The following is a 72,089-nucleotide window of genomic DNA, read 5'->3' as shown; positions in this document are numbered from 1 at the left end:
GCAGATGATGATTACTGCAGCACCAAGACACTGACCTCCTGTCTGGAAGGGAACTGTTCACTGTCGGACTGCTTAGACGGTCGAGGACTGTGATAATGGGAAAATGAGACTGAAGAATTCCACCACCTGCTCTGGGTCATTTAGCTAATTGGGCAATCGGTCAATGGCGAGCTGTTAAAAACTGAAGCTTCGAAGTGAAATGTTACTGCAGTCAGGCTGGTTGCCAGCACACAGGATGAGGAAATGCTTACACAGAGACCCAACATCTTTAATCAGACGTTACTGAACTTTATCTTGCACTAAACATTATTCCCTTTATTCTGTAAGGGTGACTAATTGGTGCAGCGGTTGAGTTGATGCCATCCAGCGCCAGAGACCCGGGTTCAATCCAGACTGCTTGTGCTGTCTATACGGAGTTAGTACGTTCTCCCTGTGACTGCTTGGGCTTTTCCCGAATGCTCCAGTTTTCTCCCCCATTCCTCGCATCCCTATGTGCCTATCTAGAACGCCACTATTGTATCTGCCTCCACCACCACTTTCTGCATTTAATATTCAAAGAAAACTTGCCCTACATATCTTTAAACGTTGCACCTTTCACCTTAAAGTCTTGTCATGTTCTCCCATGCGAGGTCAAGAGCGGGCAGAGGCTAGAGCATGCTCCAAATAGCAGCTCTGGGGAAGTCAGCATTTGTACACTGATTGGCGTCAAAGTCCATCTGTTCTGCATAGTGCTGGCAGTCTTGAAGTACATGCACTAACCCCTCTACAAATATGCCATCTGGCAGAGACCCTGTCACAAGTGTGTGCTTGCTTCTGCATCTTGCATAATTAGAGACTTAACTAAAATCTGCCCAGCTGGACTTGCTTCAAGTTCTGGCAAAATTATCTCCAGTAATATGGATTTGCCCTTGTGTTGCAACTTGGATAGCAAGAGTCACGAGTGTTTAATTGTGATTATTTTTTAAAAAGTGACAAAAGTGCTGGAGTAACTCAGCAGGTCAGGTTGCATCTCTGGAGGATGTGGATAGGCAACGTTTCAGCTCTGGATGCTCCAGGCGCAAGTGGATAGAGTGGTAAAGAAAGTGTAAGGTATTGTAGATACCAGAGGCTGCAGATGTTGGCATCTTCAGTAAAACACAAAGTGCTGGAGTAACTCAACGGGTCAGGCAGCATGTCTGAAGGGCATGGATAAGCAACGTTTCGGGTTGGGACCCTTCATCGGAGAATCAAAGGAACAAGGAAATACTTTGAGTTTGAAGGTGGGTCCTGACCTGAAAAGTCACCTATCCACGTTCTCCAGCGATGCTGCCTGACCCCAGGGTTTGCTCCAGCACTTTGTGTCCTCCTTTTGGGACTAAACTCGTGCCATTTTATGTGCACCTTTGGAAGTTTGTAAATTAAACAGTAGTTTACCCTTTCCTAAAAGAGCAGGATAAGGAATCGGGGGCTATGGGGAGAAGGCAGGAGAATAGGGTTGAGAGGGAAAGAGAGATCAGCCATAATTGAATGACAGAGTATGCTTGATGGGCTGAATGGCCTGTTTTTGGTCCTATGACTTATGAACCACCCCTGGCAGCTCATTCCAGGCACCCGCCACTGTGTATATTTTTTAAAAAAAACTTAAAGACACAATGCTGGATTAACTCAGAGGATCAGGCAGCATCCATGGAGAAAAGGATTAAGTGACATCTTGGGTCAAGACCCTTCCTCAGACCAGTCTGAGGAAGGTTCTCGACCCGAAACATCACCTTATCCTTTTCTCCAAAGATGCTGCCTGACCCTCTGAGTTAATCCAGTATTTTGTGTGCCTATCTTAGTTTTTTTTTTAAAATATGCCCTTGCTGTCTCCTCCCCTTCTTCCCTCCCTCAGCCCTCAGGCTCCTTCTCTTTTCCCTTTCTTCACCCCCCCCCCCCCCAAAACCCTTCTTCAGACTGATGGAGGGTGGGGGTCAGTCTGAAGAAGGGTTTCGGCCCGAAACATTGCCTATTTCCCTCGCTCCATAGATGGTGCTGCACCCGCTGAGTTTCTCCAGCATTTTTGTCTACCTTTGATTTTCCAGCATCTGCAGTTCCTTCTTAAACATTTTGTGTGTCTATCATCGGTGTTAACCAGTATCTGCATTTTCTCCTTCCACAAATCAATAGACTTGCCCCACACATCTCCTTTAAACTTTTTCATTCTGACCCTTAAAGCTGTGCTCTCTTGAATTTGACCTTTCCACCCTCGGAAAAATGTTCTGACTATCTACCCTATCTGTGCCTCATTGTTTTATATACTTCTATCTGTTCGACCTATGACACTCCAGAGAAAACATTCCAAGTTTGTCTAACCCCTCCCTGTAACTAATGTCCTCTAATCCAAGCAGCATTCTGGTCAACCTCCTCTGTATCCTCTCCAAAGCCTTCACATTTGTTCCTGCAATGGGGCGACAGGAACGGCACACAATACTCTAAATGCGGCCTAACCAAATTCCTACCATGCAGCAAATAAGTCCTTGATTCAATGCTCCAATTGCTGAAGGCAAGTATACCATACGCCTTCTTTACCACACTCTCTGCTGGTGTTGCCGAATAGTTTGAGCCCCTGTCCTACTTTCACAACCTAATTGGCGACCTCTGCTGAGTTTGTCCTTAACTCGTACTCACAGCATGGTCGCCACAAGGTCGTAGGAGGTCTTTGTAACTCTTCCTCATGCTCGTGAGTGGTCTCCGCGTACTCGTGGCCTCAAGTAGGTCGCGGCGTTTTTTTCCAGACCGATAAAAAATCTCCACGAGTTTAAAAAAATAAATAAAAGACCTGCACGGAAAACAATATTTTTTTACTCGTAGGTAGGTCGTAGTAGGTCGTGATGGTAGTCGTAGATAGTCGTAGGTCGATAACTGGTCCGAGGAAAAAAAATGCAAACATGACATTTTATCATATGATCATTTTCCACTCGTAGCTAGTCATAGTTGGTCTTGGGTGTGGAAGACTGAGGTTGAGGGGGGTCGTAGGAGGTCTTTTACTTGGGCGAGTCAACATGACCTTGACATTTTTTTCAACTCATCTAGGGTCTTCTAAACTGGTGGATTAGGTCGTCCAAGTGGGACAGGCCATTTACTCCTGCTCCTACGACCCCTATCAGCTGTAGCATGCCCTTGAAAGCTAATATGAAAGACTAACTGTGTAAATGATAAACGCACTGTTTCTTCCTCCCCACACCAATGAGCTGTCTGATTTTACTGCTGAACCAACAGGAAAGCAATGATCTACTGCCCAGCTAGAGTTCTTCAGCTCTCGATTGCATTCCCAGTCGCTATAGTTGATTGGGAGATATGGGATCACTCTGCCATTGCCTCCTGAAACTCAAAGATAAGAAGGAAATTGGTGTGCTTAATTAGCACCAACAATCTTTGCACTCTGACTGTATATTTTGTTGCAGTAAGCCAGTTTAAAGGAGGCACTTGAATCTGCTGCTGTTGACTGCTGTAAGCTCTCATCAGGCACAGAGGTGATGATGTTTTGCACTGCTGCTGGCAATGTGCATATTGGTGACAATCGGAGCCTCCAGCAACTCATGGCCATTTGTATTGTGAGCTGTTTAAAGATACTGATCCACAGATGTGTGATTAGTGTGGGATGTGTCATCATGGGCAAAGTTTAGCTCTGTTGCAAATGAATACAATAGCTACCCCCAACCTATTTTTATTCTGTAACCAGGAAGTACGTCTTTCAGGTTAGGAGGTTAATTGACTTTGGATTTAAAAAATAAATAATTGTCCCTAGTGTGCAGGACTGTGTTGGTGTAGTGTAGATTGTGGGTCGGCATGACTCGATGGGCCGAAGGGCCTGCTTCTATGCTGTATCTCTAAAGTCTAACTCAAAGCATCAACTGCCCAGTTCCCAAGTTGGTCTCATTTGCCTGCGTGTATCTTAATTTAGTTGTGAGATAGTGTGGAACCATGCCCTTCGGCTCTGAAAGTTTGCACCGACCAGCGATCCCCCTGCACAAATTCTATCCTACACACGAGGGACAATTTTACCGAGCCAATTAACCTGCAAACTTGCGCATCCTTACAGACAAGCACCCATGGTCAATATTGAACCCGGGTCTCTGGCGCTAAGGCAGTAGCTCTACCGCTATTGAAATATTAAAATAGGAATTGTTATGTTGTTAGGAGCATTGTACAACTAATAATTTCAGTAAAAGATTCGGGGACAGTTTCTTCCCAGTTGTTATCAGGCAACTGAACCATCCAACCAACAAATAGAGAGCGGTTCTGACCGACCAACTACCTTATTGGACACTGTCGGACTAGTTTTAATCGGACTTTACCGGACTTCATCTTGTACTAAACGTTATTTCCCCTTATCCTGAATCTGTACATTGTATAGTCTTTCAGCTGACTGGATAGCATGCAACAAAAAAGCTTTTCACTGTACCTTGGTACACGTAACGATCAACTAATCTAACACATTTTTAGACTAGGGTGACTAATTAGAAACTTGGGACTGTTGTTTGAGAATGTAGAAGGGACACTTGGACAACTATTTCAGATACCAGCCTCCAGTCCGTTGCACAGGGGGTGGTGGATGGATAAGCCATGATAAGTTAGAAGCCTGGTTTTAACAAAAAGAGGGGACAATAGGTATTAGAAACTAAATGTTCCTCATTCTCGTGGTACTCTAGTATTAGTGGTAATTGTGTATCATTTCATTATAGCTTTAGTTAAGGAATATTGCTGCAGAACATGGCTATTTGCAAGCTAATTGCTGATGATTCAAATGTGCTGGGGGTAGTAACAGTGGAACCTGCAATTATTTGTGTTCAACTTTGAGGAGTAACTCGGTCTTCAGACATTGAAGGAAGCCACCACCCACACACTCGCTGTGATGTTGTGGAGGGTGGTGTAGTCTCCCCAGAGAATGTTATAGGGTGCCATGCAGACCGATGGAGAGGGTGAATATGTTCTTGTGTTTCTAAATTATTCCCGAGGAACGGCAGTTGCTGGGATCTTAAGTAAAACACAAAGTTCTGGAGTAACTCAGTGGGTCAGGAAGCATCGCTGCAGGACATGGATAGGTAAAGTTTCGAGTCGCTTGGAGTCTGAAGAGTCCCAACCCAAAACATCACTGATCCATGTCCTCCAGAGATGCTGACTGACGTAACTAAGTTACTCCAGCACTTTGTCTTTTTTTAATAAAGCAGCAACCACTGTTCCTTATCGATACATTATTTCATTGCCTTGTCTGTAGAAGGGTCCCGACCTGAAACGTCACCTATCCATCTTCTCCAGCGATGCTGCCTGACACGCTGAGGTACTCTAGCACTTTGCCTTTATGAACCAGCATCTGCAGTTCCTTATTTCTACATTCTAAATATTTGCACTGTTTTAGTTTTTAGCCTGAATCTTTCAAACTCTTATTGCTTATTGCCTTTGCCCTTTTCTAGCTTTGATCTGGATGCAAAGTGCATTGCTTGCTCTCCAGTTCTTGGTTCAAACTTGGAATCTGTGCTGCACACTGCGTTAATCCATCTTTTCTCGTTCCAGACCTCAGCTGAGTTCTGTGGTTTTGGGGCTATTTCATAGAACTCCTTCAGCCATCGGTGCCGATCAGAAGTGCTGAAACTATGCTTTATCAAGAGCAGAAACTGAGACCTAGTCCACCTGCGGTGCACAGACTGTTATTTTTGTATCATTATTTATTTCTGGATTGCAGGCATTGTTGGCAAGGCCACTGTTTACTACCAATTCCTAATTGCCCTTGAGAAAGTGGGGCTTGTCTACTCATTTGTATTTCAGCAGTACTTCTGAATTAGGTTGTTCCCAAAATGTCCCTGTGTCCTTGACTACATTGTTCCAACCCAATAGTCATGACCCTAGCTTAGATGGGGCATCTTGGTCGACATGGATGAGTTGGGCCAAAGGGCCTGTTTCTGTGCTGAAGATAGACACAAGATGCCGGAGTAACTCAGCGGTTCGGGCAGCATCTCTGGAGAAAAATAAAAGATGACGTTTCAGGTCCGACTCTTCATTCTGAAGAAGGGTTCCGACTTGAAAGGTCACTTTTTAATTTATTTTTTCCCCAGAGATGCTGCCTGACCCGCTAAGTTGCTCCAGCATTTTGTGCCTAACTTTTGGTATAAACCAGCATCTGCATTTCCTTCCTACACTGATTCTGAGATGTATGACTGTGAATCTATTGCTGAGAGTCATACAGCACAGAAACATGCCCAACTTGTCCATGTCTAAGCTAGTCCCATTTACTGCTTTTGGCCCATATCCATCTAAACCTTACCTATCCATGTTCCTGTCCCAATTCCTTTTAAGTGTTGTTATTGCATCTGCCTGAACTACCTCCTTTGGCAGCTGGTTCCATGTACTTACTTACTTTTTATTACAGACTCGAGGTCCAGAGAAAAGACAACACATTGCATAGAACAAATTGCATACAAAAGCACAATAAATGACATACAAAAGCACAATACATGGTTTAAGATCAAGAATTAAAAACAATCAGTGTCCTACAATGAGATGGTTTGTAAAGTATTGACTCCTGCAGCCACAAACGTTTCACTTGCACGACATCATCTAGCTCTCTTAAGTAATATTCTCATGGCATCTTTATGTTACTTTAAGTGTAAGCTTGCTTTTCTGTAGCTTGACCACAGGTGTGCAGTATGGGGTGGTGTACAATATGCTCTGAACAGAGACATCTTCACTCCATCTGTACACGCACCAAACTTGCGTAAGAGAATGTTTGCTTGTGCATACATCATACGGTGTTGCCTATAAGTATCCTCATCTGTCATTTGTTCTGTAATAAAATGTCTAAGATATTTTACCCACTGTGTGAAGAAGTTGCCCCTCAGGTTCCTATTAAATCTTTCCCCTCTGACCTTAAACCCATGTCCTCTGGTTCTTGATTTCCCTATCGTGCGTAAAAGACCCTACCTTCATGACTTTATACACCTTTATAAGATCCCCCTTTAACCTTCTGCCCTCCGAGGAATAAAGTCCAAGTCTTCCCAATCTCTCCCTATAGCTCAGGGCATCGAGTCCTGGCAACATTATGGTAAATCTTCTTGTTCCGTTTTGCACTTAACGACATCTTTCCTATAGCAGGGTGACCAAAACAGAACACTATACTGGATTTAATTTAAAGTTGAGGTTGTGTGAATCTTGGAGGGGAGCAAGCACAGTCTGTTGGTTCTCTTTTCTGTCTCCTTTTAAACTGATCGAGGCTAAGGGGTTAGGAGTAGTTCTCCGAGTAGCCCGAGTCAATGATCCCAATTCGTTGTGAAGGCATTTGAAATAGCAAGAGTTAATTGAATGCGTATTTAAGGGCGGCACAATGGGCAGCGGTGGAGTTGATGCCTTACAGCACCAGAGACCCCAGTTCGATCCTGACTACCTCGGATGGTGGTCAGTGCGGACCTGGTGGGCTGAGAGGTGCTTTTCCAAGGTGTATCTCTGCAGTCTAAAGTATTCATCTACACACCTTTAGCACAAAGCTGATTCAAGCCGCTAACTTGGCCTTGTGTAAACACATTGACATAGAGACCAAGAAAGGACACCAACACCGCTACTTCCTCAGAAGACGAAAGAAGCTCAGCACATCTTCAATGACTCATCAATTTTTATAGAAGCACCAGAAAAAGCCTTCAAACAGGACTCTTCACAGCTTGGTTTGGCAATGGCTCTCTTTGCAAGACTACAGGAAATTGCAGAGAGTTGTGAATTCAAACCAGTCCAGGGAATTTCAGGGTGGTGAACATAACCCAACCCATCAAGCAAAAGTTTTTCAAACGTGTCCTGAAGCCAAAGATCACCTGCCAACTCAAGTGGCGTTAAAAGGCCTGGATTCAGTGAGGATAAAAAACACAAAGTGCTGGAGTAACTCAGCACGTCAGGCAGCATGTAGAGACAAAGAACTGCAGTTTATACTAAAGATCGACAGACACACAGTGCTGGGGTAACTCGGTGGGTCAGGCAGCATCTCTGGAGAGCATAGATAGGTGACGTTTCAGGTTTCTCCAGAGATGCTGACTTACTCCAGCACTTTGTCTTTTGTTTGTTGACTAGCAGCTGCAGTTCCTTGTGTCACCGTTCAGTGTTCTCAGATTTTCTCCCGGCTATTGGCTGTTCCTTGATCAATGAAACCACAAGCAGATAGACTGCTCATTGGTCCCGTATCAGTTAACAGGACATGCCCAGAAATTTGCAAGGACAAGACTTAGAAAGTAATTCATTGATAAGGATACACATCTGCTGCTGATGGGGAAATTGTCTACGATAATTGCTAGGAGACTGCAAGGTGACTTGGATAGGCTGGGTGAGTGGGCAAATGTTTGGCAGATGCAGTATAATGTGGATAAATGTGAGGTTATCCATTTTGGTGGCAAAAACAGGAAAGCAGACTATTATCTAAATGGTGGCCGACTAGGAAAAGGGGAGATGCAGCGAGACCTGGGTGTCATGGTACACCAGTCATTGAAAGTGAGCATGCAGGTGCAGCAGGCAGTGAAGAAAGCGAATGGTATGTTAGCTTTCATAGCAAAAGGATTTGAGTATAGGAGCAGGGAGGTTCTACTGCAGTTGTACAGGGTCTTGGTGAGACCACACCTGGAGTATTGCGTACAGTTTTGGTCTCCAAATCTGAGGAAGGACATTATTGCCATAGAGGGAGTGCAGAGAAGGTTCACCAGACTGATTCCTGGGATGTCAGGACTGTCTTATGAAGAAAGACTGGATAGACTTGGTTTATACTCTCTAGAATTTAGGAGATTGAGAGGGGATCTTATAGAAACTTACAAAATTCTTAAGGGGTTGGACAGGCTAGATGCAGGAAGATTGCTCCCGATGTTGGGGAAGTCCAGGACAAGGGGTCACAGCTTAAGGATAAGGAGGAAATCCTTTAAAACCGAGATGAGAAGAACTTTTTTCACACAGAGAGTGGTGAATCTCTGGAACTCTTTGCCACAGAGGGTAGTCGAGGCCAGTTCATTGGCTATATTTAAGAGGGAGTTAGATGTGGCCCTTGTGGCTAAGGGGATCAGAGGGTATGGAGAGAAGGCAGGTACGGGATACTGAGTTGGATGATCAACCATGGATCATATTGAATGGCGGTGCAGGCTCGAAGGGCCGAATGGCCTACTCCTGCACCTAATTTCTATGTTTCTATAATACAACTCGATCCTAACGAACGATATTTGGATGAAGAGATATCCAATTTTAAAAAGGCAAATCCTTCCTCTCCAGCCCTCTGTGTAGTTTTAGAGATGCAGCTTAGAATCAGGCCACCAACTCCACATGGCCAACTATCACTCCGTACACTAGTTCTACCCTACACTCTAATGTAGGATAGATTCTAAATTTAGGGAAGCCAATTAACCTACAAACCTTACGTCTTTGGAATGTGGGAGGAAACTGGAGCATCCGGAGGAAACTCGTGCATTTACAGGGAGAGCGTACAAACTCTGCACAGACAGCACTGGCACTGTGAGGAAGTGGCTCAACAGGCTGCGGCACTGTGCTGTCCCTTTTCCCTGTTCTGTTACATCTGTAGAGCTGAAGGGGCACTCATAGAGCAGCTTGGATCTCTAAGGCAGAGGGAGGGTCATAGGTTTTACTCTAAACATTAATTTGGAGTTTTAGACATGCAACATGGAAACTGGCCCTTCGGTTTCCCAAGTCCACGCCGACCATCGATCACCCATTCACACTAGTTATCCCACCCATTCACAATGTTATCCCACTTTCACATCCGCTCCCTACACACAGGGGTGAAATTTCAGAAGCCAATTATCCTACAAACCCGCACGCTTGGAATGTAGGAGGAAACCCACAGGGTCACAGAGAGAATGTGCAAACTCCGTTAAGACAGCACAAGTAGTCATGATTGAACCGGGGTCTCTGGTGCTGTGAGGCAGCAACTCCACCACTGTGCCACCCATCTGGGATATCAACGGTGGGAGAAGCACAACTGACCATACTTCATGCTGCTTCACCCCAAATACATTTCCCTGATGTACCAGGGGCTCCATTATCTACTTGCAGCTGTGGTTTGGAATCAGTTGTTCCAAATATTTGTTTGCCTGGGTTTGATTCTGACTGCTGGTGCTGTCTCTACGGAGTTTGCATGTCATCCCTGTGACCACGTGGGTTTTCTTCGGGTGCTCTGGTTCCCTCCCACACTCCAAAGACGTACAGGTTTGTCGGTTCATTTGCTTAGGTGTAAAATTGTGTACTGTCCCTAGTGTGTAGGATAGTGCTAGTGTACGGGGTGGTCACTGGTCAGCGGGGACTCGGTGGACCGAAGGCAATAGGCAATTCCACGCAATATCGCTAAACTCAGCTGAAATTAATCACGCAATTGGGTTAATTCCAAGTTTAAAGGATATGTGCGGGACAAGTTTTTTTTTTTTTTTTTTACAGAGAGGTGTCGGGCAAGTGCTTGGAATGCGCTGCCAGGGATGGTGGTGGAGGCAAAATGCAATAGTGGCATTTAGAGCCTTTTAGATAGGCACATGGATATGCAGAGAATGGAGGAATATGGAGTAGAGGTAGAGAAGTGATCTTAGCATCATGTTCAGTAGATACATTGTGGGACAAAGGGTCTCTTCTTGTGCCGTACTGTTCTATGTGATTGAGGACAAACTGTTACTTTATTCCTTGAAGTTCAGGGGTCTGTGGGATGATCTCAGAGAGATGTATGAAATCATGAGTGGGGTAGATACTTTTTTCCAGACTAGGAATCAAGGACTAAAGGGGATAGGTTTAAGATGAGAAGGAAATGATTTAATAAGAACTTGAGGGGTAGCATAGGGTGTTGGGTATACGGAATGGGTTGCCAGAGGAAATGGTTGAGGTGGGTGCAAGAGCATTTAATAGACACTTGGATAGTGGATCATTTGAGTTTGGTTTATTGTCAGGGATACAGAGGTACAGTGAAAAACTTTAGTAGTGTGCTAACCAGTCAGCGGAAAGACAATACATGATTACAATCGATCCATCTACAGTGTACAGATACATGATAATGGGACTAGTGCAAGATAAGTGCAAGATAAAGTCCAGTCAAAGATTGTCCGAGGGTCCTCAATGAGGTAGACAGTAACTGTCTCGGGAAGGTTTAGAGGGATATGGGCCAAAGGTGGGCATGTGGGACTCTTGCAGATGGGGCATCTTGGTTGGCTCAATGGAAATAATGGGTTGAGATATTACGAGCATAAATTTTCCATTGTCCCTACATGTGATGAAAATATCCACTTAATCACCATGGAAGCTTTGCTGTGAACTATTTTACTGGGCCATTGCATATTAATCTATTTTCAAATCCATTTTGTTGAACTGCTGAGCCAATGGCTGCATATATATTCAGAGTTGGACACAGAGTGCTGGAGTAACTCGGCGGGTCAGACAGCATCTCTGGAGATAAAGGGATGAGTGGCGTTTTGGGTCGGAGCCCTTCATCAGACAAAGTCAGGGGAGAGGGAAGCTAGAGGTATGAAAGATTACAGAACAAATCAGAGCCGGCACCGATGGCCAAGCAAAGGTGGAGCCCACATTGGAGCTGACCCGCTGAGTTACTCCAGCACTTTGTGTATCTTCGATTTCAAGTTCAAGTTCGCGTTTATTGTCACTTAACCAACTGAGGTACAGTGAAATTTGAGTTACCATACAGCCATACTAAGTGAAAAGAACACAATACTCACATAAAATAAATTTCACATAAACATCCACCACAGTGGAATCAACATTCCTCACTGTGATGGAAGACAGTGGAACTGCATCTGCTATTCGTTCCTACGTGTACTTCCAGAGTGTTGCTCTTAAAATTCACGATATTGTCTTTCTCCTCTAAATGTGAGTGATTCATGAATAATTATTAAACAAGTATAAACCAATGGGTATATTAGGAAGTGGTCTTTTGTTAAGTGTTGTAATGCATGAGAAGAGGTTGGGCAGACTTGGAGAAACCACAAACTGCAGATGCTGGTTTACACACAAAGACACAAAGTGCTGGAGTAACTCAGCGGGTCAGGCAGCATCTCTGGAGAACATGAATAGGTGACGTTTATTTCCCCCAGGGTGAAGATGTCAAAGACTAGAGGCCATAGCCTTAAGGTCAGAGAAGGACAATTTAATGGAAGGAAAGTTTGTGCGGTCTAAAAGGCTTGTCCCACGAGCATGAGACTGCATGCAGCAAGCGAGAGCAAACTGGAAGCGGGGGCCGCGCGGAGGTCGAGTGATCCCGTACGAGTTGACGTGAAGTTTGAGCGAAGGCGTACGCCGTCAAGATGCTGCGTATGGCATTGAGAAACTGCGCACGCCCGTCGAGGCGGTGCGTACGGCCTCAATGCGGCTGCGGGCCGCCGGAGTTTTTGGACAGTCAGTTTTCCGGAGCCCCGCGCGATGTCGGGACCAGCTCCGCACAACTCCATACGGCTCCGGCGATCGAAGTGGGAACGGCCCCGCGGGGCCGTACGGCTCAAGCGACCATGTTAGGTCGCGCTTGCTGCATGCAGTCGCATGCTCATGGGACAGGCCCTTAAGTCTTACATGAAGTAATGGGTGCCTGGAACGCTCTGCCAGGGGTGATGGTGAACGCAGATATGATGGTGGTGTTTTGGAGGCTCTTAGGTAGACCTATGGATATGCAGGGTATAGAGGGATATGGATCACATGCAGGCAGAGGAGATTTGTTTAACTTGGCATCATGTTCAGCACAGATGCTGGGGGCTGAAGGGATTGTCCCTGTGCTGAACTGTTCTACGTTCTAAAGAGTTCACTCCCACGTTTTGAGAGGGACAAAGCACGGACTAAAATTCAGGTCTTTCTGACATTTCTACACTTGAAAATGAGGAAAAGACGGTGCAATTAACCTCCAAACCTGTACATTTTGGGTGTGTGGGAGGAAACTGAAGATCGCAGAGAAAACCCACGCAGGTCACGGGGAGAACATGAAAACATGGGAAAAGACAGGCAAGAAGGAACTGCAGATGCTGGTTCACACCAAAGATAGAAACAAAATGCGGGATTAACTCAGCGGGACAGTCAGCATCTCGATAGAGAAGGCATGACTCTTTGGGTCGAGACCCTGCATCAGTCTGAAGAATTGACAGGGGATTTTTTAATCACTTAAAATTGATTTTTTTTTTAAATGATTTGTTTCAAAGGCATCACTCCAATCATTGATGTGGAGGAGACCTATTATTACATTTATCATCATTAATTGCTCTTTAAACTTATTGGACATATTTTAAACATGGGTTTTGTACCTTGGGAAGCACTGACCTAGGAATAAAGAGCTGAAACTGGCTGTAACGGAATAATTCATGAATGAAGTATTGAAGGAGTATTTGTAAGGCAAGCTAGATAGCGTGAATGGTTTCTGCTGAAGGGTATGTGGATGGAACGGGGTAAATCATCAGGACTGCTTCACAGCACTGCTGCTGCTGCAGCTAGCAATGATGAAAGTAGCAGAACAGCTGCAGGAGGAACGTTGCACAATTGTCTTTGTGTTCGAGTTCTGCTTGGGCAGCACGGTGGCAGCGCCAGAGACCCGGGTTCAATCCTAACTACAGGTGCTGTCTGTATGGAGTTTGCACGTTCTCCCCGTGACCTGCGTGGGTTTTCTCCGAGACCTTTGGTTTCCTGCCACACTCCAAAGACGTACAGGTTTGTTGGTTAATTGGCTTGGTATAATTGTAATTTGTCCCTGGTGTGTAGGATAGTGTTAATGTGCAGTAATCGCTTGTAGGCATGGACTCGGTGGGCCAAAGGGCCTGTTTCTGTTCTGTGTCTTTAATCCACACTAAACTAAATCACTTTTTAAGTACTGCTTTCAAAGGTTCTGCAGTACAAGAGATTAGATCGGGTCCGAATTCATCATCTGGCCTAAAAGACAAGCCCAACAGAAGGCAGCAATTATGGAGTAATTAACTAAATTGGTACCAGAAGCAAAATACCATGGAATATTATATTTAATGGGGCCAGGAATAAAATTGATCAGAGGCTTTCTGTAGGATTTGTACAAAGAGTGATTGTGTAGATGAAACTAGCTTCCAAGGGGCATCTTGGTTGGCATGGGCAAGTTGGGCCATAAGGTCTGTTTAGACTTTATTGCAATCAGGGGCGCTGCTCTGGCAGCAGCCATGTCATGCAGCTCGTCAGTTTTTCAACCGTTTTTTATTTTTTTAGTTGTTTTAAAGTCTGTATTTAATGTTTTTTTGTGTGTTTTATGTGGGGGGTGGTGTGGGGGGGTGAGGGGGAAACCGCTTCGGTCGCCTCCTCCACGGAGAGGCGAGTTTTTCCAGGTCGCCTCCCCCGTGGCCTAACATCAAGGATCGACGCGGCCTTTCCCGGAGACGCGCCCGGGGCTTCAGCGGCGGGCGCAGCGTGGACTCTCGGCGTGGAGCGGGTGAGCCCTCGCTGGAGGGGAGCGCTCCGTTTCGCTGACCCGGTGCAGCCGGCAGCCTGAAGTCGCAGCCTGAAGCCGCGGTCTGCAGAGCTCCAGCTGGTGCGGCGTCTACAGCCCGGGATCTCACGTTGGGGACCCGGGGGAAGAAGAAGCCATCACTGCCGGCCCGCGGCCGACTTCTACCGCGGGTCCGGCATGGACTTACCATCACCCCTGGAGGGGAGCTTCGACCGCCGGCCCTGCAGTCTACGGTGCTTCTGGCTGCGGCGGGGACTTTAAATCTTGACCGCCGGCCTGCGGCCTACAACAACTTAAAGCCGCGGTCTCCGGTGAGGAAGAGCCGATCCTGGACTGACTCTGGACTCTGGTCCTGACCACGGGGAGGAAATGGAGGAGGACTGGCCAAAGTTTGTGCCTTCCACCACAGTGATGAATGCTGTGGTGGATGTTTGTGTTAGTTTTATTGTGGTTGTGTGTTCTTTATTATTGTATCGCTGCAGACAACCCAAATTTCCACCAGCCTGGCTGTGTGGCAATAAATTATATCTAATCTAATTATATCTATTGACACAGCGCGGAAACCGGCACTTCGGCCAACCGAGTCCACGCCGACCAGCGATCACCCCGTACGCTAACACTATCCTACACACTGGGGACAATTTGCAATTTACAGAAACCTATTAACCTACAAACCTTCACGTCTTTGGCGTGTGAGAGGAAACCGAAGCACCCGGAGAGAACCCACGCAGTCACAGAAAGAATATATAAACTCTATGCAGGCAGCACCTGTAGTCAAGGTCGAACCCTGGTACTGCGAGGCAGCAACTCTACCACGGCGCAAGTGTTCTGTGCTCTATGACTCTCTTGTTATTGTTACAGGTCTCCCTTTACCTTAAATGTTGTCGCGTGTACCTTGATACAGGGAAAAGCTTTGCATGCCATCCAATCAGATCATATTGTACAACATATAAATACAGTCATGTCAAACTCAAATACAATAGGTAAAGCAAAGGGGAAGATACAGAGTGCAGAATATAGTTCTCAGCATTGTAGCGCACCAGTTCCATAAATAAAGTCCAATGTCCACAATGGGGTAGAGGTGAATCGGACAGAACCCTAGCTTATGGAAGGACCGTTCAGAAGCCTGATAACAGAGGGGAGGAAGTTGTTCCTGAGTCTGGTGGTGTGCACTGTCAAGTTTCTGCATTTGACATGTTTAAGAACGCCGTAGTGTTGGGACCCTTCTTCATACTTATTGTTGGGAGGAGCGAAGAAAGCTGGAGGGGAGGGGGGGGGGGTCGGTGTTCGGGCAGAAAAAAGTCTGGCGCGTGTTGGGCAAATTCAGATGAGGGGGGGGGGGTTTGAAAGGCAAATGGTTGGACAAAGGCCAGAGATGAGAAGGTAAAAGGTGTAAAATAAGAATCGCACATTAAAAAAAACTTGTCACACCATCCCCTTTCAACTTTGACTGTTTCAACTTAAAGCTATGACCTTTGATCTTTGACATTTCCACCCTGGGAAAAAGGTTCTGACTGCCTATCCTATCGATGCCTCTCATAACTCTATCTACTTGTATCAGATCTCCCCTCAACCTCTGGCGTTCTGGAGAAAACAATTCAAGTTTGTACAATCGGTGTGAAGAAGGGTCCCAATCCAAACGTCACCTATCCATGTTCTTCAGAGACACAGTCTGACTCGTGGTGTTACTCCAACACTTTGTCTTTCTTATAAACCGGCAACTGCATTTCTTTGTTACTATCTTTTCCTCAAGTGTATGCGACCTCACCTTGTAGTTTAACCCACATAATCGAGGCAGCATTCTGGTAAAACTTAAATCGAGGTCTGATGAAGATGAATGGATATATTTTAGGCTGAAACTAAGATGAAGAGAGTTTGCCTTACTGCTTTTTTTCCTCATTGAAGTCCCTTGGACTATCTTTAATCTGACTTTATCTTGTACTAAACGTTATTCCCCATATCATGTATCTGTACATGTGGCCGGCTCGATTGTAATCATGCATAGTCTATCCGCTGACTGGTTAGCAAGCTTTCCACTGTACTTCGGTACACGTGACAATAAACTAAACAATTTTCAGGGCCTGCCCACTTACGTGATATTTTTTTTGGTGACTTGCCGACACCCGTCATAGTTGCAGCAGGTCGCCGAAAATGTTCAAAATGTTGAAAATCCAGCGGCGACCAGAAAAATGGTACGACTATTTGGGCGACTACTCATGACCATACAGGCGTCACCCCGCGACATGTTGCAACTATGACGGGTGCCGGCAGGCGCCAAAAAACATGGCGTAAGTGGGACAGGCAGGCTTGCTTGAACCAATACAACTAGTGATGGGGAGGTAGTGTGAGAATTGGAGAGAGGGCGATACATCAATGACTCGCTGTACGAATTAATTAGACCAGAGCACAGAAAGCGTATGAAGGCTTCTGATACAAGCTCATGAGAAAGCTTTGGAAGATAAGCCTAAAATCTAGATGCTGTCTGCACCCTGTTGACCTGGAGCTCAGCAAAGATGCAAAAGCTGTGATTATTGAAAAGGCAAACCGTATGATTAATGATACTGAGATAAGAAGGCAAGCATGGGTTTGCTCTGTTTTATAGTCACTTGAAAGTTAAATTCGGAAAGGAAGATTTCTGCAGCAGCACACAAGTGCCACATCCCATCAGCAATGGAGTGCGTGTGCCGGGACTACGCATGGGGATTAAATCCAGGAAGCAGCAGCAAAATGAAACCAGGCACTACAGTAGACAAAAGTACAGGTACTGGAGAAACTCAGTGGGTGAGGCAGCTTCTATGGAGCGAAGGAAATAGGCAACGTTTCGGGCCGAAACCCTTCTTCAGACTGATCCTGATCCTGATCCACTGCAGTTGCTGGTTTACAAAACAAGGCACAAAGTGTCCGAGTAGGTCAGGCAGCATCTCTGGAGGACAGGGATAGAGATGAGTCTCACCCCGCACACTCCTTTTTCCCCTCTTCCCATCGGGCAAGAGGTACAGAAGTTTGGAAACGCACACCTCCATATTCAGGGATAGTTTCTTCCCAGCAGTTATCAGGCAACTGAACCATACAGAGCGATCCTGACCTCCTGTCTACCTCATTGTAGACCCCCAAACTGTTTAATTGGACTTTACTGGACCTTATCTTGTACTAAATATTATTCCCATAATCATGTATCTGTACATTGTGGACGGCTTGAGTTTAATAATGTGTAGTCTTTCTGCTGACAGGATAGCATGAATCAAAGGCTGTAGAAACAGAATTGCAGATGCTGGGTTTTTTTTACCAAAGATAGAGATGAAGAGCTGGAGTAGCTCAACGGGTCAGGCAGTATCTCGGGAGGAAAAGGATGGCTGATGTTTCGGGTGGGGACCCTTTTATGAAGAGGCCTGACCCAAAAGATGCTGAGACGGCTGCCTGACCCGCTGCGTTACTCCAGCACTTTGAATCTTTAGCAAGGCAGACTTATGCTGCTAAAAGAACCTCAATGGAAAGCCTCCTGGGGTAAGGGCAAGAAACATATTTTAATGTGCATTAAAATATTTATACAGCTTCCGGAATAATTATTAATGGCAAGAGACTGAGAGCAGGATGAATGAAAATAATTCAAAATTAAGTTTATTAATTAGTAAATGGATGTCATGTTCATTAGGAGTATACTGCTCTAATTAAAAAAAAATAGGGATTGGTATTAAAGGTGGCTTTGAGCTTTATTGAGACCTGATCCTCAACCCAGTGGCACAAATAATATTATTTTGAATCGCCAGAAAGATAAATATTAAAAAGTAACTGGTTTAATTATATTTTTATAGTTGCATCTTTTTATATAATTGTATATCTTTTTTAAATTATTACTTTAAAAAAATCTGGCTTTAAATATCCTACAACAATACATATGGAGGCCATTTGGCCCATTCAATCCATGCTAACTCCATGGTGAACTCCACAGTACATGGATAGAAAGGTGGTACAGTACTACTTCATGGTACATGGATAGAAGGTATAGAGACTATCTGGAAAGGAAGGAACCGCAGATACTGGTTTAGACTTCCTACACATTTTGTCTGCTCCACTGCACGCCTCCAGTCTATTTACTCCCCAACTCCAGCCTTCTCCATCTTTCAGTCTAAAGAAGGGTTCCGACCTGAAACGTCACCTATTCTATTTCTCCAGAGATGCTGCCTGACCTGCTGAGTTACTCCAGCACTTTGTGTCTATGGACTAAATGTGGGCAGGTGGGGTCGGCTTAGATGGGGCATTTTGGTCGGCACGGAAGAGTTGGGCTGAAGGACCTGTTTTGGTGCTTTATGACTCTAATCTTTTCTCTCCCCCCCCCCCCCCCCCCCCCCCCCCCACCATGTACACACCTTTGATTCTGCTTGCCATTAATCTGCACTAAAAAGCTAACTTTGGGGTATGGCAGGAAACTTAAGCAACTGATATCTGGAAGATGTTTGTTAATGATTTTAATGGGGGAACCAATGACTAATATGAATTCATGTTCCGATCTCACTCTCTTAATATAGTTAACTTTTTTCATCTGTATTACCTCGGCAAGAAATAATTATCCAGGCTGCATTCATTCCTCATACATAAATATGGGTCGTATCCATTTAGTTAACATCCATATATTATGCCAAGGTGACTGATATAATTATTTACAGTTGTGTTACCTAAGTTTATTGTGGTTATGATATTGATAAATAACTCGGTTATCCCGGAGGTTCTTAGTTAATATTTCAATTGCACTCCGCATATGCTAAGCATTCTCACTAATCCCCTGCTCATTCTCATCACATGAATCATTTAAAAGACTACTCAATGCCTGATTAACTAAATGCCTGTGAAGTAAACAGTTCCCTCCAAGACGTAAGGTTCACTGTCATTAGCTTTGAATGCATCTTCTGCTTTTGCTCTTAATTTTCAGCAACTGCACTAGATTGTCTTTGTAGTGAAAATAAATTGTGTCTGGAATAGACACCGACCTGTTGGAGTAAATGGAGAGATCACGCGGTAACAGGCGATTTATTTAAACTGGTGCACACCAGGACACCAGTCAAAGCTGATCTCCTGAGCGCGAGTTTGGTACGGCTTTTATATTCTCAGCTGACAAGATTACACAGAAGCTTGATTAACAGTGGAACTAGGTCTTGAGTACAGAATAAAATGATTATCCACAGGTCTAAAGCCCCTGTCCCATTTTCACGACCTAATTGGCGACCTCTACCGAGTTTGTCCTTGAGTCATACTCACAGCATGATCGCCACGAGGTCGCAGGAGGTGTTTGTAACTCTTCCTCATGCTCGTGAGTGGTCTCCGCATACTCGTGGCCTCAAGTAGGTTGCGGCGTTTTTTTCAGCCTGATAAAAAATGTCCATGAGCTAAGAAAAAGGTTGGCATGGAAAAAATCAATACTTTTTACTTGTAGGTAGGTCGTGGTAGGTCATGATGGTAGTCGTAGGTAGGTAGGTCGTAGTAGGTCATGATGGTAGTCGTAGGTCGGTAACTGGCCCGAGAAAAAAATGCAAACATGACATCATTTTATCATGTGATCATTTTCCATTCGTAGCTAGTCGTAGTTGATTTTAGGTGTGGAACACTGAGGTCGAGGTGGGTCGTAGGAGGCCGTGGACGTGGTCGTAGACATGGTCGTAGGAGGTCTTTTACTTCGGCGAGTCAACACGACCGTGACATTTTTTCAACTCGTCTAGCGTCTATTAACCCCGTGGATTAGGTCGTCCAAGTGGGGCAGGCCCTAAACCTAGTTGACAGTAGATGCGGTTTTCGGTTACAATGATGGGTTACGCGCTATAACACCATCAATGACGTTCCTGAAACTTGGGCGTCAGCACTGCTGCATTCCATGCCTCTACGTTTAGGCTTTGTCTCCGGTTCCCTGTCACCACATTGGCACCATCCATATCCCTATTTACGAGTTATTAGCCTTCGCTATTCTTTCCCCTACAACATATCTGGTTTTGAGGATTGTCAGGCTGGAAGAAGAACACAAGCCAGGAGGTCCAGATTTCCTTGGTATGGTTGAGGGATGGAGTGATCGTTGTCTCTGAAGGTGGAGTAGTCGCGGCTGTGACTATTTGGTGCATGGACGGGTACCAATATAGGAAACGTTTAAAGAGATAAAGAGCTTGGAGCAGCATGGTGGTGCAGCATGGAGTTGCTGCCTCACAGCGCCAGAGACCCGGGTTCGATCCTGACTATGGCTGCTGTCTGGACGGAGTTTGCACGTTATCCCTGTGACCACGTGGATTTTCTCTGGGAACTCTGATTTCATCAGACACTCCAACGACGTGCAGGTTTAGAAACATGGAACCATAGAAAATAGGTGCAGGTGTAGGCCATTTGGCCCACGCCTCGAGTCAGCACCGCCATTCAATATGATCATGGCTGATCATCCAAAATCCTGATTTTTCCCCATATCCCTTGATTCTATTTGTAGGTTAATTGGCTTGGTCAATTTGTAAATTGTCCTTGCTGTGTGTAAGATAGTGTTCATTTGTGGGGATCGCTGGTTGGCGTGGACTTCTACACTATCTCTAAACTAAACTAAACTTCAGCACAGAAACAAGGCTCTTCAGCCCACAATGTCCGTGTCGAGCACGATGTCAATATCAACTCTACTCTCTGTCTGTACATAATCTATCCATGTGCCCATCTAAGAGCCTCTTAAACACCACCATCATATATTTAGACATTAGAGATGCAGCGCAGACACAGGCCCTTCAGTTCACCGAGTCCACCACAACCAGCGATCACCCTGTTCATTTGCACTATCCTATATACTGGGGATAATTTACAATTTTACCAAAGCCAATTAACCTGCATGGCTTTGTAATGTGGGAGGAAGCCAGAGCACCTGGAGGGAATGTACACACACTGTCACGGAGGGAATGTACAAACTTTGTACGGACAGCACCCGCAGTCAGGATCAAACCCAGGTCTCTGGTGCTGAAGGCAGGAGCTCTACCGCTGCACCACTGTGCCTCCCTGATGCTTGTCTGCATTAATCCATAACGCTAGTTTGCATAGAGTGGAATGAACGATGACGTTTCATTCCGTGTCCGACAATTGGAACAAGGTGGGCTCTGGAGGAATGTGCCTCTGTGCCAGCCTGATATTACTGTAATTAGACTGCCGGCTCCTCGAACACGTTAAACAAAATATCTTAACTATATATTGCCCGTGGTTCCACATCGTAGTGGCAGAGATCATGAGATATTAGGGATAAAAACTGTGAGCACAAGAGATTCAGGAATAATTCATACGAATCCTGCAGTACATTAGCAGCAGACTCTAATATATCTGCGATTTTGAAATTAGTGTAAATAACCCAGCTGCTTCTCTGAACAGCCTTCTGAACCCTTGCAAAATGAAGGAATTTTGCTGCTTTGCATTGTAAAAAAAGATACGTTTATGAGTTCAGTGCTCAAGAGTAATCAATTTGCGGTTTAGGATCTATTCTCTCCCATTTCCCATTTGAATGAATATCTAAAACTCTCTTCTCATCTCGAACATTATCCTTTATTTAGCATGCTCAAAATGCTAGACCTCAGCAGGAAATTTTAAATGAATGCGAATTATGAAAAGGATAATTATCTACACGGATCCATTGATGCTGCAACCTTCAGAGCTGTCGCATGGCAGTTTTGCGTTTACATTCACATCAAAACCAGAGTCGGCACCTGACCTGACTTCAGAGCACCACTCATAAGATCATGGGAGTAGAATTAGACCATTCGGCCCATCAAGTCAACTCTGCCATTCAATCATGGCTGATCTATCTCTCCTTCCTAACCCCATTCTCCTGCCTTCTCCCCATAACCTCTGACACCCATACTAATCAAGAATCTATCTAGCTCTGCCTTAAAAATATCCACTGACTTTGCCTCCACAGCCTTCTGTGGCAAAGAATTCCACACATTCACCACCCTCTGACTAAAGAAGTTCCTCCTCGTCTCCTTCCTAAAAGGACGTCCTTTAATTCTGAAGCTCTGACCTCTGGTTCTAGACTCTCCCACGTGGAAACATCCTCGCCACATCCACTCGACCCAAGCCTTTCACTATTCTGTACATTTCAATGAGGTCCCCGTTCATTCTTCTAAACACCAGTGAATATAGGCCAAGTGCCGTCAAATGCTCATCATATCCTACCTACTCATTCCTGGTATAATTCATGTAAACCTCATCTGGACCCTCTCCAGACCCAGCACTATGTTCCTCAGATCTGGTGCCCAGAATTGCTCACAATATTCCAAATGCGGTCTGACCAGCGCCTTATAGAGCCTCAGCGTTACATCCCTCATGAATTCATCGCAGGTCTTGTTTGCCAATGCTTAGAGAGACAGCAAGGAAACAGGCCCTTCGGCCCACTGAATCCAAACCGACCATCGATCACCCATTCACGCCAGTTCTCTGTTATCTCACTTTCGCATCCACTCCCTACACATTAGGGGGTAATTACAGAAGCCAATTAATCTACGAACCTGTACATCTTTCGGATCTGGGAGGAATGGGTAGCACAGTGGCATAGAGTTTTTCTCCCACACTCCAAAAACGTACACGTTTGTAGGTTAAATGGTTTGGTAAAAATTGTAAGTTGTCCCTGGTGCGTAGGATTGTGTTAGCGTGTGGGGTGATCGTTGGTCAGCAAGGACTCAGTGTGCCAAAGGCCTTGTTTCCGCATTGTGTCTCTAAAGTCTAAAGAAACCGGGGAGAACGAGCAAACTCCACGCAGACAGCACCCAAGGTCAGGATTGTTGCAGGGTCTCTGTTGCTTTACCCGCTGCACCACTATGCCACCCCTTATATTCATTTACAGAATAAGAATTACTTACCACCTCAGATTGGTCGGTTGGGGGCGCTGTGAGTCGGCTGCCCTGCCAGAAGGGTGTTAGTTATTTCGACTTTTTTTAGTATGTCCAAATGTTTGTTTTACTGTTTCTTGGTGTGTCTTGTGTGGGGGGTGGTGGGGGAGAAAGGGGGAAAACCGTTTTTCAGTCCCTTCCTTGACGGAGAGGCGACTTTTTCCATGTCGCTTCTCCGCCTCCCCTCTTGCGGCATAACAGCTTGGATTGGAGCGACCTTTCACAGAGTTGGGCCCAGAGCGGACTTTTCCATCGCGGAGCGGGTGAACCCTTGCCGGGGGTCGCCAGAAAGGATTGCTCCGATCGCTGACCTGGTGACTTTGGCATCATGGGGCTGTGGTCTGCGGAGCATCTATCCGTGGGCGTGGCATGTCGGGGATCACCGGGGAAGAGCTGGCCTGCGGCATATAACATCCTGAAGCCGCGTTCTCCAGTAAGAAAATGCCCGATTCGGGCACTCCAAGCCGCGGAGTGTGTTCGACCATCCCGACATAGGAGTTTCGATCATCCCTACAAGAGGGCCTGTACATCCGGCCGTTCGTAGCAGCAAACACGGAGGGTTTATGGCCCCGACCACAGATGAACAAAGGAGGAGGACTGACTGAACTTTGTTGCCTTCCACCACAGTGAAGAATGCTGTGGTGGATGTTTATGTTAAATTCTATTGTGTATTGTGTGTAGTTGAGGCCAGTTCATTGGCTATATTTAAGAGGGAGTTAGATGTGGCCCTTGTGGCTAAAGGGATCAGGGGTATGGAGAGAAGGCAGGTACAGGATACTGAGTTGGATGATCAGCCATGATCATTTTGAATGGCGGTGCAGGCTCGAAGGGCCGAATGGCCTACTCCTGCATCTATTTTCTATGTTTCTATGTGTGTTTTTTTTTCAACTGTATTGCTGCTGGCAAATTCATTTCACTGTACCTTAGTTGGCGAATAAATTTGACTTTGACTTTGAGAGTTTTGTCCATCTCCAATCATCACCATTAAATTCATTCAGTCATAAATTAGTTTAGTTCATTGCCACATGTACCGAGGTACAGTAATAAGCTTTTTTGTTGCGTGCTATCCTGTCAATGGAAAGACCATGCGAGATTGCAATCTGGCTGTTCACAGTGTATAGATACAGGATATAGGGAATAACGTTTAAAGCAAGATGAAGTTCAATAAAGTTCGATTAAAGATAGTTTGAAGAAGGGCCCCCACAAATGCGGGCTGACCTGCTGAGCACTCTGTTTTTTGCACACTGTTAAATTTCTGCCTGTTAGATCTCTCGTCTCCGAAGGATGGCTTGAATTTTCTGTAGTTTTGCATCCAGCAGCAAGTACAATCACAAAGCAACATGCAATGAAAAGGATTGCAATGTCCTGCTGTAAGTACAATTCGCTCGAACCTCCTTGACCTTTTGTGATTGTCCATCAAATTCTGTTCAAAGTGCATCCCCGACTGTGAAGCTGACATTAGCTAGGATGTGCAGAGCAAGATTCCAGCTGTTGTCTTGTTCGCCCACCTCCAGGGGACAGGTTTTGGTGATGCAGCAGTAGAGTTGCTGCCTGACAGCACCAGAGACCCAGGTTCAATCCTGACTACAGGCTACAGTTTGCAATTTCTCACTGTTACTGCGCGAGTTTTCTCCAGGTGCCCCGGTTTCCTTCCAAACTCCAGAGACATGCAAGTTTGCAGGTTTATCGACTCCTGGAAATTATCCCTTGTGTGTAGGATAGTGCTAGTGTGGGGTCGTGGGCTAGTGTGGGCTAGTGTGGGGTAATTGTTGGTCGGCACTGACTCAGTGGGCGCCTGTTTCTGCGTTGTATCTCTGAAGTAAAAGGGTCGGTGTGGATTCGGTGGCCAAAGCCATTTCCATGCTGTATCTGTTCATCAATCACTTCACCGGGTGTTCACTGAATGGCAATAGCTGTTGAGTGCTGAAATAGTTTTATTAAACTGCATTTTGAACATTTCACAGTGAATAGGGCGAGAAGTATTGAAATCGTTTATGTTTGTTCTTAAAGTGTGATATTAGAAAAAAGGAGTAGTACATTTTTCAAGCTGATATTTTTGTTTACTAGGTTGACTTTGAGCACAGCCTGCAGATATACTGGAATGTGGAAATCTCATGTGGATGGGGAATTAGAAGTGAAATGGTGTGATTCCTGTCTCTGATAGCAGGAGTCTATCAGCATCCACAAAATGACCATTGCAGTTCTGTCAGACATCACCAGTTTGGACATGGTCCAATTTGTCAATTGGTTTGAGGGATCTTGGTTTTTTAAAGGAATATTTTTGCAAATGTTATTGTTATGGTTGTGCTGGGTGATTGAGGTGAAATGTCAATGTTTGAGTGGATAACAATTTCTGGGGTAAAACCTTGTATCCACCATACAGGTTTTAAAAAATTTAGTTGAGAGATACAGCGTGGAAACAGGTCCTATGGCCCACCGTGTCTGCGTCAACCAAACATCATCCCTCATCCTATCCTACACACTAGGGGCAATTTACAGAAGCCAATTCACCTACAAACCGGCATGTTTTTGGAATGTGGGAGGAAACCGGAGCACCCGTGGATAGGTGACAACTGTTGATGATGATAGTATTGATGGAATATTGAATGGAACCATCTCCTTTAGTCCTGATGAAGAGGTTTGAGTATCCAGTCAAACGTCCGGAGAAACATTAAACAGCCCGGCGCAGTGGTGCCTCACAGCGCCAAAGACCCGTGTTCGCTCCTGACTACGGGTGCTGTCCGTGTGGAGTTTGCACGTTCTCCCTGTGGCCACGTGGGTTTTCTCCGGGGGGGGGAGGGAGTCAACATAATCGAAGACTTGTCCCACCTTGGTCATTCCTCCTTTTCCCAGCTCCCATCTGGCAGGAAGTACAGAAGCTTGAAAGTGCGCACCACCAGACTTGGGAACAGCTTCTTCCCCTCTGTTATCAGGCTTCTGAACGGCCCTTCCATAAGCTAGGCTACTGTCTGATTCACCTCTACCCCATTTCGGACATTGGACTTTGTCTATGGAACTGATGCACTACAATGTTGAGAACTATATTCTGCACTCTGTATCTACCTATTGTACTTGAGTTTGATTTAATTGTATTTATGGAAAGTATTTGATCTGATTAGATAGCATGCAAAGCGCAGCTTTCACTGTACCTCAGTACGTGTGTCAATACTAAACCTAAACCAAACCTAGCATCTTGATATCTTGGTCAGCATGGACAAGTTGGACTAAAGAGCTGTTTCCAAACTGTATAACTCTATGAACCAATAATGACCACAATTGGTACACTTTGCTGGTTCACAGAATATCTGTGTTTTACAAGCAACAGGTTGGAGACTGTATTTTTGTCTTTATGACTTCTTTAAAAGTTTGTTATTTCAAGAATAAACTCAATCCTAAACCATTGGCAATGGCAGCATGATGTGTCCGGTCCAAATGTCCAGTGTTGAATGACCAGAACTATTGCATAAATGAGGGAAATGCCAATATGATCTTTGGCTGAAGGATACAACGCACACTGTCAATGAAACACAGCCAAGTGTTATAAATGCCAACTTGCAGCAGCTGGCAAGTAAAATATCAAACCAAAAGGCTCATGGTGTCACAAAGCTATATAGCACGGAAATAAGCCCTATCTCTCTTCGGTTAGGCAATAAGAGACAAAAGCTTGCTAGTGCGTACCACCAGACTCGGGAACAGAATCTGCCCCGCTGTTGTCCGATACTGAACGGTCTTCCCATCAGCTGAGGGTGTAGTCCGGATCTTTCGACCCACCTCATTGTGACCCTAGAACTTTCTTTTTGAACTGGTCTTCCTCCGTAACTGTAACGCTGCATTGTACTCTGCTATTTTCTCTTTGGACTGCCTGTTGTACTTGTTTGTTGCTTGATTGTACTCCAGTATGGTCTGATTTGACTGGATAGCACGCAAGCAGTTTTTCACAGTATCTTGGTACATATGACAATAAACCAATACCAAGGATACCAAGAGTAATAGATCACACAAGTGATTCTGATGATCGCGATCTGAATTTGACAACTGCACTATCACCAGTGCAAGGATGGATCATTGCATGCAAGCAAAGCTTTTCACTGCACCTCAGTACGTGTCAAGAGAGTTTTATTGTCATACTAGACCAAGTGGTACCTGTTGGGGCCCCGTTCCTGATCGTGGGGGGGAGGGAGGCCGTGGCGTTACACGGGAGGGTTGGTCCCCGAAAGCGGCATCGGAGCTCACCCGGACAGGCGCCAATCACCCCCATCAGCCATTCCCCCAACGTAACCCGTTCGCCTAACGCCAAAAGACACTTGGACGTTACAGTTCAGGCTCCTGTACTTTCTTCCTGATGGCAGGAGTGAAATGAATGCGTTGCCAGGGTAGTGTGGGTCTCCATTGATGCTGGCTGCCTTTTTGAGGCAAAGACTCTTGTAAATCCCTTCGATGGTGGGGAGGTCAGTACCTGGACTGGGTGATGGACTGGGCAGTGTTCGCCCCTTTTTTGCAGTTGTCTTTGGCCTTGGACATTCAAGTTGCCGAACCAGGCCTTGGTGCAACCAGTCAATATGGTCTGATCAGTCTGAAGAAGGATTTCGACCCGAAACGTCATCCATTTTGTTCTCTCCAGAGAAGCTGCCTGTCCCGCTGAGTTACACCAGCATTTTGGTTTAAACCAGCATCCTGCAGTTCCTTCCTACACAATATGGTCTCTACTGTACACCTGTAGAAGTTCAGGAGAGTGGCAGTAATAAATCTAAACCATTAGCCTACATTTCTGGAGTCAAATTTGTTTTTCTGAAAGTTCAGGGGTGAACAGAACATGGGAGGATCCTTATTGCAAATTAATTTAAAATGCCTGTCGGGGACACCAGTGATTGAATAGTTTGTCAAACTCATAGCTGAGGTCACCTTCCTCAAGTGCCAAAAGCCATCGGGCTCCAGTGAATTCATCAGCTGCTGATATGCCAGCACCTGCCAGCCCCATTGACTCCATCTACACTCCACGCAGCCTCGGGAAGGCCAGCAGCATAAACAAGGACCAGTCTCACCCCGGTCACTCCCTCTTCTCCCCTCTCCCATCAGGCAGGGGGTACAGAAGTGTGAAAACGCACACCTCCAGATTCAGTGACAGCCTCTTCCCAGCTGTTATCAGGCAACTGAATCATCCTATCACCAACTAGTTCTGACCTCCCACCTACCTCGTTGGAGCCCCTCAGTCTATCTTTAATTGGGCTTTTCTGGACTTTATCTTGCATTATATATTATTCCCTTATCCTGTATCTGTACACTGTGGATTGCTTGATTATAATCATGCTGTCTTTTCACTGACTGGACAGCACGCAACAAAAGTTTTTCACTGTACCTTGCTACACGTGACAATAATAAACTAAACTAAACTTCCATATTCAGCAAGGAAACAGGAACTCAAAGTGAGGACATCTGCTTTATTTTAACATTTAAAAAAAATACATTTCATATAGTACATGTCTGTGCAAATTGAGCCGTTGACGTGGTGCAGCGGACTGTGGTACTGTCTCACTGAGTCTGAGACCCAGGTTCGATCCTAACGTCTGGTGCTGTCTGTGTGGAGTTTGCACGTACTCCCGATGACCGCATGGGTTTCCTCCGGGTGCTCCGGTTTCCTCCCTCATCCCAAAGATATGCGGGTTTGTAAGTTAATTGGCCCTCTGCAAATTGCCCCCTAACGTGAAGGGAGTGGATGAGAAACTGGGATCAGATGCTATAGATCTAGTGTGAATGGGTGATTGATGGTCAGTGCGGACTCAGTGGGTCGAAGGGCCTGTTTCCATACTGTACCTTTAAAACTATCACCTGCTCAGCTTGTTTTATGCAGACAAAAATGCTGGAGAAACTCAGCGGTTGAGGCAGCATTTTTGATGGAGTGAAGGAAATTGGCAAAGTTTTGGGTCGAAACCCTTCACACCGATGTGAGGGTGGGGGCGGGGGGCATTCATTCCAGGTGATCGACTACTGATAGGGTAGTCTATCCATCACAGGTGATAGACTACTGACCGATATCCTCTATAAAGCCACTGACTCCCATGGCTATCTGGACTACACTTCTTCCCACCCTGCTTCATGTAAGGACTCCATCCCCTACTCCCAATTCCTCCGTCTACGCCGCATCTGCACCCAGGATGAGGTGTTCCACACCAGGGCATCGGAGATGTCCTCATTCTTCAGGGAACGGGGGTTCTCCTCTTCTACTATAGATGAGGGTCTCACCAGGGTCTCTTCTATACCCAGTAACTCTGCTCTCACTCCCCATCCCCCCACTCGCAACAAGGGCAGAGTCCCCCTTGTCCTCACCTTCCACCCTACCAGCCGTCACATACAACAAATTATCCTCCGACATTTTCGCCACCTCCAACGTGATCCCACCACTTGCCACATCTTCCCATCTCCTCCCCTGTCTGCTTTCTGCAAAAACTCCTCTCTCCTTGTTTTATGTGTTCTGCCCAGATATATTTCCATATACACCTTAAATAACATTTACACTTGTGGATTTATAATTTTCCTCACCGCAGTATTGATTGGATAAAAATGGTGATGGCAGGAGATGTTGAGGCTGACTGATGTTTAAATTGCGTGTGAGATGAGCGAGATAACTGGTGATTGATTGAAGTAGATTAGACATTTATGTGCATGACAAAATCATATTTCTATGTGGATTTGCAACAAGTTTCTGCAATTTAAAAAAAATAAAATAAATGAGTGAAGAAAGGCAGCAGTATGAAATTATTCCTTGCTGATTGCTCCTGACACGAAACAAAAATCTTTGATTACAAATTTGTAAAGTATAAGGCAGCATCAGCAGAATACCTTGGCAATGGGTTTGATTGCAATCTGCGAGGAAACTGGGATTACTGACTGCAAGGAATTACTTGACCTATTAGGTCAGTTTAAATCAATCCATGGAGAGGGCCTTTTCTATGCTGTATGACTGGGCTCTACTGATTGGGAAATGGCATTACTGGAGTGATTCGAGATAATGGAGAGCCTGAAGTTGAGTCTCGACCTGAAACATCGTGTATCCATCCTGCCTGACCCGCTGAGTTTAGTTTAGAGGTGCAGTGCAGACCCTTCGGCCCACCGAGCCCACGCCAACCAGCATAAATCACGCGAGCACTATCCTGCACGCTAGAGACAATTTACAATGTTTACCAAAGCCAAATGAACATACAACCTGACGTCTTTGTGGTGTGGGAAGAAACCGGAGCACCCGGAGAAAACACGTGGTCACCATTACTTTTTCACACAAAGGGTGGTGGGTGTATGGAACGAGCTGCCAGAGGAGGTAGTTGAGGCAGGGACCATCCCAACGTTTAAGAAACAGTTGGACCGGTACATGGATAGGGCAGGTTTTGAGGGATATGGACCAAATGCGGGCAGGTGGGACAAGTGCAGGGGGACATGTTGGCCAGTGTGGGTAAGTTGGGCTGAAGGGCTTGTTTCCACGCTGTGCAGGCAGCACTCGTAGTCAGGATCTCTGGCACCGTTGGGCCACTGCTGTGCCACTGTGTCACCCAAATAAAATATAAAGGTTTATTATTGTAAAGCTAAGTGACTGAGCCTCACACTGGAACAAAACTGACAATTGAACAGTTAGATCAGAGAGCGAGACTGTACAGACGCGAGCAGAATTCATATCACGAAGGACATTGGCATGAAGGCAGGCTACAAGATTCATTTGATAAGCGGCTGACAGCTCCTGCCCCACTTTCAGATGTGTAGGTGGTGCCTTGTACTGACTGCTGGGGGATTTATATTTGACGAGCCAGCACTTTAAAGGCTCTATGATCCTCTGAAGTTCAAGCAGGCAAGTCAGCTGCCTGGTGCTGAGATTGCATGGAGCTTTGTATAGACATCTCAGACATTAAATGGCAGAGCTGTGGAAAGAAGAAAGGATGTGGGTGCAAGAACGCATGTACTTGTGGACTCAGTAACCCGACACAACACAACACAACACAACAAGCACAAAGCTCGCATTCTCTACATAATTAATACAGCTGGCGGCTCTGTTGTTGTGAGAGTGGGCCAGGAATTGCAGTGGGGGATTAAAACTTTGATAAATTCATAGGTCATAGCCGAATTAGGCGATCTAACCCATCTGTGGCACAGTGGTGCAGCGGGAGAATTGCTGCCACACAGTGCCAGAAAACCTGGTTCGATCCCGACCATGGGTGCTGCATGTACGGAGTTTGTACGTTCTCCCTGGGACCACGTGGGTTTTCTCCGGGTGCTCGTGTTTCCCCCCACACTCCAAAGATGTACAGGTTTGTACGTTAATCAGCTTTTGTAAATTGTCCCTAATGTGTAGGATAGTGCAAGTGTACGGGGTGATCGCTAGTTTAGTGGACTCAGTGTGCCACAGGGCGTGTTTCCGTGCTGTACCCTTAAAGTCTAAAGAATCTACTTTGACATTCAACCATGGCTGATCAATCTTTCCCTCTCAACCCCAATCTCCTGCCTTCTTCCCAAAACCTTTGGCACCTTTACTAATAAAGGAGATTGGGGAGGGGGGGGGGGGAAACTAAGATGTCCTATTTTTAAATGCTAAAGCAGAGTAACAGGTCAACTCAGACAGTGGTGGGCATATGGACCGGGTTGCCAGAGGAGGTAGTTTAGTTTAATTTAGAGATACAGCCTGGAAACAGGCCCTTCGGCCCACCGAGTCCACACTGACCAGTGATCCTTGCATATTACCACTATCTTACACACACTGAGGACAATTTACACTTTTACCAAGACATTTAACCCACAAACTTTTACATTGTGGGAGAAAGCGAAGATCTCGGAGAAAACTCACGGGGAGAACGTACAAACTCCGTACAGGCAGCACCCGTGGTCAGCATCGAACCAGGCGCTGTAAGGCAGCAACTCTACCGCTGCGCCATCATGCAGCCCCAGTTGAGGCAGGTACTATAACAACATTTAAAAGACATGGACAGGTGCAAGGAGAGGAAAGGCGTAGAGGGATTTGCGCCAAGGCAGGCAAATGGGACTAACTTAGATGGGACATCTTGGTCGGCATGACGGAGTTGGGCAGAAGGGCCTGTTTCTGTGCTGCATGATTCTATGACTATAACTTAACAGATCAGGTGGCTCTAAGGCAGCAGCTCTAAAGGGCCTGTCCCACTTTCACGACCTAATTCACGACCTCTGCCGAGTTTGCCCTTGACTCATACTCGCAGCATGGTCGTCACGAGGTCGTAGGTAGGTCGTAGCAGGCCGTGATGCTCGTCGTAGGTACTCGTGGGATCAAGTAGGTCGGGGTGTTTTTTCTAGCCTGATAAAAATTGTCCACGAATAAAAAAGGTTGTGAAAGTGGGACAGGCCCTTAACACTGCCACTGCCATCCTAGTGTAGTTGGGGCATTTTGATCGGCTGGGGCAAGTCGGCCAAAGAGCCTGTTTCTGCGCTGTTTGACTCTGACTCTTATAAAGGTGCTCCCTCTTCAAAAAGATTGTACGGAAAAAAGCCTCCTTAGAATGATGTTTCTGCCAATTTAGAAAGAGTTTAATGCAAAGACGAGACTGATTCATAACTGGGATGGGTTTCTTCACTGAATTAGATGATTAATCATCCGCTTGATGTCCATTGGCATTCTGGTGTTAATTAATGAGCTTTCCGAAATTTCTCCCCAAACCTGCTTATAATGAGCCTGCCAGAATTCCGTGGATCCCACTGCTAGCCTGCAGATGATTAAAATGAAGGCTCTTTCTCGTTTTAATATTTATTGCAAGCACTGAAGAGTTGAACACGAAAACAGGACAGGCATCCATAAATTAAATGAGCAGATGCGGATTAATCACAACAGCTGAGAGGCTTGGCTGCAGGAGTTATCTTCCTCTCTGAGTGCTGTGTCTCAAATACTCTCGCTGTCGGCCGCGCAGTTTAACCCTTCCTGTGGCAGGTACGCCGTTCTTCCAGAGAGTCGCTGACACGCAAAATGTCTTTCATGGAGTGTTGGAAACTAACCGAGAAATTTGTCTCTCCAAATCCTTTCCAGCATCACTTGCACGTTCTCATACACAGGGCCTCAATGGGTTTCTTCTCAGCAAAAGGGGCAGCACAGTGGTGCATCTTGTCGAGCAGCTGCCTCACAACGCCAGAGACCCGGGTTCCATCCTGACCTCGGGTGCTGTTGGTGTACATTGTTGTACGTTCTCCTTGTGACCGCTTGTATTTCGTTCGGGTGCTCCAGTTTCCTCTAACTTCTCAAAAGACGTGCGGGTTTGTGGGTTAATTGGCCTCTGTAAAAATTGCCCCTAGTGTGTCGGGAGTGGATGAGAAAGTGGGTTAATATGGAACTAGTGTGAACGGGTGATCAATGGTTGGCATGGACTCGATGGGACGAAGGACCTGTTTCTATGCTCTGTCTCTGAACTAAAGTCTAAGCTGAATCTGGGAACACATGACAGTAATAAACCATTATTAACACTGGTTGGTCCCTCAATACATGATACCCAGCATGCGTCCAGTGTGTAGGATGAGAAAATGAGATAACATGAAATTAGTGTGCGGGTGATCAATGGTCAGCGTGGGCTCATTGGGCCGAAGGGCCTGTTTCCTTGCAGTATCTCTAAACAAAATCATAATATTGTCATTTGGTTTAGAGATGTAGTTTGGAAACAGTCCATCGATCAACTATTTACACACTCGTTCTACACACTCCATACACAGCAGAGCCAATTTACAGAGCCCAATTGATCAACAAATTTGCACATGGGTCTCAGGCAGCTGAGCCACTGTGCCGCCCAAAGCAGATGTGACATAATAATAAATAATAACATAAATAAATAAATAAATAAATAAATAAATAGAATAAATAAACAAAAAGACATCATATTCAGTCACCAAACTTCATGAGTTCATAGGTCATAGAAGCAGAATTAAGGCATTCGGCCCATCGAGTCTACTCTGCCATTCAATCATGGCTGATCTGATTTTCCCTCTCAATTCTCCTGCTTCTCCCCATAACCATTGCCACCCTTACTAATCAAGAACCTATTAATGTGTTCAAGAAGGAACTGCAGATGCTGGAAGATCGAAGGTACACAAAAATGCTGGAGAAACTCAGCGGGTGCAGCAGCATCTATGGAGCGAAGGAAATAGGCGACGTTTTGGGCCGAAACCCTTTTTCAGACTGATGGGGGGTGGGGGGGAGAAGGAAGGGAAAAGGGAGGAGGAGGAGCCCAAGGGAGGGGGGATGGGAGGAGACAGCTCGAGGGTTAAGGAAGGGGAGGAGACAACAAGGGCTAGCAAAACTGGGAGAATTCAACGTTCATGCCATCCGGACGCAAGCAACCCAGGCGGAATATGAGGTGCTGTTCCTCCAATTTCCGGTGTTGCTCACTCTGGCAATGGAGGAGACCCAGGACAGAGAGGTCGGATTGGGAATGGGAGGGGGAGTTGAAATGCTGAGCCACCGGGAGTTCAGGTAGGTTATTGCGGACTGAGCGGAGGTGTTCGGCGAAACGATCGCCCAACCTCCGCTTGGTCTCCCCGATGTAAATCAGCTGACATCTAGAGCAGCGGATGCAGTAGATGAGGTTGGAGGAGATACAGGTGAACCTTTGTCGCACCTGGAACGACTGCTTGGCTCCTTGAATGGAGTCGAGGGGGGAGGTGAAGGGACAGGTGTTGCATTTCTTGCAGTTGCAACGGAAAGTGCCCGGGGAGGGGGTGGTACGGGAGGGAAGGGAAGAATTGACAAGGGAGTTGCAGAGGGAGCGGTCTTTGCGGAAGGCAGACATGGGGGGAGATGGGAAAATGTGGCGAGTGGTGGGGTCACGTTGGAGGTGGCAGAAATGGCGGAGGATTATTTGTTGTATTTGCCGGCTGGTGGGGTGAAAGGTGAGGACTAGGGGGACTCTGCCCTTGTTGCGAGTGCGGGGATGGGGAGAGAGAGCAGTGTTGCGGGGTATGGATGAGACCCTGGTGCGAGCCTCATCTATGGTGGCGGAGGGGAATCCCCGTTCCCTGAAGAACGAGGACATTTCCGATGCCCTGGTGTGGAACGTCTCATCTTGGGAACAGATGCGGCGTATGCGGAGGAATTGGGAGTAGGGAGACACTTCCCTACCATTCCTTGACCTCACCATCTCCATCGCAGGGGACAGACTTCTGACCGACATACACTACAAACCAACTGACTCACACAGCTATCTGGACTACACATCTTCCCACCCTGCCCCCTGTAAAGACTCCATCCCCTACTCCCAATTCCTCCGCCTACGCCGCATCTGTTCCCAGGACTAGGGAACCAGAAATCCTTGATGAATGTTTGAACAAGCATCCTAACACTGAAAAATTAATAGCTTATATTTATAACACCCTCCTAAACAACGAGGTACCACCGACGGAACCATATAGACATACATGGGAAAATGAATTAGGTCATCCTATAACGAAAGATTTGTGGGACGAATGTTTACAACATATACATCAATGTTCATTAAATGCCAGACATGCTTTAATAAAATTTAAAGTCTTACATAGATTACACTATAAAATAAAACTAAATAGAATCTTCCCACAAATCTCTCCTATTTGTGATAAATGTCTACATCTAGAGGCTAATTTAACACATACGTTTGCAAATTGTATAAAAATCAAACATTTCTGGACTGATATTTTTGAAATAATTTCAGAAGTTATTAATACAAAACTGGATCCAAACTCAAAATTAATAATACTTGGAATATCAGAGCAAAGTTTAACACTCACAACAAGCCAAATAAATTTCCTCGACTACAGTATAATAACCGGGAACAAATTAATATTAAAATTTTGGAAAGGCCCTACGACCCCCACAATTAAAATGTGGATTGTGGAAATGTCGGAGACCCTACATCTAGAAAGAATTAGACTTGTCTTAATGGACAAACAAGAACTTTTTGATACAATATGGGCTCCATTCATTAATTATCTGACGGGATAGATTGGCCCGGCACGAAAACCCAACTGAAACTTGAACTCAGGATTAGATGAAAAGTCATTCTTTATAATCTACGAACCTATCTCCAATAACGTATTATAAGTAATCCATTCCACCTTTTTTGTTTTTTTTTTGATATTTGTAACCTTTCTCTCTCTTTCTCTCTTTTTCTATATTTAAAAAAAACACTAGAAGCAGAAGTAATCGACAATTGAAAATTTTAATAATGTATGACTGATGTATATGAAAAGTTTTTTTACTATAATATGCAACTATACTTTATAATATGTCTACTTCTAATAGAAATATTATTTAAAAAAAAAAAAAAAAAAAAAAAGACTCCATCCCCTACTCCCAATTCCTCCGCATACGCCGCATCTGTTCCCAGGATGAGACGTTCCACACCAGGGCATCGGAAAGGTCCTCGTTCTTCAGGGAACGGGGATTCCCCTCCGCCACCATAGATGAGGCTCGCACCAGGGTCTCATCCATATCCCGCAACACTGCTCTCTCTCCCCATCCCCGCACTCGCAACAAGGGCAGAGTCCCCCTAGTCCTCACCTTTCACCCCACCAGCCAGCAAATACAACAAATAATCCTCCGCCATTTCCGCCACCTCCAATGTGACCCCACCACTCGCCACATCTTCCCATCTCCCCCCATGTCTGCCTTCCGCAAAGACCGCTCCCTCCGCAACTCCCTTGTCAATTCTTCCCTTCCCTCCCATACCACCCCCTCACCAGGCACTTTCCATTGCAACCGCAAGAAATGCAACACCTGTCCCTTCACCTCCCCCCTCGACTCCATTCAAGGACCCAAGCAGTCGTTCCAGGTGCGACAAAGGTTCACCTGTATCTCCTCCAACCTCATCTACTGCATCCGCTGCTCTAGATGTCAGCTGATTTACATCGGGGAGACCAAGCGGAGGTTGGGCGATCGTTTCGCCGAACACCTCCGCTCAGTCCGCAATAACCTACCTGAACCCCCGGTGGCTCAGCACTTCAACTCCCCCTCCCATTCCCAATCCGACCTCTCTGTCCTGGGTCTCCTCCATTGCCAGAGTGAGCAACACCGGAAATTGGAGGAACAGCACCTCATATTCCGCCTGGGTTGCTTGCGTCCGGATGGCATGAACATTGAATTCTCCCAGTTTTGCTAGCCCTTGCTGTCTCCTCCCCTTCCTTAACCCTCGAGCTGTCGCCTCCCATCCCCCCGCCCTCGGGCTCCTCCTCCTCCCTTTTCCCTTCCTTCTCCCCCCCAGCCCCCATCAGTCTGAAGAAGGGTTTCGGCCCGAAACGTCGCCTATTTCCTTCGCTCCATAGATGCTGCTGCACCCGCTGAGTTTCTCCAGCATTTTTGTGTACCTAAGAACCTATTAATCTCTGCTTTAAAAATGTGCAATGACTTAACCTCCATGGCCGTCTGTGGCCATGAAGCCCACAGATTCACCACCCTCTGGCTGAAGAAATGTTCCTCCTCGTATCCTTCCTAAAGGTACACCCTTTTATTCTGAGGCTGTGCCCTCTGATCCTGGACTCTCCCACCAGTGCCAGCATTTCTCATTCTGACTCTCTCCTTTACATTGTTCTGTGTATACTTCCATCAACTTGCCTTTCAATCAATGTTGATCCCTAATGGACAGCGGCAAGAAAAGATAGATTTGGAAAAAGGAAACGGCATATCCTGAATAAGAAAAACAATATGTTGGGTCAGTTTTCATGGAAGAGGCCATGGGATATCTCCTGGAGATGATGGATTGGAGCATGTGAAGTTGAAAGGAATTGCCCAGTAAAAATACTCATGATTGTAAAAATTAACATCTCTAAAATAAGGACCAATTTTCCAGAACCTGATGTAGAAACGAGGAACTGCAGATGTTGGTTTACAGAAAAAGACACAAGGTGCTGGAGTAACTCAGCAGCTCTGGCAGCATCTCTGGATAACATGGACAGGTGACATTTGGGGTCAGGATGTCTCCAGAATGATGAACGATCATTTAATCTCTGGTCTTTGTCCAACCATCTGCCCATCAACCATCAACCCCCCCCACGTGTATCCACCTATCACTTGCCAAGTCTGATGAAGGGTCTCGACCCGGAATGTCACCCATTCCTTCTCTCCAGTTACTCCAGCATTTTGTGTCCACCTTTCACTTGCCAAGCTTTGTCCCATTCCCACTCTCTTCCAGCTTTCTCCCCAACACTACAGTCAAAGCCCTGTCCCACGGTACGAGTTCATTCCATGAGCTCTCCCGAGTTTTAAAAAAATCAAACTCGTGGTAAGCACGGAGAATGAACGTAGCAGGTGCGTCGGAGCTCGGGGACGTCTCTTACTGCCTCGTAACGCTAATGGCAGGTATTCGGGAAGTCTCGCTAACGGCAGGTAAGCACGGGAAGACTCGTGAAGATTTTTCAACATGATGAAAAATGTCCACGAGAGCCCCGAGTACTGACGTGTGGCCATTACCATAAATCTCCGAGTTCGAATCAGGGCAAACTCAGGAGAGCTCGTGGAATTAACTCGTACCGTGGGACAGGGCTATTAGTCTGAAGAAGGGTCTCGACCCACAACATCACCTATCCATGTTCTCCAGAGATGCTGCCTGACCCGCTGCATTACTCCAGCACATTGTCTTTTTTTTCTAGAAATTGATGATTTTCTTCCTATGCATTTGCTTTAAATATTTCCAAAATTAGAACTTATACGGATTTTGAACTCCCAGAGTTCCATAGAAACTAGAGCGGTTTCCCAAGGCAGATAACAATTGTAATACTACTCCAAAGAAAAGTAGGGGAAATAGCCTGGTGATGCCCAGACCAGTCAGACTGACCCCAGTAGCAGAGAAGATTATTATCAATTATTAAGCAAGATTTAGCAGAGTGCAGAAAATAATAAGACTGTGAAAGGTCCGTGTGCATTTATGAAAGGGGAATCATGTATGACAATTCTAAGGGAGGCTATTGAGTTTGCAGGTAATAGAAGAATGGAAAACAAAGAAACCAACAGGCCTTGTCCTCAATAGAGTGTCTCGTAAGAGGTCATTAAACAAAATCTACCACAGAGTACATTAAGCATAATGCTGCCCTTGGGGGCAATAGCCCTAGAATGGGTTGAAGTTTACTTCTCACGTATTGTCACGTGTACAGTGAAAAGCCTTTATATCGCGTGCTATCCAGTCAGCGAAAGGACTACATGATTACTTTACTTTAGACTTTAGAGATACAACGAGTCCACGCCAGGCAGCGATCACCTCGTACACTAGCACTATCCTCCACACTAGGGACATATTCCAATTAACAGAAGCCAATTAACCAATAAACCTGTACATCTTTGGAGTGTGGGAAGAAACCGGAGCCCCTGCAGAAAACCCACGTGGTCACAGGGAAAACGTGCAAACGACGCACAGACAGCCCCCGTAGTCAGGATCGAACCCTGGCGCTGTGAGGCAGCAACTCTACCACTGCTGCCACCCAAGGTAATTGCAATCCACAGCCGTCCACAGTGTACAGATGCAGGATAAATGGAATAACATTTGGTGCAAGAAAAAGTCCAGTAAAATCTGATTAAAGAGGTCGATGGGAGTTCAGGACCGCTCTCTAGCTGGTGATGGGACGGTTCAGTTGCCTAATAACAGCTGGGAACAAGCTGTGACTGAGGGAAAACTGAGTCAGGATATATATAGTAGTCATGTTTGCGTTTCAAGGCTGTGGCTGTTGCAGTGGTCGGCGGTGCAGACTTTCTGTGCTGTCCAGTTCCATGTTCTATGTTCCAATCGGTGCAAGGTCATCTTCCAAGGGGCTGTGTAAGATATTCCCAGTGAATGCCCTATTCCATGTATTAATCAGCACTGTCACCCTCTCAGTACAGCCTAGCACCACCGGACAGGCCCTTCCTTCTGGCCTTCACTATACCGTAAATGTTTGTCATTCCAAACGAATGAATTTGCATGTTAAACACAACAACATTAATAAGATATTGAATGTAAATGTGAGCTATCATTGATGCACATTGTTCAATCCTATACGTGATTGCATTGGTGAAAAAATTCAAGTCCACCACGGCCCCAATCAATCATTTTAATAAATTATTCATTGAATGATCGCGTACTTTATTGACTGGAGAAATGGAACTGTATCCAAGGTTATACATAAGGTGTTTTGTTTGTCCCTTTTACCCTCCAGCTGCCTGTACCTCACACATCTTCGTAATCCTTCTGCCCAAAAAATACTTGTTGACTCTCTCACAAGTTCTTATGGAGTCATAGAGAACGGAAACATGACCTTCAGCCCACCATGTCCATGCCGACCAAGCCCGCAAACTGGGCTAGTCCAGTTAGCATTTGGCCTATAACTCTCTAAATCCTTCCTATCCATACATCTGTCCATATGCCTTTCAAAAGCCATAGTTGTATCAGCTTCTATAGATTCCTCTGGCAGCTCGTTCAGATAATAATATTTTCACACAAAGGGTGGTGGGTGTATGGAACGAGCTGCCAGAGGAGGTAGTTGAGGCAGGAACCATAAGCAGCATTTAAAAGATACTTGGCCAGGAGTATGGATATGAAAGGTTTAGAAGGATATGGGCCTAACGCAGACAGGTGGGGCTTCTTGGGCAGCATGGGCAAGTCGGGCAGAAGGGCTTGTTTCTGTGCTGTGTGACTCTAACTATGTCCCTGATGTCCTAATGTTTACAAATACACAGGACTAGATGTTAAAAGTCTAAAGTGCCAAATATCAATTTACTCCCGGTGGTGATGGGAGCCTTCTGCACTCACCTATGCTCCTCCGATGTTGAGAAAGGCTAGGCAGACACGTCATTGGGGTTATCAAGTGGGCACCTACTTTCATCGACGTTTCGCTGATTGAACCCACGACGTCTCCAGTAAACCTAAACCATATCCTGTACCGCTCCAATTCCCTCCCACAACTCAAAGTCACCCTATTGTCAGGTTAGCAAATGTACATAGTGTTTATTGTATGGGTAAATGGTGCAGTGGACGGGGGGGGCGGGGGGGGGGGGCATTGATGTGAGCAGGAGGAGAATAAAATGAGATTAGCAGAAACAAGGAACTGCAGATGCCGGTTTACTAAAATAAAATTGACACAAAATGTTCGAGTAACTCAACTGGTCAGGCAGCATTTCTGGAGAACATGGATAGGTGACGTTTCAGGTTGGGACCGTTCTTCAGACTGGGAGTAAAATGGGATTAGCATTGGATTCATGTAAATAGGTGCTTGATGGTCTGTACAGACTTGGCGGGCCGAAGGGCCAGCTTCCTTGCTCAATGACTCTACGATGTACTGAACTGTGAGTACAGGCCTCTGGGAATGCTGCGTGGTAATTTAATTGCTTGCTGTCCACAAGCCTCTATTGTTTCAAGATCCAGGGGTAGGTCAATTGGATCCTTCTTGTTAATAATGGATATTCGTTTGTTCCTCCCATTCTCGGATCTTCATGCCACATCTAAACCTTGGCTTGACTGCCTTTCCTAGTAACACCGCAAGCTGCCTCGTTACTGAAGCAGCAGCGAACTGCAGTCAACACTGCCTTCGCCTGTCCTCATCTCCAGAGCGACTGCTGGAGGCAAAGCCACTGATGAAGCAGCTGAAGATAGCCAGAACGCTGTCTCTTTCTTTCCTTTCGTTCAATGGTGCTTGTATTGTTACCAGTGCAAATGCAGAGTGAAATTCCTTTCTTACATACAATACAGTATTCCCATACCTCAGCACATCCTCGATTAGCAAGTGAACAAAAATAGTCCCCTGAGCCTGCGTGTATAAAGTCCATGTATAAAATCATGAGAGGAATAGATCGGGTAGACGCACAGAGTCTCTTGCCCAGAGTAGGGGAATCGAGAACCCGAGGATATAGGTTTAAGGTGAAGGGGAAAAGATTGTATAGGAATCTGACGGGTAACCTTTTCACACAAAGGGTGGTGGGTGTATGGAATGAGCTGCCGGAGGTGGTAGTTAGGGCAGGTACTATCACAACATTTCAGAAACATTTAGACAGGTACATGGATCGGACAGGTTTAGAGGGATACGGGCCAAAAGCAGGCAGGTTGGACTGGTGTAGCTGGGGCATGTTTGTCGGCCAGCATCCATAGTTCCTCCCGACACATAAAGAGATAAAGAGGTAAAGAGGTAAAGATAGCGGAGTCAAGGGATCTGGGGAGAAGGCAGGAACGGGGTACTGATTGTGGATGATCAGCCATGATCACAGTGAATGGCGGTGCTGGCTCGAAGGGCCGAATGGCCGACTCCTGCACCTATTGTCTATTACTCCAGTACTTTGTGTCAACCTTAGTCTCTTTAGAATAGAATAGAATAGAATAGCCTTTTATTGTCATCCAGACCGAAGTCTGAACGAAATTTAAGCAGTCATACATATAATACAATACAATAAAAAACAACAATAAACACATATTAACATCCACCACAGTGAGTCCACCCAACATCTCCTCACAGTGATGGAGGCAAAAGTCTTAGGGCTGCAGTCTCTTCCCTCCTCTTCTCCTTCTGCGCTGAGGCGATACCCCCCGGGCGATGTTAAAACCTGTCCTCGCGGCTCAAACACCGCGGCCCGGGGTAGTCGAAGCTGCCGCTCACCAGACCTGCTGACGCAGCCGCTGGCCCGCGGCCGAACCCCCGGTCTCAGGCCACCGCCACCAGAACTGCCGTCCCAGCCCCCGGAGCATCGTTCCAGCCCCGAGCCGGATCGCCCTCACGTGAGTACTGCCACCGTCTCAGCCTCGCGCCAGGCCGCCGCTCCTCCCTCGGGCCAGGCCGCCCCGACCGGGCACCGCTCCTCCCTCAGGCTGGGCCGCCCCGACCGGGCGCCGCTCCTCCCTCGCGCCAGGCCGCCCCGACCGGGCACCGCTCCTCCCTCAGGCTGGGCCGCCCCGACCGGGCACCGCTCCTCCCTCAGGCTGGGCCGCCCCGACTGGGCACCGCTCCTCCCTCAGGCTGGGCCGCCCCGACCGGGCACCGCTCCTCCCTCAGGCTGGGCCGCCCCGACTGGGCGCCGCTCCTTCCTCATGCTGGGCCGCCCCGACTGGGCGCCGCTCCTTCCTCAGGCTGGGAACGCCGTACCTCCCCGAGCTCGGCTACTCCGACGGGAGCACCGTTCCTTCCTCGGGCCGGCCGTCACAGCCCCTCACGGAAGCCCTGTTCCAGCCCCGAGCCGGGCCGTCCTCACGGGAGCGAGCTCAGTGCGAGTCCTGGCGGAGAAGGGGAATACGACAAAAAAGTCGCATTCCCCCCCAGGGAGAGACAGCAAGCCCCGTTTCAACCCCCCCCCCCCCCCAAAACACAAACTAAAAACCAAAACTAGACTAACCAAAACGAAAATAAACAACCCACAAAACACAAAACAAACAGGACTGCCGGAGAGCCGCTGCAGCCAGAGCCGCGCCGCCACAAGGAAGACCCTTTGTTACTCCGCTTAGTTTGTTGTCATGAGTGCTGAGAGGTATGGATTTATGGAAGGGAAATCATGTTTGACAATTCTATGGGTGGGGCAAGGGCTAACCAACATACTCAATAATGTATCTCATAAGAGATTATTAAACAAAATAGAGCATATGGTATTGGGGACAGTACCCCTGGAATGGATTGAAGAGTTTAGTTTAGTTTACTATTGTCACTTGTACCGAGATGCAATGAAAAGCTTTTTTTGTCACATGCTATCCAGTCAGCGATAAGACTACATATGATTACAATCAAGCCGTCCACAGTGTACAGATACAGGATAAAGGGAATAACATTAAGTGCAAGATAAAGTCCAGGAAAGTCTGATTAAACATGGTTCAAAGGTCTGCAATGAGGTAGATGGAAGGTCAGGACCGCTCTCTAGTTGGTGAGAGGATGGTTCAGTTGCCTTTATTATCACTAAATCTGGGAGTGTGCGTTTTCACACTTCCTAAGGGAGGGGTGACGGGTTGAGACTGGCCCTTGATTATGCTGGTGGACCTGTCGAGGCAGTGCAAAGTGGAGATGGGGTCAATGGAAGGGAGGTTGGTTTGCGTAATAGTCTGGGCTGCGTCCACAACTCTCTGTAATTTCTTACGGGCTTGGATGGAGCTGGTCCAAACCATGCTGTGATGCATCCCAATAATATGCTTTCATCAAGTGTGTAAGTTGGTGAGGGTTGTTGGGGACAGGCCAAACTTCCTAAGCATTCTAGGGAAGTAGAGGCATTGGTGTGCTTTCTTATGTTTTCACAGATTTACAGAGAAAAGCCCCTGCCCCACTTTCACGACCTAATTGGCGACCTCTGCCGAGTTTGCCCTTGACTTGTACTCGCAGCATGGTCGCCATAGGAGGTCATAGGAGATCTTCATAACTCTTCCTCATGCTTGTGAGTGGTCTCCTCGTACTCGTGGCCTCAAGTATGTCGCGGCGTTTTTTCCAGCCTGATAAAAAATGTCCATGAGTTTTACTCGTAGGTAGGTTGTCGGTAGGTCGTAGTAGGTCATGATGGTAGTCGTAGATAGTCGTAGGTCGGTGACTGGCCTGAGAAAAAAATGGAAACATTACATCATTTTATCATGTGATCATTTTCCACTCGTAGTTGGTCTTAGGTGTCGAAGACTGAGGTCGAGGGGGGTCGTAGGAGGTCGTAGACATAGTCGTAGGAGGTCTTTTACTTCGGCGAGTCCACGCGACCTTGACATTTTTTCAACTCATCTAGGTTCTTCTAAACTCGTGGATTAGGTAGTCGAAGTGGGACAGGCCCTAAACGTTGAACATAGAACAATATAGCGCAGTGATGGGCCATTCGGCCCACAATGTCCGTGCCTTGTTGTGGCCCGTGCACTTTATTCTTTTTATCTGTATGGCTAGCTGAAACACTATTCTTTACTGCAGGTCGTATTATTATTGTTATTCTTCTACAAAATATGGATTATTTTCTCCGGAACATGGGAGATTGAGGAGAGACTTGATAGAAAGATACAAAATAAATATATTTGGGAAGGCATAGATAGGGTAGACAGTCAGAACCTTTTCTCCAGGGTGGAAATGTCCACCAATAAAGGGCATAGGTATGAGATGAGAGGGGCATAGTTCAATGGAGATGCGCAGGGCAAGTTTTTTACACAGAGAGTGGTGGGGGCTTGGGGTGGTGGTGGAGGCAAATATGATAGTGGTGTTTAAGAGGATTTTAGATAGGTGCTTGGAAGTGCAAGGAATGGAGGGATATGGATCACGTTCAGGCAGATGGGGTCAGTTTAATTTGGCATCATGTTCGACTCAAACATTGATAGCCGAAGGGTTTGTTCCTGTGCTGTACTGGTCGAGGTAATTGTAATATCCTCCCCCACTCTCTTCCTCCCCATATAACCCCCCCCCCCGACATATCCCAGCTACCGTAGTCCACCTGCCCGCATTTGGTCCATATCCTCCCAAACCTGTCCTATCCATGTACCTGTCCAACTGTTTCTTAAGGGTTGGGGCAGTCCCTGCCTCAACTACCTCCTCTGGCAGCTTGTTCCATACATCCACCAACTTTGGTGTGAAAAAGCTACCCCTCAGATTCTATTAAATATTTTCTCCTCCACCTTAAACCGATGTCCTCTAGTCCTCAATTCACCTACTCTGGGCAAAAGACTGTGCCTCTTTTTTTGTAAATCAGCATCTGCAGTTCCTTGTTTCTGCGTACTGTGCTCTGTACTGTGCACTCAGTTTCCACTCTATTTTTGCACGGCCTGTATGGCAAGATGGTACTCAAACCATTACTCACAGGTAGCATCGCTGGAGAAACTGGATAGACCAATACATACCATACCATCACAATAAAAATCAGTATCAACTCTTCTAGGTTAAAATACATGGACTTTTGGCTACTTACTATTTAATACATTTGTACATTTAGTTTTAGAAGTGGAGATAATGAGTGGTGCAAAAAGCACCAGACACAAACAAAACATTTAAGCAGAATTTGGGCGGCACAGTGGAGCGCGCAGCTGATAGAACTGCTGCCTCACTGCACCACAATTCCGGATTCAATCCTGACCTCTGGTGCCTTTCTGTGTGGAGTTTACACGTTTTCCCTGTGACCACGTGGGTTTCCTTCTGGTGCTCCGGTTTCCTCCCACATCCCAAAGACAAGCGGGGTTGTAGGTTAATTGACCTCTGTAAATTGCCTCTAGTGTGCAGGGAGTGGATGAGAAAGTGGGATAACATCGAACTATTGTGAAGGCGTGATCGATGGTCGGCGTGGACCCGATGGGCTGAAGGGCCTGTTTCCATTCTGTATGTCTAAACTAAAACTAAAATGAAGTGAATATTCTGTTTTGTGATGCTGCTTTAAGAACTTAATATCTTAAAAAAAAAGGTTTATTTTGTGTTTAGATGTTTGTTAATTGGAATAATTTTGTCCATTTGTGTAATGAAGATGATTGAATGAACACAAAGCCAACAAAAAACGATCAGATATTTGATCCACTTGGCATGATTAACTAATTCTTCAATTGTTCTTAATTAAACCAATTATAATATTTGTCTTTTGAGCATGCGATGTTATGAGAGCACTCTCGACTTAAAAATGTTAATTAGCCTGATAATTCATGTTATCCCTTTTAAGCATGGGAAAGATTTTGCTTTCAAGTACAGCTTGCAAATTCTTGGGTACTGACACACCAAGCAAATGCGAGAGAGAGAAGCCTACAGCGAAGGACACAGAACCAGCCTAAATGATTAAGTTGGCCTCTGCCCTAGGTTTTACCTTCAAGATCAGTCAAGGAGTCATACACAAAATGCTGGAGTAACTCAGCGGGTCAGGCAGCATCTCGGGCAGCCTGACCCGCTGAGTTACTCCAGCATTTGGTGTCTATCTTCAGTTTGAACCAGCCCCTGCAGTTCCGTCCAACACACAGAGTCAGCTTGGAAACAGGCCCTTTGGCCCATCTTGTCCATGCCGACCAATGTTAACATTTGGGGAATGGTCACATTTGCCTGCAATTGGCCCATATATCCCTCTAAACCCTTCCTAACCATATATCCATCCAATGGTCTTTTAAAAGTCGTAACTGTATCTACTTTTATCGCTTCCTCTGGAAGCTCATTCCAGATGTGGACTACCCACTGAGTGAAAATTTACCCCCGATGTCCCTATTAAATGTCCCCCTCTCACCTTGTCCATGTGCTCTCACTTTAGAATCCTTTACCTTGGGGGTAAAGACTGTGAGTATTCCCTTTACCCATGCCCCTCACCATCTTTGTCCCTTTGAGCAACTGGGAGAGGTTGAGTAGGCTAGGATTTTATTCCATGGAGCGCAGGGAGGTGAGGGGTAATATTTTAGAGGGGGATAAAATCATGAGAGGAATAGGTCGGGTAAACGCACAGTTTTTTCCCCAGAGTAGGGGGATCGAGAACGAGGACATAGGTTTAAGGTGAGGGGGGAAAGATTCCATAGGAACCTGAGGGGGACTTTATTACACATGGTGGGTATGTGTAATGAGCTGCCGGAGGAGGTAGTTGAGGTAGGTACAATCGCAACATTTAAGAGACATTTTGACAGGTTAATGGATTGCAAGGATTTAGAAGGATATGGGCCAAATGCAAGCAATGTGACTAGCCCCAAATGCTAACTTGGTCGGCATGGACATGATGAGCCAAAGGGCCTGTTTCCATGGCGGCACTAGTGTAGATGAGGTATGTTGGTCAGTGTGCATCATCGATCACCTGTACTCTGGTTCCATGTTATCCCTACTTTCTCATCTACTCCCTAAACACTAAGGCCAATTTACAGAAGCTAGTTAACCTACAAACCTGTACCTATTTGGGATGTTGAAGAAAACTGGAGCACCCGGAGAAAACCCATGCAGTCACAGGGAGAAGGGACAAACGCAACACACAGACGGCAGCCGAGGTCAGGATGGAAGCTGGGTCTCTGACGCTGTGAGGCGACAACTCTCTCACTGCCTCACCGTGTTGCCTGTTCCTCCTGCCTTCTTAAGGGCCTGTCCCACCAGCATGCGATAGCATGCGTCTAGCGCGACTAAACGTGGTCGCTTGAGGCGTACGGCCTCGCGGTGCCGGTTCCACTTCGATCGCCGGAGGCGTATGGAGTTGTGCGGGGCTGGTCCCGACATCGCGCGGGGTTCCAAAAATCTTGCACTGTCCGAAAATCCCGCGGGACAACGGCTTGTCGGCCCGCAGCCACATTGAGGCCGTACGCAGCGCCTCGACGGGCGTACACAGCGGTTTGACGTCGTACGCCTGTCGTGTGGCGTTGCGCGATGGCGTCACCGCCCCGCGTGCCATTGCGTGATGACGTCCAAATTGATGCAACGTCCAAATTCAGTCGGCCCGCCTCCTGCCCAGCTGATTGGTGAGTATGATGTCGGGACCAGCCCCGCACAACGCCATACGCCTTGGAAGTGGGATCGGCCCACGAGGCCTGTACACCTCAAGCCACCATGTTTGGTCGCGCTAGACGCATGCAATCGCATGCTAGTGGGACAAGCCCTTTACCGCTCATTCTGTGGAACATTCCCTTGCTTACTGGACCTGCGATCAAGGCAGTTCTTGCAAAGTTGCAGCAGGGACAAATCAAAAGATGAACTCATGGATATACACTTTGGACAAAATACCTCCCACTCTGATATCTATCTGTGGCAAGGATTTAAACAAAAATACCGAAGGCACATATAAGAACATATCGGGGTGGCACAGTGGAGCAGCGGTAGAGTTGCTGCCTTACAGCACCAGAGACCCAAGTTTGATTCTGACTAGGGGTGCTGTATGTACAGAGTTTATACCACATGACCTGTGTGGGTTTTCTCCGGGTGCTCCGGTTTCCTCCCACGCTCCAAAGAGATGTAGACTTGTAGGTTGTGTGGGAAGGAACTGCAGATGCTGGTTTATACCGAAGTTATACACAAAATGCTGGAGTAACTCAGAGGGTCAGGCAGCTTCTGAAGAAGGATCCCGACTCGAAATGCCAACTATTCTTTTTCTGTCTGACCCGCTGAGTTACACCAGGTTTATAGGTTAATTGGCTTCTGCAAATTATCCCTAATTTGTAAGGTAGAACTAGTGAATGGATGATTGCTGGTCGATATGCCGAAGGGCCTGTTTCCAGATTGTATCTCTAAACAAAATATAGACACAAAATGCTGGAATAATTCAGCGGGTCAGGCAGCATCTCTGGAAAAAAAGGAATAGGTGACGTTTCGAGTCGAGACTTCTTCAGACAGAGTCAGTGGAGAGGGAAACTAGAGGTATGACAAGGTACAGGATAAATCAGGGCCAAGGAGCCCACAATGGTCTATTGTTGGCAGTGGAGGTGACAACGAAGGGATACAATCAGTGATATTAGCAGGACCACTAGGGTGGGAGAGATGGAGAGAGAGGGAATGCAAGGGTTACTTGAAACTAGCTAGTGGATTTAGATGCACAAGGTGGATTTAGATGCACAGGCATACAGTGAAGGTTAGTTTAGGGTAATTTGCCTGGAGCTCATGAAAATGTCCCTAGGATTTAACATACAAGCCAAATATGTAATAATAATAATCCCTCATTACCCTCCATTGAAATGAATTCACTACAGCCTGTTGCTTCCGAATGGACTCCTACAGTAAATGCTTCAGTTTCTTATTCCAATTATTATTGCTGCCCAGTGCAGATGAGGGAATTCAAAGGCCTGCAGCAAATATTTCTGCCTGACAAGTGACGAGCAAGTTCCTTTCTAATTATCGTGAAAATGTGAAAAGAATTTGCTGCAAGCTGACATCTTAACTACATGTTTTTTGCAACGATTGGGCGGCAATTCATCTTGCGAGGGGCTGCAGACGAAAGTGGCGGCGTTCTGTGTGGATAATTAGATCCACTGCCTGCCCTAATCAGGGACGATTATTTCTGTGCTCCCCAAGCCCTGCTTCAATATTCCAACTTGCCTGGAACCTTCTCCAGCGGGCTTCCCTTCCACACTAGGCAAGTGGCTTCAGGGTGCTGGTCGAAGGATGACTCTGTGTGACTTTGGTGATGAAATACAAGCAAAGGAAGATTGGTTTCGGTTGATTATTGTATGTGTAGCAGGGCACAGTGCAATGCTATGCCATCTAAACAGATTATTTTCGTTTAGATCAGCGTAGTTTCGAGATACAGCCCACAGTGTCCACACTGACCAGCGAGCACCGCACATTAACACTATCCTGCACACACTGGGGACAATTTACATTTATACCAAGGCAATTAACCTACAAACCTGTAGGTCTTTGGAGTGTGGGAGGAAACCGAAGATCGTGGAATAAGCCCGCGCAGTCACGGGGAGAACGTACAAACTCTGTACAGACAGCACCCGTAGTCGGGATCGAACCCGGGTCTCTGGTGCTGTGCGGCAGCAAGGTTACCACTGCGCGACTGTGCCACGCATACATACATGAATCCAATCAAACATCAAGAACAATAGATAGAGCAAAAGGGGGAAGTTACAGAGTGCAGAATATAGTTCTCAGCATCGTAGCGCACCAGTTCCACAGACAAAGTCCAATGTCCACAATGGGGTAGAGGTGAATCGGACAGTACCCTAGCTGATGGAAGGGCCGTTCAGAAGCCTGATTACAGAGGGGAAGAAGCTGTTCCTGAGTCTCGTGGTGCGCGCTTTCAAGCTTCTGCGCATTTATATTCTGTAATTGTTTTATTTTCAGTTGATGGGCATGATTTTATTTTACGCTCTGATATAAATTTAACACGATGCTTATTTGCACAATGTAAAATGTCAGCACTGAGAGCGTTGACAGGACGGTCATATTGGCTTTATACATGTTTTTAAAAGCATTGCATCCCAGCAAATGGGCCGCCGAGATCGATGGGAGGACCTGACATGGGTGGCCATTGAGAAAGGGGGTCCCAGTGGAGGGAGGGGGGGGGGGGGGGGGGGGGGGAAGGGGGGCTATCGAGAAGAATGGGGTCCCGGAGAACTCCAGGCTTTTAGACTGGTGATAATGATGGATCTGTAGACACAACGAACTGCAGATGCCGGTGTGGAAAATAAAACATAAAGTAACTCATCGGCTCAGGCAACATCTCTGGAAGACATGAATAGGCACTGATTCCAGTCGGACCCAACTCAATCATCTTTTAATTGAGTTTAGTTTAGTTTAGAGATACATCGCAGAAACAGGCCCTTTAGCCCACACCTACCAGCGATTCCCGCACACTAACACTGTCCTACACACGCCAGGGACAATTTTTACTTTTTTACATTTCACATTTATATTTACCAAGCCATTTACAACCTTTGGAGTGTGGGAGGAAACTGAAGAACTCGGAAAGAACCCACGCAGGTCATGGGGAGAAAGTACAAACTCCGTACAGACAGCACCCGTAGTCGGGATCGAACCTGGGTCACTGGCGTTACAGGCATTGTAAGACGGCAACGCTAGCCCAGCCATCTGCCAATCAAACCCCTCTCACCTGTTTCCACCTATCACTTTGTCCCGTCCCACCTCTCCCCCCCCACTACAATCAGTCTGAAGAAGGGTTCCAACCTGAAACGTCACCTGTCCATGCCCTCCAGAGATGCTGCCTGACCTGCGGAGTAACTGGAGCAGTGGAACTGTGGTGTATTTCCAAGGCAGCATGGTGTGGAGGTCTGCTGGCCTTGTACTTTGAGGCAGGTGTGAGTGGGTGAGGGGAATGTGTCAGTGGAACAGTGACATATTGCAGAACATCTTGAAGATGGGTGTCTTTCTCCGCTGCCTGCTGGTGGTCAGGTGTGATGGACAGGGATAATAGAATGCAGGCGTTAGAGATGCATATAATATACTTTATTTGAAACTTTTAGAGTTTGGAATTACAGCGTGGAAACAGGCCCTTTGGCCCACTGAGTTCATGCCGACCAGCGATCACTGTAGGCTAGCACTACACTACACATCGGGGACAATATGCAATTTTTAACAAGGCCAATTTTAACCTACAAACCTGCAGTAAACCGGGACCAGTATCTGCATTTCCTTGGGTGTGCATTGCTCAACAGATCTCAATTAGTGAACAGATGTTTTAGTTTCTATGGGGAGGATGAAACTGAAAAATAATGCCTGTGTTGTCAACGTGAAATGGCCACGGGACTCATCTGGTACCGACTGCTCTCCCGACAAGTGGAGCACCATCAGAATCAATCTGCAGTTCTGTAAAACACAGAGGTAAATGAAACCAGGTGGATATGTGCTATTTTGAAAAGTTGACCTGCAGCCTCTAAGTAACTGGGAGCACCTACACAGCTGCTTTTTAAAAGCACTCAATGCATTTGAGTGTATTATTTGATTGCTCGAACGGAAAATAAATTCACAAGTAGACAGAGCCGACAACACAAGTAGATAGAGTGGTGAAGAAGGCTCACCTCATTTGCCGGGGCATTGAATGTGAGAGTCAGGAAGTCATGATGCAGCTTTATAGGACTTTGGTCAGGCTGTATTTGGAGTATTGCGCGCTGTTCTGGTCGCCCCCATTACAGGGAGGATATGGCGGCTTTGGAGAGGGTGCAGAGGAGGTTTACCTGAATCCTCCAACACAACGTGCTGGAATAACTCAGCAGGTCAGCCAGCATCTCCGGAGAAAAGCAGTGGGTGATGTTTTGGGTCGGAACCCTTCTTCAGACTCTTTACCAGAATGCCGCCTGGATCGGAGGCTATTCCAATCCAGGTTGGACAAACATGGATCTAACATGTTATGGATTTAACAGCCGCAGGGGTGGTGGTGGAGGCAGATACACCAGGGGTGTTTAAGAGACTTTTGGATGGGCACATGGACATGCAGGGAATGAATGGAGGAATATGGATCACATGCAGGCAGATAAGAGTTGATTTAAGCATCATGTTCGGCACAGACATTATGGGCCAAAGGGCCTGTTCCCTGTCTGTATTGTGCTATGTTCTATGTTCTATGTTCCATGTTCATTGCAACCAAAAAAACATTTTACTCACAGCATCAATTTGGCTTTAAATCTCTGACAAAAACATTTAAAAAATACAAACTGAACAACCTTTGGATATATAGGGCACTGTAGTCTGATTCTAAGTAAATTAAAATATGCAGAGGGTTTCAACATTGACCATTAAGTCCCCTTGCAGCCAGCCAATCGATCCAGCTTACGCTTTTGAGCCTCCTGTCAGCATTGAACTCACCCTGAGGCTATAGATAATGGTGTAGAAATGCTTGCTCCTCGGTTAAATATCCCAGGCCGCCTAAACTTATAATGCACTTACAATTCTGTGATCTGCTGCACCAGTTAAGCTGAATTAGGTGCAACTAATTGAAAAAAAAACCTTTGGAGCTAAACTGAAATATCAGACCGAGGGAGAATTTTATTTTTCAGCAAAAAAAGCAAACTGCTGGAGGAACTCAGCGGGTCATGGAGTGATAAAGTGTGGGACCAGACCCTTCGGCCCAACTTGCCTACAACGGCCAGCACCAGTTACACTAGTCCCACCTGCCTACATTTGGTCCATATCCCTCCAAATCTATCCTATCCATGTACCTGTCCAACTGTTTCTTAAACGGCGGGATAGTCCCAGCCTCTACTACCTCCTCTGGCCGTTTGTTCCATACACCCACCACCCTTTGTGTGAAAAAGTTACCCCTCAGATTCCTATAAAATCTTTTCCCCCCTCACCATAAACCTATGTCTTCTGGTCCTTGACTCCCCTACTCTGGACAAGAGACTCTGTGCTACCCGACCTATTCCCCTCATGATTTTGTATACCTCTATAAGATCACCCCTCATCCTCCTGCGCTCCACGGAATAGAGGCCCAGCCTGCTCAACCTCTCCCAATAGCTCAGACCCTCTAGTCCTGGCAACATCCTTGTACATATTTTCTGTGTCCTTTCCAGCTTGACAGCATCTTTCCCATAACATGGTGCCCAGAACTGAACACAATACTCTAAATGCGGTCTCACCAACGTCTTATACAACTGCAACATGACCTCGCAACGCCGATACTCAATACTCTGATTGATGAAGGCCAATGTGCCACAAACCTTTTTGACCACCCTATCAGGCAGGACCTGTAGAGGACATGGACAGATGACTTTATGGTTGGAACCCTTCTTCAGACTGATGGAGGGGGGGGGGGGGTATTCAGCCTGGCAACTGATAGGTGAGAGGGAGGGGATAACTAGCAGCTGGGTCTAATAAGTGAGGAGGTCTCTGAGTGCAGGAGGATGGGGGGTGATCTATAGAGGTGAAGGAGTTCATGAGAGGTATAGATATGGTGAAGGCACAGTTTTTTACCCAGAGTAGTGGAGTCAAAAACCAGAGGACATAGGGTTAAGGTGAGGGGGGGGGGGAAAGATGTAAATAGGATCTGAGGGGCAATTTTTTTACACAGGGTGGTAGTTGTATGGGACGAGCTGCGAGAGGAGGTGATTGAGGCAGGAGCTATCGCAATGTTTGAGAAACACTTGGACAGGTACAAGGATAGGAAAGGTTTGGAGGAATAAGGGCTACACGCATGCATGTGGGACTAATGTAGATAGGGCCAACGTGGGCATGTAGGGCCAACGGGCATGTTTCCAGAGGTGAAACGGAGAGATGAGGAGTGAAATGCAAAACCGGAGGGAGGGATATGGGGGGAATGGAATGGGGGAAGGGTAAATGAGGGATAAGAGGGGGATAAAAGAGAAATGTGGGACTCGGGGATGGGAGATGAGCATGGGAAGGAGTGGGAAGATGATGGGAGAGAAGTGTGCACACCAGGATGAGTTGGGGGTAGAAGGGGAAAGAGAAGGGGGTGGGGGGTATAACTTTAAATTGGAGGATTCACTGCTCATACCGTTGGGTTGTAAGCCACCTATGCAGATTTTAAGCTGCTGTTCCTCCAGTTTGTATACGGCTTAACTCTGGCAATGCAGGAGGTCCCGGATAGAAAGGTCAGTGTGGGAGTGCGAAGGGAAGTTTAGTTTAGTTTAGTTTATTGCTCTGTGGACCGAGGTACAGTGAAAAGCTTTTCTTGCATGCTAACCAATCAGCGGAAAGTCAATACATGATTGCCATCGAGCCATCCACAATGTACAGATACAGCATAAAGGGAATAACGTTTAGTGCAAGGTAAAGTCCAGTAAACTCTGATTAAAGAAAGTCCGAAGGTCTTTCCTGAGGTAGATGGTAGCTCTCTAGTTGGTGATAGGTTGGTTCAGTTGCCTGTTAACAGCTGGCAGAAGAAACTGTCCCTGAATCTGGAGGTGTGCGTTTTCACACTTCTGTACCTCTTGCCTGATGTGAGAGGGGAGAAGAGGGAGTGGAAGGGCGAGTCAGGGAACATGGTTATCAACTGGGAGATCCAGCAGGCCGAGTGCGGGTGGATTACCAGTGTAAGTTTGTTTTCACTGAGTTTCTCTAGCTCACGCTATTCAAAAGTGCCCATGATACAACATCAGGGGAGACCATTAGGTGCAAGTGCGGGGTACAATGCCCAATTAACTGGGTGGTTGGAAAGCACAGGAGAGTGGTAAAGGGAAGACTAGACACGAGGAATGAAGAAACAAGGGACTGCAGATGCTGGTTTATTGCAAAGATAGACACAAAGTGCTGGAGTAACTCAGCCGGTCAGGAAGCATCTCCGGAGAAAATGGATGGGTGACGATTCGGGTCGGGACCCTTCTTCAGACTGAAAATAAGGGGTGTGGGGGAAGAGCTGGTGGTGAGAAAAGACCAGGATCATTTCGGGCCAGCCACAAGACCTCAGGCAGCGCGTTGCCTGGTAGATTCATTGTTGGCTAAAGGGAAGTTCAATTCACCACTGCTAATCAGAGAGGAAAAGAAGTGTTGTTAGCTCCGTTTCAGCGAACCAGGTTTTAAAAGTCCAAGAATGATTTCAGGAAATCATACAAATGCGCACATCTGTATTTTTAAATAAGAACAGGTGGACGTTCCTCTTGCAGCTGCTCAGAGGGTAGCAAATAGGAGTGGTTATATTCATTTATTTTGGTTCTTTGAATTTTTCTTAGTTTTTAGCTTAGGTTTTGAAAGATTTGTCTGCATCCAACCCAACGTTCATTTCACTGTACCTTGGAGCACATGATAATAATAAACAAAACTAAACAAAACTCTGAGTGGAGTTTGGATGGTGTGGGTTTCCTTCGGGTGCTCCGGTTTCCATCCCACATCCCAAAGACGTACGGGTTTGTAGGTTGAATGACCCTCTGTAAATTGCCCCTGGTGTGTAAGGGAGCAGATCAGAAAGTGGGATAACATAGAACTAGTGTGAACGGGTGATCGATGGTCGGCATGGACTCGGTGGGCCGAAGGGCCTGTTTCCTTTCTGCATCTTTCAATTCAATGTAATTCAAATGGGTCATCTTTCAGAAAAATCTGCCGTTGTAGTTTACTGTAAAAAGCTTCTTCTTCGGGAAATTCTTTCTTTCCACGACCAACAGCACTTAGGAAAAATGCGAGAGGCAATTTGTCTTCTGGTGACATTTTTAAAATGTTGATGCTTTAGAGGAATTGCGGAGTATGCCTACATAACAGTAATCGCAGTCTTTCAACAGATGATGAATTGGCTGAGATATTTCGACAATATGATAGATGCACATAATCAGATATTTTTATTTACGAGGATAGATGGGTTGGACTATTGACGATCAGCTCGTAGCATTCTACAGAGTTGGAGGAAAATTCATACATTTATAAACTCCCAATTGCTGTCTCATTTCTTAATCAAGAAGTTGCAATGAGTGATAACACGTTATTTTAAAGTTATTTAGTTTAGTTGAGAGATACAGCGCGGAAACAGGCCCTTCGGCCCAACGATTCCGTGCCCACCAGCTATCATTCAGTGCACTAGCACTATTCTATGCACTAGGGACACCTTACAATTGTTACCGAAGGCAATGAACCTACAAAACTTGTACGTCTTTTGAGTGTGGATGGAAACCGGAGCACCTGGAGAAAACCCACGTGGTCACGGGGAGAACATACAATCTAACATACAGACAGCACCCGTAGTCAGGATTGAGCCTGGGTCTTTGGCGATGTAAGGCAGCAACTCTACCGCTGCGCCATTATGCTGCCCCAATTTATTTCTATTGATGTAATTAAAATAAAAACTCTCACCCGAGACGTCTCCTCTAACAATTCTTTCAAGTAAGTCATCGTTGTTTCTACATTCATAATTATGATGATTATGGCAGCTGATGGTATAATTGAAAGAATTCATTCAGTGGTTGTGGGAGGTTCTGTGTACAACAGGTTACATTTACATCAATGATAACCTTTGTTTTGAGAGTAATTGCAACCACTTTCCTACCTGTGTACAATATACATGAATAGGAAAGATTTAGAGGAATATATATGGGCCGAACGCAGGCAGGTGGGACAAGTGTAGATGGGGCATTTTGGTTGGCGTCGGCTAGTTGAGCCAAAGGGCCTGTTTCCGCACTGTCATCTTAACCTGCGCCCATTAATTTAGCTATTTGGCTAAATAGCATTGCTGAAGACTTCAATTGACAAATAAAAAATAGTCAAAAGAAAATATCAAATATTAACAAAGATGTTAATTATGTTTTACTTTCTTTGCAGCTTTATTTCCTCACCAAGTGTAGCAATGATTCGCTCTCCCCAAGTAGCCCACATGGTTGGTGGGAGGTTGTTTACTTTAGTTTACTCTAGTTTAGTTTAGAGACACAGCGTGGAAGCAGACCCTTCAGCCCACCGAGTCCATGTTGACAATCGATCACCCGTTCACACTAGTTCTATGTTATCCCACTTTATGTGTTATGAGAAAATGGATGGGTGACGTTTCAGGTCCCTTCGGGGCCCTTCTTAACGTTACCCATCCTTTTTCTCCAGAGCTGACCCGCTGAGTTACACCAGCACTTTGTGTCTATCTTTGGTATAAAGCGGTACCTGCAGTTCTTTGTTTCTACTCAGATGTTAGGTCAGGTGGATTCTCTCTGCAAATGGATGAGTCTGATGAAGGTTGAGGTTAAGTAATCGTGGGCAGGAAACTGATGTTGAGGCAGCTGCACTAACTGCTGCCGCAGACGGTAAATCCGGCATGAATGTTTAGTGCTCCCACACACACACTGCGCTCAGCGATGCCGCACACTGTTCCTGACCCTCCTCCAGAAATCTTGGCTCACCTATTCTGAGGGCCTGTTGAATGATTTAGAATTTAGCTTCTTAGACCAGTCCCATTTGAAAGTCAAGAGTGTTTTATTATCATGTGTCCCAAAACGGAACAATGAAATTCTTACTTGCAGCAGCACAACAGATATGTAAACACAGGGCTGCCAACATTGGGTGAGAGTTCAGGGTGAGAAATTGCGAGGTAGTGTAGCGACTGGGAGGGGGGACACCCCCTCCTCCGACGGTAGGAAGCTTATGCATTTTTTAGCTTGAAATTGTGCAATCTGGTGCATACTGTAGCTAGTCTTTTAATTTACACTTGAATGCAACATTTATGCTTCAAATTGGATTAGGTATGAATAAGGTTGGGCTAAATTACATTCCTAAGTATATTCCACAGTAGAACCAGGCTCTGAACAATAGGTGCAGCACATGAATGGCCTTAGTATATTCATGTATGGAAATCAGATTATATATAGAGAGAAACAAAAACATAGAAACAAGGCAAGAGGAGTCAGACTTCCATCACTGTTCTGCACAAATAAATCAATCAACCTTACCCTTTGACTATAGAAACAAGATGAAAATAATGCCACATATTCAACTGTATATGATTAAATGAAATTAAGATATATATGTAAAACATATATATGGAAACAGGCCCTTCGGCCCACCAAGTCCACACCAACCAGCAATCTACCCTACACCAGTTGTACCCTACACACCAGGGACAATTTACAGAAGCCAATTAACCTACAAACCTGCACTTCTTTCGATGTGGGAGAAACCGGAATATCGAGAGAAAATCATGTGGTCATAAGGAGAATGTACAGATACTGTACAGACAGCACCCGTAGTCAGGATCCAATCTGGGTCTGTGGTGCTACAAGGCAGCAACTCTACCGCTGTGCCACCGTGCCACCCCATTCAATTATTTTTCCTGTAATATATTTATTATGGTGTCACGTCAATAAAGATGAACACATGATTCTGATTTCTGCCCCTTGTTGGATAACACACATCTCCAGTCATTGTGTATTATGGCTGGTTTTCAACCTCTTCAGTCTGAAGGTCTCGACCCGAAACATCACCTATTCTTTCTCTCCAGAGATGCTGCCTGTCCTGCTGAGTTATTCCAGCTTTTAGTGTCTATCTTCAGTTTAAACCAGCATCTGCTGTTCCTTCCTACACTATTTGTTAAGCAAAACAGGTCCTATTCTCATAATATTATTCACCTCAACTAAATCTTTTCTTCACCTCCGTTGCAGCAGAAAATACAATCCTAGTTATCAAATCTTTCTTCAAAGTGAAAGAAAAATTCCAGCCCTGCCAATATGTTGATAAATCGCCCCTGGATCCTCTCCAGAGCAATTGCACCCTTTCTACAATGTGTCATAGTCTTACAGCATGGAAACAGGCCCTTCATCCCAACTTGTCCATGCAGTTCAAGATGCCCCATCTAAACTAGTCCCATTTATCTGCATTTGGCCCAGATCCCTTTAACCCTTATGTGTGTAAGGGTGTGTGCTAGGTTGTGTGTGAGAGTGTGTGTCAGTGAAGCGGCGACAACACCCGGAGTGAGCGGAGACTTGGCAATGTCCGGGGAGCATTTTTTTCTCTCCCCCCCCCCGGGAATGCGGGCCGGCCCAGGTGCACTGTGTCCAGCTGGGGTCCGGGGGAGGTGAGGTGCAGTGACCTGGGGATCCGGGGGAGGTGAGGGTCAGTGACCTGGGGATCTGGGGGAGGTTAGGGTCAGTGACCCGGGGGTTGGGCATCGAGCGGAGCTATAGCCCGAGATTCATCCCCGCAGCTCTGGAGGTGGCACTGATGCCCCCACTCACCCGGTCTGCTCCTTGCTCCGGGCCGGGGTTAAAAATCCATGGGGTGTGGACTGAGTGGCCACCGGACATAGTCGCCAGAGGTGAGGGTGGGATGGGTGAGCGGTGCCTCGCAGGGGGGGGGTGTCGGTGCTGGGACCACCACCGTGTCTCACCTATCACACCATCTGCACGGGAATGTGAATGCGGGTGAGGCAGCATCTATAGAGCGGTGGACAAAAATGCTGGAGAAATGCTTGAGTCTGAAGAAGGGTCAAACTCAGACATAGATGCTGCCTCACCCGCTGAGTTTCTCCAGCATTTTTGTCGACATTGCCATTTTAAATATTGTGCGATGGGCTTAAGCCAATTAAATTGTTCGTTCTTTATGGGGAACCCGCAGACAGAAAACTATTCTCATTGATGAGTGTGGAGGAGTTTGACTTTATTTAGTTATATATATTTTAAAATATTATTTTGAGCGTGAGAACTTCTGTCATCAGCGTGAGAGTGTGAGAATTTCTTCAAATGCGTGAGTCTCATGCTCAATGCGTGAGAGTTGGCAGGCCCTGAAAACATCGAAGATAGGCACAAAATGCTGGGGCAACTCAACGGGTCAGGCAGCATCTCTGGAAAAATCAATGTGACATTTCGGATCAGCACCCTCTTTAGACCTGGAACGTCACCTGTTCCTTTTCTTCAGCGAAGCTGCCTGACCCGTTGAGTTACTCCAGCATTTGAGTCTATATTCGGTGTAAACCAACATTAGTTCCTTGCTATTCTGATATGTAAAAATAATATTCTGTAAATACCATAATGAACAACAAAAATTTCAGTGTGTGTATAATATGTATATATATATGCATATATATATTAGACCAACTGGGACCCATTGGGTCCCTGTTACATGGGAGGCCTGGTCCCCCAACGCAATATTATACCACTATTATATCATTGCCCCCATGAGAGGCAAGGAGAGATTTAGAGTGATATATAGACCAAGTGGGACCCATTTGGGGGGGGGGGGGGGGGGAGGGGCGTGCCGTCTGTGATCACCCCGGAGACAGGCACCCCCCGGAGTCAATCACCCCCCACAACAAAAATTATGGAATTTATGGAGACAATCAAAGGTCCCCACATGAATGACCTGGGGGAGTGGGTTGTGAATAACCCGGAGGGGGCTGCATTTGGCCCATATCCCTCTAAACCCTTCCTATCCTCCATGCAATAACATTCTTTGTTCATATAAAGCTCACTATCTGAGCAGTATACACACATTAATGATTAATACAATGAAACACAAGAAGTTGTAGACATAGAATCTTGAGCAAATAACAAAGGGCTGGAGGAACTCAGCGGGTTAGGCAGCATATAGGGAGGGAAGTGGACAGGCAACATTTTATAACATAGAAAATGGAACTGTACAACAGAGAACAGGCCCTTCAGCCCACAATGTCCGTGCCGAACATGCTGCCTGGACCATCACTTGCATATAATCACTATCCCTCCATTCCCTGCATATCCAATATTTTGTGCTAGGACTGTTATTCAGACTTCATACTGTAATTCAGACTGTATTGATAAATGCATCAATAAATGCTGTGTATGTTTTGGCTAGAGTTCTTATGAACTGGAGGAGTTGATGTTGCATCACTCTTCAGAAAGGACACCAGTCAGAACTCTAAATTTGTAGGGCTATAAACTTGACATTGGTTATTGCAATGCTTGTTGGACGAGATCATTAGGGAAGGCCACTGTGGCTACTTGACAGAAGAGTTACTGAGGCTTGTGGAAAAGATCATGCGTTTGCACTTGACTGAATTCTTCTGGGTTTTTGATGGATAGATGTCGTTTTGTACGTAAAATATAAATGCAGGGTTCATGTAGGATTTTGGACACAGCGAGCAAGTGTAAAAGGCTGTGTAGGAAGGAACTGCAGGTGTTAGTTTAAATCGAAGATGGACACAAAATGCTGGCGTAACTCAGTGGGTCAGACAGCATTTCTGGAGAAAAGGAATAGGTGACATTTGTGGCAGATTCAGTCCTGTGGGATTGAAAGGTATATTCCGAATTGGAAGTGGAGCGTTGTTGATGTCAAGTTGCCATTGATAGGGGCAGCTTCACATTTACTAATGAGGTGGGACATTGTTCTGTAATCTCTACCGATGGCAGGATGAAGATGCTATGAGTAATCTACACAGGTGAGATAAAAGGGAGTGGTTTGATTTCATAGTCATACAACATGGAAACAGGTCCTTCAACCCAAGATACCACATCCACACAAGTCCCACGTGCCTGCGTTTGGCCTATATCCCTCTAAACCTATACGCAGGAAAGAACTGCAGATGCTGGTTTATACCAAAGATAGACACAAAGTACTGGAGCAACCCAGCGGGTCTGGCAGCATCTCCGGAGAAAAAGGATGGGTGACGTTTCAGGTCGGAACATTCGAAAGTCTGAGGAAGGGTCCCGACCCGAAACATCTCGCATCCTTTTTCTCTGGAGATGCTGCCAGACCTGCTGGGTTACTCCAGCACTTTGTGTCGCTCTAAACCTATCCTATTCATGTACCTCCTCTGGCAGCTCGCTCCATACACCCACCACCCTTTGTTCGATCCTGGCCTCAGGTACTGTGTGTGTGGAGTTTGCACATGTTCTCTGTGACCGTGTGGGTTTCCTCCGGGTGCTCAGGTTTCCTCCCACATCCCAAAGACGTGCGGAATTTACCGACACTCTGTGAATTCCCCCTTGTGTGTAGGGAGTGGATGTGAAAGTGGCATAACATAGAACTATTTAACATGTGACGTTTCGAGTTGGGACCTTTCTTCAGACTAGAGTGCTTCCAGAGGATCCTGACCTGAAACGTCACCTATCCATGTTCTCCAGAGATGCTGCCTGACCCGCTGAGTTACTCCAGCACTTTGTGTCTTTTTTTGGTACTCATATTTTCTCTGGTGATGGATGAAATTCTCCAGTCTTTTTTGATGCCATTTCCATCGAGGTTACAATTATGCAAGCCAGGTCAAAAAGAGGACTTTCTGTGGCAACAATTTGGACTGGAGTTGTTCATCTTTTAAGCCACAAATCAGACACAGTGCATGGTTTAAGGATTCATCAAAGGTGCAATGTCTGGATAAATCCTTTAATGCACCAAGATATTCACTTACTGTTTCTCCTGCCCTTTGATTCTTCCTGCTCAACCTGTGGCCATCTGCTGCTTCATCACCGTGACTTGAATAATTCTCTCATTTCTGTAGCCTCTCAGTCAATAAATTTACCTTTCAGACGTTAGCATTCAACGATACAACGTGGAAGCAATCCCTTCGGCCCACCGAGTCCGCGCCGACCAGCGATCACCCCGTACACTCGCACTATCCTACACGCTAGAGACAATTACATTTTTTTTTACAGAAGCCAATTAACCTACAAACCTGAAGGTGGGCACTAACTGCTGGAGTAACTCAGCAGGACAGGCAGCCTCTCTGGAGATAAGATCTTACAAAAAAGGCACAAAGTGCTGGAGTAGGACAGTTGGCCAGGCAACATCTCTAGAGAACATGAACTGTCTGAAGAAAGGTCACCTATTTATGTTAAAACATGAGGAGTTGTGATCACTATTCCCAAAATACTCGCCTGCTGAAACGACAGGCCAGACTCATTCCCCACTGCAAGGTCCACCGGGCTCTCAGTGAATGCCAAGGTTATGTGTTGGGCTTTATCCTGTTGGAGATGATCACCTCCTTACTCATGTACAGTGTGAACATTGCTCGCCTTCTATCAACCCAAATCCCATCAGGCAAGTGGTACCAAGTAAAAAAATGCATAGCTCCAGATTCAGGGACAGTTTTTTTTCCCAGCTGTTATCAGGCAACTGAACCATCCTATCGACAGCTATCGTGCGGTCCTGACCTCCCACCTATCTTACTGGAGACCCTCAGCCTATCTTTAATTGGAGTTTACTGGACTTTATCTTGTACTAAACATTATTCCCTTTATCCTGTATCTGTACATTGCGGACGCCTTGATTGTAATCATGTATAGTCTTTCCGCTGACTGGTTAGCACGTATCAAAACTGTACCTCGGTGCACGTGACATTAAACTAAGCTAACAAACTAACTAGGCACAGTTACTGGAGGAGTGTATGTGTAGGAAAAAACTGCAGATGCTGGTTTAAACCGGAGATAGACATAAAAAACTGGCGTAAAGCCCCTGTCCCACTGTACAAGGTAATTCACGAGTTCTCCCGAGTTTCCCCTGATTCGAACTCGGAGAATTACGGTAATGGCCACTCGTAGGTACTCGGGCTTTCGTGGACATTTTTCAACATGTTGAAAAATCTTCACGAGTCTTCACGAGCTTACCGCGTTTCCCGAGTACCTGCTGTTAGCATTATGAGCCGCTAAGAGACGTCCCCGAGCTCCGACGTACCCGCCACGTACATTCTACGTACTTACCACGAGTTTGATTTTTTTTTAAACTCGGGAGAGTTCTTGAATTACCTCGTACAGTGGGACAGGCACTTAAGACAGCATCTCTGGGGAAAAGGAATATGTGATGTTGGAATGGTGACCTTTGCACAATCATTGGTATGCTCCGTGTTATGATGCAGTTAAAGCTGTTTGAAGGAGGACGTGACTCTTGCAGCCTTGGCCGTAGCCTGGGATGATTCACATCCAATCCGCTACAATTATCTCCCTTTGCATAACATCAGCCCGAGGATCATTTTCTCCTTGATTCCCATTTAGTTTGAGCGGGGCTCCTTGATACAGACGAAAAGGTAGTCTTAATTTGAAGACTTCGGTAGCCAGCAATTCAATGACTTTGTAGCAGGTCATATTTTTTTTAATTGCCTCGAGTTGGTAAAACTATCAGAGAAAGGTCACAGGCTTTACATTTCAAAATAGGGTTTATAGGTACCTTGCTGAATTTTACAATTTTATTTTATTCCTTTGTGTGAAAGTGCGATAACAGAATGCTGGAAGGCAATTTTACTCAAACATTTTCCTGAAATCCAGCAACAAGACAAAAAAATCTGTGCGGTGTAAAGAAATACGCTGACCCGATCTGCAAATGCCTTTCACCTTGCATTTAGTTTAGTTTAGAGATACAACGCGGGGAACAAGTCCTTCAGCCAACCGAGTCCACGCTGACCAATGATCACCCTGTACACTAGTTCTACCCTAGACACCAGGGACAATTTACTGAAGCCAATTAATCTACAAACCTGTACGTCTTTGGAATGTGGAAACAAACTGGACAACCCACACGGTCACAGGGAGAAGGTAGAAACCCCATACAGGCAGCACGCTTATAGCGCTTTCTCACGGGGCAACTTGACGCAAGAGTTAACCAGAGTTGAACATCGTGGGAACCCCGTGCGATAACCGTACGGCATTCGTGGACCACCGTGAACCACCGTGGCGCTAACGGCAGGTACTCGTGTAACTTGGTGACTCGGGAGAAAATTCAAGCAAGTTTGAATTTCTCCAAGAGTGAGTTGTACACTTGCGGTTGAAGATTGCAACATTATATGCACGTAGTGGCCAGTGCGATATCCGTAATAACTCTTGCGTTTACCGTGGGAACTCCTGCGAACGGTGAACCCGGAAGCTGGACAGAGGGGACAGAAGGTGAGTAATCTGGAATGAACATGCTGTTAGGCTGGGATCATTCTCTGCGAGATGATCTTAGTGCGGGAGACAAGTGTAGGAGAGGTGTACTGACTGTGTGGGCAGAACTTTGGAAGTGATTGCCCACCATTCTCAAAAGCCGCTGTGTCTCCCTGTCCCTCCAACTCCAGAGGAATCCGCGCCCCCTCATCCGCAACCCGGGTTCCTCTGGAGTTGGAGCGGGGCTGGGCTAGAGTTGCTGCTGGCTGTGAGTCTCTGGGATCTCCGTGCTTGCAGTCGGTGTCCCGTTGGTCCTAACGTATCCGGCCACCCCCCTGGACTGGAGCTGAGACTGTGAACTGTACCGCCCTTGCCCCCTCCCTCTGCAACTGCAAACAACCCCACAGTCCCAGTCTCAGCTCCTGTACAGGGGGGTGGCCGGAGACGTCACAGCCCGAGCTGCGCCCCCTCATCCGCAACCCCAAGAACAAGACGTACCTTGCACACCATCAGCTTCTGTCCCTACGGGGAGCGTGTTCCTCTGGAGTTGGAACGGGGCTGCGCTGCTGCTGGCTGTGGGTCTCTGGGATCTCAGTGCTTGCAGTGGGCCTGGGGGTCGGTGTCCCGTTGGTCCTGACGTCTCCGGTGACTGGCACTGACCTGCTGGCATCGCCGACGTGAAGACAGTGCAAAGCCCCCCGCGCCGGTGCAATGGGTGGGGAGCTGAAGAGGGGAGGGAAGGGGTCACACACATGGCCGGGAAGCAGAGGGGTGTAGGTGGGGTGAAACTGAAGGGAGCGACAATCTGCTGCTGCCTGCCCGCTGAGTTAAAAAGTTCCCACGCAAGACTCACGATACACTGTATATCGTGACAGTGGGAACTTTTTAACTCAGCGGGCAGGCAGCAGCAGATTGTCAATTATTAACCCTCCCGCGCAATTACCTTCTCTTTTATGAATGGGGATTCACAATGTTCATTCAAGATTTAACGGGAAAGCTCGGGAGACGGACAAGTCACTCGCACAAATAACAGAAATGCCGAGTACCCGTGGGAACTCTTTATCTACCCCCCGTTATATCGTGTGATATCGTGCTAGACCACGACCACTTCACTCTGGTTACATCTTGCGTCAAGTCGCCCCGTGAGAAAGCGCTTTTAGTCTCTGGCACTGCAAGGCAGCAACTCTACCACTGCGCCACCGTGCTGCCCTAGCATTCCATAACCCTGCAGTCAACGTGAATGCCAAATCTTTAATAGCAGTCTGTTTATGAAACAACACAAGGCTTCATCTGGTGTGATAATTCCTTTCACACTTCATATGTAATATTATCTTGGAGAAATTATTAGTCAAAAGAAAAAGCTGAATATATTAATGAATTTAAAAATAAGGAATGAGCACACTGGTCTATCATTAAGCTGACAGCAGCACAAGTGCCAAGTCAAAGCATGGCTCTAAGCTCGAACACCAAATACCTGTAGAAGATAATGGTGCCTGTAATTATAATGAATAAGAGGAATTGGATCATATGTTCATACCAATAAGCTAGTCATTAACTCAAGGTTTTCGATGGGAGGCTAACAGATTATTGATCATCATTTTCTTTCTTCTCAAATAAGCCATTGTGTGCTTGCTCTCTTCCTGTCAGCGCCCAGTCACTGCCGATCAATACTAAGAGAACAATCGCTTCTTATAATTCAGCACTGGTATCAAGAACATCACTATTTATTCATCATTTCCTCAATACATATTACATAATAAAGTGGAAAGCAAATTATCCAAGCATTGTCTTAGACCACTCTAAAATGTGTTTAACATAAAGGGGACGGACTATGTCGTGACGGGTCTGAAGATGGGTCACGACCCAAAACATTGCCTGTCCAGTCCCTTATCGTCACATATGTCACAGTGTAACTCTGTTCTCACAAACATTCTATTGGAGTATTGGAGTTTTTCCAGCACTTTGTGTTGAGTATCTGTGATGGGAAGAGATGGTCAACATTTTGTGTCGGGACCCTTCTTCAGACAGTCTCAAATTGTCAACTGTCCATTTCCTGTTCAGATGCTGCCTGACCTGCTGAGTTCCTCCAGCACTTAGTGTTTTGCTCATATTTCCAGCATCTGCAGTTCCTTGTGTCTCGGTGTATTTAATCTTGCTGTAAACTATGCAGCAGCAAAATAAAATTCGGAGCAAGAAAATTGGGAATTTAATGAATTGGGATTTTTCAAAATCAAAGCTAATGTATCAGGTTAAGACCTCACCAGCAAACCATTGGCCTGAAGTTCTAACTTCAATTCTCCCTCCTCAGATGCTGCCCGACCTGAGTATATCCATCAGTGAAACACCAATGAAGGTGGTGCCCACTTGATAAACCCAATGAAATACTGGCATCTGCACATCTAGCTATCGTTGTTCCATAGTTTAACATGGCGGCATGGCGTAGCGTTATTGCCTTACAGCGCAAAACCCAGGTTTGATCCTGACTACGGGTGCTGTCTGTACTGAGTTTGTACGTTCTCCCTGTGACCCGCGTGGGTTTTCACTCTATGCTCCTGTTTCCTCCCACACTCCAAAGACGGACAGGTTTGTAGGTTAATTGGCTTCTATAAAATTGTAAATTGTACCTAGTGTGCAGGATAACATTAGTGTATGGGGATCGCTGATCAGCATGGACTTGGTGGGCTGAATGGCCTGTTTCCTCACTGTATCTCAAAACTATACCACACTACACTGTGTAAAGGCATTTTTGATTCACATGTGGCATTGGGATTTGGCTTCTTGGTTAAACATTTAGCTTGTTTGTTTGTTAACAAATAAATAGCTTATTACTGAGTAAAAAGTCAGATATTGTCCTAGAGTGTACAGTACATTCAGAAAGTATTCAGACCCCTTCACCTTTTCCACATTATGTTACAGCCTTATTTTAAAATGGATAAAAAAATGTTTTATCATCAATCTACACACAATACCCCAGAATGAAGAAGCGAAAACAGGTGTTTAGAAATGTTTGCAATGTAATTAAAAATAAATAACTGAAATATCACATTTACATAAGTATTCAGACTCTTTACTATGATACTCAAAATTGAGCTTAGGTTCATCCTGTTTCCATTGATTATTCTTGAGATGTTTCTGCGACTTGATTGGAGTCCACCAGTGGTGAATTAAATTGATTGGACATGATTTGGAAAGGCACATACCTGTCTATATAAGGTCCCCACAGTTGACAGTGCATGTCAGAGCACAACCTGAGCCTTGAATACGAAGGAATTGTCCGTAGACCTCCAAGACAGAATTGTGTCGAGACACAGATCTGGGGAAGGGTATAAAACAATTTCTGCAGCATTGCAAGTCCTGAAGAGCACAGTGGCCTCCGTCATTCTTAAATGGAAGAACTTTGGAACCACCAGAACTCTTCATAGAGTTGGCTGCCCGGTAAAACTGAGCAATCGGGGGAGAAGGGCCTTGGTCAGGGAGGTGACCAAGAACCTGATGGACAGAGCTCCAGAGTTCCTCTGTGGAGATGGGAGAACCTTCCAGAAGGACTATTATATCTGCAGCACTCCACCAATCAGGCCTTTATGGTAGAGTGGCCAGACGGAAGCCACTCCTCAGTAAAAGGCACATGACAGCCCGCTTGGAGTTTGCCAAAAGGCACCTAAAGGACTCTCAGACCATGAGAAACAAGATTCTCCGGTCTGAAGAAACCAAGATTGAACTCTTTGGCCTGAATGCCAAGTGTCACGTCTGGAGAAAACCAGGCACCGCTTATCACGGATGGTGGTGGCAGCATCATGCTGTGGGGATGTTTTTCAGCGGCAGGGACTGGGAGAATAGTCAGGATCTAGGGAAAGATGAACGGAGCAAAGTACAAATAGATCCATAATGAAAACCTGCTCCAGAGCATTCAGGACATCAGATTGGGGCGGAGGTTCAACTTCCAGCAGGACAACAACCCTAAGCACACAGCCAAGACAATGCAGGAATGGCTTTGTGACAAGTCTGTGAATGTCCTTGAGTGGCCCAGCCTGAGCCCGATCGAACATCTCTGGAGGGACCTGAAAATAGCTGTGCATCGACACTCCCCATCCAACCTGACAGAGCTTGAGAGGATCTGCAGAGAAGAATGGGAGAAATTACCCAAATACAGGTGTAACATCAAGCTTGTAGCGTCATACCCAAGAAGACTTGAGGCTGTAATCGCTGCCAAAAGTGTCTCAACAAAGAACTGAGTAAAGGGTCTGAATACTTATGTAAATGTGATATTTCATTATTTCTTTTTAATTACTTTGCAAAACTTTCTAAACACCTGCTTTTGCTGTTTTATTATGGGGTATTGTGTGTAGATTGATGATTAAAAAAATGATTTTAATCCATTTTAGAAAAAGGCTGCAAAGTAACAAAATGTGGAAAAAGTGAAGGGGTCTGAATACTTTCTGAATGCACTGTAAGTATAGTATTGTCCTTTAAGTATGTATCGCATTTTAGATATCACTTTGGCATTGTGGTTGGTTTTCTTTTGGTTGAGCACTTATCCTGGTGTTATAGCACGTACTTAGCGATTTAGCTGTAAAATATACTTAATAAAAAGGAATTGCAGATGCTGGTTTATATCAAAGATAAACATAAAAAGTATGCAGGGTATATTCAGTAGCTTGTGTTTATTTCAGTATTTGGGGATGCGTTGCCCTGGTTTACATGATGCAGTGAGTAAACTTGCAGGTACAGCAAGTTTGAAAAAAAAAATTGGTTGATTTTTTTGCTTTAAGAGGAAACACAGAATTTGGGGAATTTAGTTACATGTTTTAGCACAGAAGAAGAGGAGGAGAGGCCCAGCCATTAGATCTAGCCTGGCCCAGTATGGAAACTTCTACAGATGCGCTGTAGAAAGCATTTTATCGGGATGCATCACAGCATGGTTTGGGAACAGCTCCATCCAGGAAATTGCAGAGTTGTGGACGCAGCCCAGACCATCACACAAACCAACCTCCCTTGCATTGACTTAATTTACACTTCACGCTGCCTCGGCAAAACCAGCAGCATCATCAAGGACCGGTCTCACCCCTCTTCGCCCCTCTCCCATCAGGCAAGAGGTGCAGAAGTGTGAAAACGCACACCTCCAGATTCAGGGACAATTTCTTCCCACCTGGCAACTGAACCATCCTATCAACAACCAGAGAGCGGTTGTGAGCTACCATTTGTCTCAGACTATCTTTAGTCCAAAGGGAAGTATGAAGGCATGAGAGGGGAGCTGGACAAGTTAGACTGGAAAGGGATCCTAGCAGGAATGACGGTGGAACAGCAATGGCATGAATTTCTGGGCATAATCCAGAAGACACAACACAAAGTTATCCACTTTGATGGTAAAAACAAGGGGGCAGATTATTATCTCAATGGGGTTAGGTTAGGTAAGGGGGAATTGCAGCGAGACCTGGGTGTCCTTGTACACCAGTCACTGAAAGTTGGCGTGCAGGTACAGCAGGCAGTGAAGAAAGCTAATGGAATGTTGGCCTTCATAACAAGAGGATTTCAGTATAGGAGTAAAGAGGTTCTTCTGCAGCTGTATATGGTTCTGGTAAGACCACATCTGGAGTATTGTGTACAGTTTTGGTCTCCTAATTTGAGGAAGGACATCCTTGTGATTGAGGCAGTGCAGCGTAGGTTCACGAGATTGATCCCTGGGATGGCGGGACTGTCATATGAGGAAAGATTGAAAAGACTAGGCTTGTATTCACTGGAGTTTAGAAGGACGAGGGGAGATCTTACAGAAACATATAAAATTAAAAAGGACTGGACAAGCTAGATGCAGTAAAAATGTTCCCAATGTTGGGCGAGTCCAGAACCAAGGGCCGCAGTCTTAGAATAAAGGGGAGATCATTTAAGACTGAGGTGAGAAAAAAACTTTTTCACCCAGAGAGTTGTGAATTTATGGAATTCCCTGCCACAGAGGGCAGTGGAGGCCAAATCACTGGATGGATTTAAGAGAGAGTTAGATAGAGCTCTAGGGGCTAATGGAATTAAGGGATATGGGGAGAAGGCAGGCACGGGTTATTGATAGGGGACGATCAGCCATGATCACAATGAATGACAGTGCTGGCTCGAAGGGCCGAATGGCCTCCTCCTGCACCTATTTCCTATGTTTCTATGACTGGACAAGCTAGATGCAGGAAAAATGTTCCCAATGTTGGGCGAGTCCAGAACCAGGGGCCACAGTCTTAGAATAAAGGGGAGGTCATTTAAGACTGAGGTGAGAAAAAACTTTTTCACACAGAGAGTTGTGAATTTATGGAATTCCCTGCCACAGAGGGCAGTGGAGTCCAAGCC

At 46.1% G+C, this 72,089-nt stretch overlaps 1 long non-coding RNA gene across 1 annotated transcript; it reads right to left on the bottom strand.

Annotated features, from left to right (window-relative positions):
• Positions 1-19,915: 19,915 nt before the first annotated feature.
• LOC116978131 lies at positions 19,916-44,909 on the bottom strand. The gene is made up of 3 exons (XR_004413378.1): positions 44,888-44,909; positions 38,729-38,735; positions 19,916-20,082 (listed from the first exon to the last, which is right to left on the bottom strand). It is a non-coding gene; the product is annotated as an uncharacterized LOC116978131 (long non-coding RNA).
• Positions 44,910-72,089: the final 27,180 nt, after the last annotated feature.

The sequence above is a fragment of the Amblyraja radiata genome, chromosome 10 (genome assembly GCF_010909765.2).
Source record: "Amblyraja radiata isolate CabotCenter1 chromosome 10, sAmbRad1.1.pri, whole genome shotgun sequence".
NCBI classification, from domain to species: Eukaryota; Metazoa; Chordata; class Chondrichthyes; order Rajiformes; family Rajidae; genus Amblyraja; species Amblyraja radiata.
The sequence above is the reverse complement of the archived record's forward strand: the minus strand, read 5'-3'. Positions and strand labels throughout refer to the sequence as shown.